Source organism: Epinephelus fuscoguttatus, linkage group LG9 (assembly GCF_011397635.1).
Source record: "Epinephelus fuscoguttatus linkage group LG9, E.fuscoguttatus.final_Chr_v1".
NCBI lineage: Eukaryota > Metazoa > Chordata > Actinopteri > Perciformes > Serranidae > Epinephelus > Epinephelus fuscoguttatus.
In genome coordinates this window covers 10,423,378-10,495,466 of record NC_064760.1, presented here as the reverse complement: position 1 = coordinate 10,495,466, position 72,089 = coordinate 10,423,378, and the positions used below count along the sequence as shown (strand labels likewise).

The 72,089-nt window shown below is 40.7% G+C and overlaps 1 protein-coding gene across 1 annotated transcript; it reads right to left on the bottom strand.

Moving 5' to 3' along the window:
* Positions 1-56,306: 56,306 nt before the first annotated feature.
* gask1b (golgi associated kinase 1B) lies at positions 56,307-71,554 on the bottom strand. The gene is made up of 4 exons (XM_049585127.1): positions 70,279-71,554; positions 67,096-67,313; positions 62,548-62,774; positions 56,307-57,520 (listed from the first exon to the last, which is right to left on the bottom strand). The coding sequence occupies exons 1-4, from the start codon at positions 71,144-71,146 to the stop codon at positions 57,313-57,315; spliced, it is 1,521 nt and encodes a 506-aa protein (XP_049441084.1). The 5' UTR covers positions 71,147-71,554; the 3' UTR covers positions 56,307-57,312.
* Positions 71,555-72,089: the final 535 nt, after the last annotated feature.

Below are 72,089 nucleotides of genomic sequence, written 5' to 3'. Positions count from 1 at the left end.
TGATGCAGAGGCACAGGAAAACCAGGGTAAATGGGCAGGCAAAAGTGAGCAGGTGATCAGTAAGGCAGAACTGTGAAAGCAATATTTTACAAACCATCCCACAATGTACACATCACAATGTTGTTGAAATTACTATTACTTAGTTGTGTCACTTTGTCAGTTGATATAATTTGTTTTTCTCTTTCACTCCTGTGTTCATGCACCGTTAAGCCAGTCTAGTCAATTTTCATTTTTCAGGGAGAAATATTGGAGGGAAAACATCCTGCGAATTAGCCAGACTCTAAATGTGAATGTGTTCCAGTCTAACACAGAATTTATTTATGCAGTTTTTAATTAAACAATGAAACCTGTTATTCAACTATACCAGTACATCAATGTAATTATATGCTTTAATATGCCAACTTTCACATCATCACCCCCGTACAGGTTGTGTATCTATGTTCATTTTTGGAGGAGACAGACTGGGTGCCTTTTGTAGAGGAAGCGTCTGGCGAGGATTCAGCAGATGAACCCCTTTGTAGAAGAGAAAATAAAGTTAAATATAGGCAAGATGTCCCAGTTACTGAGAGACACAGTCAGGCATCAAGACCAAATTATAAAAGCCTGTTTATATTGAACATTTGACAATTACAGCATTACATACTCCGGTCGTTACGGAGACATAATGATGAATCACCGGCAGATGAATTGTCTTTTTGCTGTCTAAATTGGATCACTCAGAGTGCGGAAACAGATGCCTGCTTCAAGCTAAGCCACTACATTCAGCTGCCACCTGTGGTGCAAAGAATACGAAGCTGTAAAAACAAAATGTATCACACATTCACTGCTGTTTATCTTACTTGATGTTGATGTAAGATAATGATTCTTTCTGACAGACTAATAGCTGTGAATTGAATGCGTGATTGAGAGATGATGACGCCCCTTTGACCTGTGTTTACGCAAGAACAGATGTTCAGCCTTAGTTGCAGATTTACACACATTAAATGTTATGAACAAAGTCTTGAGGGATTGAGATGAAAAAACCCTTTGACATCTCTCAGATCTGCAGCAAAAACAGCTCTTAAATTTTCTCTTACTGTTCAAACCTTTTCTAAAATCTTCCCAGACTTCAAATACTCTTCAAAGCACCTTTTAGAGTATTAAGCTGACATTATGCTTCCATGCATAATTTTCCATGTTCATCTTAAACTCCTCAAGAATCTGGATGAGTGTGGTTAAATGTATACCGGCTGAATAAGTTCAGAATTTGGGCATTAAGAACACATACTGTAAAGTCCTCATTTCACGGAGGTGCTAAGTCACATTTTTCATTCATGAATCATTTCACTCGTAACATCCAGCTAATATCTTCCACCTTCCTCAGCACCTCTTTCAAAATGCACCAACAACTTCCTGTCTCCTCATGACATCAGGCTGTAAACCCTCGACGGGAGGCCTAATTCCCCCTCAATAGCAGCTGTGTGTTGGATTCACCTCTGGCGCGCCAACGGGGATTATGGTTAATGGAGTTGTCCAATACAGAAGCAGAATTAGCCCTCGCTGATCTTCCTGTGTGGTTTCGGCTCAGGTTCATTGTGTACCCGCAGTTGGAAGCAATGAAAAGAAATGAGATTTTGGAAAAGGGAGGATTTTTCCCAGCCTGGTACCTGAAGGAAAATGTTTTATGCTTTAGCTATTTGTGCAAACAATGACCGTCCCGATTGTTTTGTGTTGCAGCAAAAAAACATAATCTGAGTGTTTCGATTCTGCCAGACACAGAGGTGTGTGTAATTATTGTTTGTACGGGGACACAAGCTTGAGGCTCAGCAGGATGAATACCAAAATAATGGCCAGTAAATATGTTCGCATTGTACATTTCTGCAAATCACAGATACGTTACATTTGCAGGTTATCATGTGGCAAATGTATAGAAACTTCACATTTCATCTGGTTAGGTTGAGGCACAAAAACCACTTGGTTATGGTTACAAAAACATCATGTTATGGCTTAAAAAGCCCGGTTTGGGGGCACAATCCCCACTGACAAAAAAAAAATCACTTTTCATGGCACTATTCCGGCAGGAAATGTAGCAATGTGTGGGCAAAAAACACAAAACTTCTTGTGCCAATATCACGGCAGGAAACACAGTGGTTTTTCATGGCACTCACTGGAAAAACAGCAACAGAAAAGCTGCCGGAAACACAGGGATGAAATCTTGCTATAACTGGGGACTGGGCTGTAAGTACCTATGTGGTCAAAGATAAACGGGCATTATGTAATTTCATCATACACGTCTTCCTGGCCCTCTAAAACAGCCAGCATGAAACCATTCTGTGACCACAGTGACACCTACAGTCACAAAAGTGTTTTGTTTATGTTTATAACTGGTGTATTGAGTTACCTATGCAACAGAAAATAACACATTTTACCAAAATTTGTTGATCTTCAGTCCTCTCCATTTTGAATAAGGCCACATCAACGTCATGTCATGTCATGTTTCTGATCTTTTTCTTTTATATTCTTATTTCAGATTCATACACCCTGCTGACTCCTAACACCTACCATGATGAGCAGCATTTGTTGTTTATCCCCTGAACATCCCATGAAAGCATCGATCGATCATGTTTTATAGTCACAGATGACCAAGGTTAAGGTTAATGCTGTGGTTAAAATTTGTCAGTCCACAGACAGAGGATTTGTACACTGCCTGAAAGGAATGTCAGCCTTCGATGCCCGGAGCAATAACGTATCCCGAGCCCCCAGTAAACACAGAACTAAAGCATAAATAAAAGCAGCTTCAGCCAGTTAGCTTTTTTTTCCAACAGCCAGAGACTGGAATGAAAATGATGGTAAAAATGGTGTTAAATTAATTGAAAAATGTGGAATTTAATAAGCAGAGACCAACTGGTACTGGTACTGGTCATACAGAGAATGCTGAAACAATAGTTAGCATTTCCCTCCTAAGTTAGGATTTGTCATTTCTTCAGGTCTGTGTCAATACTATACACTGTATAAAAATAATGGACGAAGCCACTGTGATGTCGCCCATTGGTTTGTGGACTCACTTGTTTTTCAAGTTTGGCATTTTGGCCGTTGACATCTTGGATATTTGGAGCCAGAGTGACCAGTTGAATCTGACTCATAGACTGTGGTGATGCTTTGCAGACAGCCTGTCACTCAAAATTGCCTGCCCTTAAATATCTAAACATCTAAACTGGTGAGTTATGCCCTCGTACAGTTGTCCTGATTTAGGAAATTAGCTTTAGGCATCAAAATCGTTCTTTGCACCAGCCTGTAAACATGTTTATTTCTGCTGTAAAGCTATGCATTTTAATATGAGGGTCTATAGGGATTTACTCACTTTTGGAGTCAGCCTCAAGTGGCCACTTGGAGAACTGCAGTTTTTGGCACTTTGTTTCAGCTTCAGTTTTCAGCCTAGGAGGTTGCTGCTTGGTCCTTACACACTTTAGAGTTTCATTTGGACAAACAGGCTAAATAGCAATGTCTCAGCCAGAAATGACACTCTTTTTTTTGGCTAATTATTAGCTTATCAGCACTTTCCCCAACGGATGGATTTTTTACTATTTTAATAATAAAAAAAATATAAGAAGAATTTTTTTTCTTATATAGTCTTAACCTGTTCAGAACCCAATTATGTTTCAAACCTCAAGGATATTGTAATAGTTGACTTCTGCTCTGAATGCACTCATGAATCCTTAGCATTTTTTTCTTTTATTAAGATACTTTAATATGTGTTAATTTTTCTGTCCATTCCAATGCACAAAGAATCAAGACATAAAAAACACGTAATAGTAAAAAAAAAAAACAATAAATGGTCTTGACAGACCTTTTTTCACAAAAACCATGAGTTTATTAGTTTTTTAATGTATGGTTAACTCATATCAATAGATAAAGTGATGCTTTATACACATGGCATATTCATTTTGCATTTTATTGGTCATTACGACTCAAAATATCCTCAGTTTTTGAAGTATCTCCAAAATAAAATGTATTTCAAAAACATCCTATGATGAATATTTTGGGTACATAATCAATAGGATGCATTATTGTATTATTAGTATTTCTCTATTCATTTTTGGTGACAATGATATCCACTGAAAAAAGGGCTATAAATCTTTAATAAGAGTTTTTTGACATAGACAGACAGACAGACAGACAGACAGACAGACAGACAGACAGACAGATAGATAGATAGATAGATAGATAGATAGATAGATAGATAGATAGATAGATAGATAGATAGATAGATAGATAGATAGATTGGATTAGGTTGGATTGGACGGATGATCTGAACAGGTTAAGTAAAGTTTGACAGTAAGTGTCCACAACATGTTTGGGTCTGCAAGTATCTGCCTTCGACACAGGAGGCATCTCTTTGAGTCGTATTTCCTCCTGACAGTCAACATGTTTTCCTTTCACCATGATCACAGCCTTTTCCTTACCTTAACCGAGTAGCTTTTTTTTTTTTTTTTAATCTTTTAGCAGTTCAGCAAACTGTCATTTGAATTATTTTCATAATCTTCATATATGCATTTTGTTCCTGCTGATAGAATGGTAAAATACAAAAAGCTAATGGGGGTTATTTTGAAAGGAAATAACAGATGACATAATGTGGTTTTGAAGAGGCTGCCTCTCTCCCTTCTCATCCATTTGTGTGGAGTGGTTTTGTTTGTGTTATGGTCTGTTAAAAAGGGGTCAGCCTCACTGTGGTGATGTATGATGTTCCATTTGTGATGTAGGTGTGGATCGTCTGCTCAATCAGTGATATTGAAAACAGGTATGCATCATTAGGCCCTCTAAGTAGTGACTGATTGGGCACTGTCAAGTTGTGGAAGGGCGGGTGAAACTGTTCAGCAGTAAATGAAATTCTGTTATTGCTGGTGTACTTGTGGGTATGCATGTGTGCCCATAGAGAAACTGATTTTAGCAGTAACTTATTACTATATTCATTTATAAGTCATTTTGAATTCTTAGTATCTAGTGTCACGTTCACCCTGGGTGCTACCTGAGCAGGTGGTACGTTCCAGGTGAGGCTGAGATGTTAAAACACCAGCCTCAGTTATAAGAACGTCATGTCTCGCTTGTGGGAGCATCCTTTGTTCTCATGCTGCTCGTTCTACCTTATAAACTGCTTGTTGTGGCTCATTAGTTTACTGTGTACATGTACACGAAAAAGCAAAGGCTGGTCCTCACAACTAAAAGAAACTACATTCTGTCATTTCTATTCATAAAGGTCTCCTGTGTCAGTATATCACTAATTTAAAACCACTGCTCACCAGACCAGATCTCAGGCCTGTTTAACTCCAGAACCCCCTCCGGTAATCCCGAACTTTGAAAGACTGCTTTTCACTGCTGTGCAGCTCATAAATTGAATTAATCACAGAGGATTTTAGAAACTTGAATGTCTCATCCCACTGGATGATTTTAGACTTTTAACTTTAGTTTCAGCTGCCTTTGTTTGCTCTCCTCTCTCTCTCGGCTGAGCTCAGGTCTCTCTTACACATTCCTGATGTCAGTGACATTACCTGATTAAAAACAACTTTTATTTAAGAGTAGGTGGCAGCTTGCTGTGACACTGCAGCTTTTATCTTGTCTTTTATTTCTCTTCAGTTTAAACTTGTTTTTGCTAAACTTCCTTGGCATGTTTTGCCTGTTTCATAAATATTTATTAAATGCCACTTCTTTGCACAAACTACCGCCTATAATACTGTTTCCTTTCACCCTCAAGGTTTCCTGAGATTCTTTTTTTTTTTTTTTTTTTTAATGCATTTGTGAAGCAGCAACCTCCGGGGCTGAAAAATGAAGCCAACACAGAAGTGCCAAACACTGCAGTTCCACGAATGGCAACTTGAGGCTGGCTCCAACATCGGGTCAATCCCCATCAAGCCACATGTTAAAGTGACCAACTTTATAGCAGAAATAAACATGTTTATAGCCTGGTACAAAAACAGTTTTGGTCTCTATTGGTAACTTCTTCATGACCTAGTGTTAGGGTTATCGCCCCCACCTCATCCGAATATAGTCACTTGTGGTTCCAAAAATCCAAGATAGCAATGGACAGGCTTAGCCATAGCTGTTGCTAGCAGCTAGCATTAGGGTTATGGCCCCCATCTCATTTGAATTTGTGGCTCTAAAAATCCAAGATGGCAACTCGAGCAGGCCCCTAAGAAGCGTGCCGGGCTTTGATGCCAATTTTTTTTAGCGACCAAACAGCAGGATTACAATTTAAGAGTCACAGAGTTGTGGAAGAGACACAATATTAAATAATTTTATACCCATTCAAGTTAGCGCAGCGCTGAACTGGAAGAAGTTGGCTCAGGCGGGGAATTCTCTCGTGTGACTGCAATGGGCCCCATGACATGGAAGCAATTCAATTTCAATTCAATTGTATTTATAAAGCCCGATATCACAAATCACAGAGGGCTGTTGTGTGTACAGAACACATCAACATAATAAATATACAGTTTAAGCAGCACTTAATTTCACACCACGGGAAAAGAGCTTTTTTGGCTTCATGCACCGCTGAGCAACTTTCATAGGAATGAACAGGGTCCCACCCCTGATTGCTGTATCCAGGTCTCTTAACTCGGGGCTTCAAAGCAGGAGCTCACAATCCAATGGATGACATCATGGTGACTACGCCTGTTGTTTTTATATAGTCTATGATTAACCCTGAGTTTCTGGGAAGCTGTATTTGAAGATCTTCAGAAAAAATAGTTAAATTCTTTCTATTAGCTGTCCTTCACAGAACAGGACACATTCAATGCACGTATATCTGTTAAATCTACATCTACCAGGACACAAAATTTAACATCTGCAACAACACACTGCCCTGCAGTGTGTCTTGTTGCCATTCAACAAAAAGGGCACCAAGGTGCTGATCCAAACTGACATTTAAAGTTGTTCCATCCGGGCAGAGTGTGCAGCCATGCGTTCACTCATAATCTGTCACTGTCTGCTATTGTTGCATTTAAAGAAGAGAAGAAGATAAGACCTCCGTGACACTAAACAACTCCCAGAAACACTTAACTGTCAGCAATGTTCCACTTTGTCTACGACTGGCTTTGGTTCAAGTGTTACCCAAAGAGGCGTGACGATCTCAAGTGAGCATTTCCTCTTTTTCTTTTTTTTAAATCAAACAGATTGTCAGTTTCTTAATTATTTCAGAAGCTGTTTACTTTGCACAAACAAACTCTGAAATCCATTATTTCTAATTTGAGCTGTGACACAGAGGCTGACCTGGTGTCTGTGAGTGGGTGACATTAACTGGCTCAAGCACTCATCTGCCGTGTACACCTGCTAGGAGTTCCTCAGTGGGCCGATATTAAGCTTTAATTGAATCTCATTCTCTCTTCGAAGTGCCGGGGCACAGTGGAAATCTGATCTTTGACTTGGCGTCAACTCCATGGCAGGTGGGATGCAGAGGAACTGCTGGCACACCAGCTGTCATAAAGTTAGCACAGGGACTTTAACATGTTGGCTTTGAGCTTTTCCTAAAACTCAGAGTCTCCCAATAATATTTCTATTTATTTACAGGATGTCTGTTAGCTCCAATGAAGACAAATTACAGGCAACAGATACTGTCTGGCTTATAAACTTCCTGAGGGAAACAGACACTTGGCATAAGCACATTGGGCATACTTCAACTATGTTGCCTTTGACTAACATTTTATACAGTATTTTCAGAAAATTAACACTGGCATTGTCATTTCCATTACCATATTTTTTCCATCACAATGAACAAAGTGATAGAAATGACATTTTGTCACATTTCTCTGTTTTAAATCTCATTTTTTGTTAGTTTGCTAATGTCCACTTTAGCATTAGCATTACATACACACAAAATACACAAAATAAAATGTTGTTTTTCTAATTATTTGTGCATTCAAATTAAACATAAGCAATCTGAAAATGACAGCCAGTAGAATGGTGCAGGAATGAGTCCAAAAACCCAGAGTTAGCATTTCAGCACTACTGGTTCATCTTGTCTCAATATCAGTGGGTTTTAATGAATGGGGTTTTGGTTAGATGCCTGAAAAAAGGTCTGTGTTTAACACATACGACATAAAACCTGTCAATAAATACCCGACTCATGAATTTTGATGCCTTTAGGTGTGTTTAAAAAAAGGCAGTTGCTAAAAAGTGGCTGTTAAGTTCATGCTCATGCGTTTGTGTCCACTTCCTGTTTTATTTTGAAATATGTTCTTATTGTGTTTAGTGTTTCTTTTACTTCCTGAGTTTTCCCGCCTTCATTAATTACCTCATGTGTCTCACCTGTGTGTTGTTAGAAATCAACCCTTGTGTATTTTAAGCCCAGTGTCTCCTCCATTCAGTTGCCACATTGTCATTACCACCCCAGGGTGTTCATGTGTTCCAGCCTTTTCCTTGTGTTAGAGTCCTTGGTTTTTAGACTCTGCTTGGATTCATGGACTTTGTCTTTTGTGGGACTTCCCTAAATGAACTTCTCTGCCTTCACGTATTTGAACCTGTGTTTGTGTTTGCAGTCCCAGTGTTGTACTAAAATGTTACAGTGGTTAAATGAGACTACAGGACATCATCACACTGAACACTTTACAGACTTGTTGTGGTGGTGACGTTGTGCCAGGTGCCTAACATTAGCTTTTTACTTTTGGAGACTGAATTTATGATCCAAAAATCATAAAAGTGGTGTTTGTTTGCCACAGATCTTATTTCTGCAATAATCCAGTGGAATAATACTATTGCCTCTCTGACGAGGGAACCAGGGCGACGCTAACTTCTGCGTCAGCCTACAAAAAAATGTCATCCTTGCAGCATTTTTTTAACATGTTCTTGATCAAATAAAAAATATTTTAATTTGTTCTTATTTCAATTCCCTATCTGGAGATCTTTCGTGCTATATCCTAGGCAACTGGACTCGCTTGAGTTTCTTGAAGACGTTTCACCTGTCATCCAAGAGGCTTCTTTGGTTCTAATAGATCCTTTGTTGGAGCCAACTGTTGTCCAGCCGTGTGCTCTCGTGTCACATGACTATTGCTGTGGTTACCAAGTATATGAACCCTAAATAGATAAATAAATAATTTAAGAAAGTCCTTAACTTCCTAAATGCACATTTGTACAGTGTGGTGGAGATGTGAATGAAATATCAATATATCAAACAATACGTGCCGCATTTCACTAAAATTGGTGTTCATGTGTCATTTGTATTTCAGAATAATATCAGATCAATATTACATTCAAAATTTAGCATGCCTCACTGTCAGAAATCTAGCTCAGGAGCAAAGGTAATACAGCAAAAACCACACATAAATGCTCACTTTTTATTATGCAATTAATCACGGATCTATCATTAATTATTTGTATGTTCATAGTGGTGTCAAATAAATGTGACAAAAACAGAAAATAAGAAATGTGTTTTTGTTTGTTCTCTGACAGGGTCACGATAATCAGGATAGCCAAAAAAAATCCCCCATATACATGGAAAAACATCATTTCTGAAATGATTGGGTGTGAATCACTCTCACCATCTGATTTACCATTTATAGAAAAAATAGCTTACATTCTTTGATACAAGACAATTTTGTGGTTAAAAACATATTAAGCACTTGGTATAAAATATGTAAATACTATGGGATGGTGGAATCCTTGTCATATCTTGCACCTGTTGTTAACAACCCTCACCTCCCTCCCTCTTGCTTAGATACTGGGTTTAAAAGATGGAGGGAAGTAGGGATAACTAATATACAGGATCTGTTTGATGGACTGGTAATGAAATCCTTTTGTCAGTTGAGGACAGAGTATGGATTAGAACAAACACACTTTTTAGATACTTGCAGCTGAGAAGTTATGTTCAGTCTGTCTCCTACTACAAGGAGAAGGCTGAGATTACCTTTCCTGAAACATTGCTGCTAAAATCCGTCCCTGTACATAAAAAGATATTAAGTTATTTGTATGGTGAACTTGAAAGTGGGAAAAGACTGATACTGATGTCAGTAGACGGTCCTGGGAATTAGATTTTGGGATTACAATAAGTAAAGACGAATGGGAAACAGTTTTATTGAATGCAAAAAAGATAAGTTGCTCAAGTCTGTCTCATGAAATACCTGAAGATCATACACAAACTTCATGTTACGCAGTGTATTAGATGCAAATATGATCCTGATTGTACCACAGTCTGTCCAAATTTGTTGGTTTGTAGCAAGGCTATGTATTCTTTAAAGATGGATTGATCATGAATCTCCAGATGTTTCACTGTGGTTTGAGAAGTTTTTGAATTTAATTCCACTGGAAAGGTTATCATACATGATTAAAAACAGATTTGACCAGTTCCTGCATACCTGGCGGCCAGTCTTAATCAGTATAGCAGCTGAAGTACAAATTGAGCTACAGAAGTACATGAACATATCAATACTGAACTCTAATAATGTATTCACGCATGTGATCTGTGTATGCATGTACGTATATCTATGATGATGTCTTCCAGTGGGAACCATGAACTCCCAAGATGTCATCTTTTCAGTAGTTATTCTGGTGACCTCTTTATTGTGGGGTTGAGTGGTTCCCAACCAGAAGGTGATGATACAGAAGAATTACCTTAATCCTAGTACTGCTTCCCTTGTGAGAGAGTGAGAGTGTGAGTGTGTTTGTGTACTTGATTTATCTTGTTATTTAGTGTAGGTTAAGTGTTCGTATCTGTTTCCCTCAGGGTAGGGGTTGGTGGGTGGAGGGTGGGTTATAGTGTATGGTCATAGATTTCATGAATTTCAGGAAGAATTGTGTACAATTATGTCCTTGTTTATGACTGCTGTCCTTATTTGTGAACCTTTAAGATGTACACTTGTCATGAAATACTGATCATGTAATAACAATAAAAATATTGAACAAGGAAAAACATCAACAGTGTCTCAAACAGGTGTGAATAATCAAAGTGCTGCTGATGCACAGATTCAAGTACAGATTATCCTTCTGTGTTTGAAGTATTCCACAAAACAAAGGAGAAAAATATGGCTTCAACGCTCCAGAACATTCAAGTTAAAAGCCAAAGAAGTGAGGAGACAGTGTAGGTCATGAGGGTGGAGGCAGTCTTTGTTGTAGGAGAGAAGACAGAAGTCATATTTTAAAGGACGATGAAACCACGGTTCACAACAGTGAGGCAAGCGAGCGGGGACATTCAGTATTTACAATGTGCAGAGCGGGTGCAGGAGCCTAATGGCATCGCATTAAAGACCTCCTGTAAAAAGGGACTTGTTAAATCAACTGCTTCACTTTTAATTATAGAGGATTCACTCAGAAAGGCTTGGCAGAGCACTATAGCACCACTAGCACAGAGATAACAAAAGAATCTCAACAAAGCCACCATGGAAAGCTGTTGCTGCCGACCTCTTTTGATCATCTTACATCAGAAACGAAGATTTTTCATAGTTCTTCATGAGAAAGTTCAAGTGCGTTCCAGTAAAAATAAACAACTGGACGTCACATATATGCAAAGGAAGAACGTTGGAGCAGGAAAGAGCCCCACTTGAACAGACAGACTGATCACTCTGTGCCATATGGCGTCCCTAAATATATTTCTATAAAACTTAAGAAGATAAATGTGCTGCTGAAATACACTGTTGCTCACCATTTTTTCTCTCATTCCCCAGCTGCAATAGAATTTCTCCTGCTGCTGCTGCTGTAAGAACAGAGTGGGCTGGGAGACAGAAATCCCAGCATATAATTACGACTTTAACTGATTTTGCTGGCACCCACTCCACAGAACATCTGAATAATGTTCTCGGTAGAATATGAATCATGTTTTCAGCTTTCTTCTGGCCTATGTCATGATCTCTGAAAGTAGGAGAAAGCTGAAATTTTTAAAATATGTTTTATATGTGGTGCAAACTTTTTTTCATTTTTAGATTCTTTTGGCACAACTTGTCACTGATTTATATATCTGCAACACATTCCAACTCCCAACTCTTTAAATACAGATAATTGGTCAGTGGTCCTACAAGTATAATTACGATGTTCTAGGTACCCCTCTAGCATTACGTTTGGATGCACAGGGCAACCCGGTCTCACTCAGATGAAAAAAGCTGTCCTTTCATGTCAGCATGATACATGGGAAAACATAGCCAAAATCCAGGGCCAAAGTCCAAGTAGCATGAGTAGGAGAGGTGGCGGATGGTTGCAACAACCACCAGTTTGCTTCCTGTATGATTGTAAAGCCAAATGTTGTTCTTTTTTCCTAACCCCAACCACGTGCATGTGTTGGCCAAACGTAACCACGCGCGTTTGTGCCGGTGTTACACCGACGTAGTACAGTAGAGACTGTATGCAAACTGTACATTTCCTGTGAAAACAGAAGTGTATTTTGAAAACACAAAATATATGTAACAGGCTAGAGTTGACACGTCGTCCCAGAATGCCAACAACCAACACCTCAGTGTACCTTGCACGTCATATCTTGACGTGGAAAGTCCATGACCAAACATTGAAATGTGATGAAATGTGTTGCTCAGGGACACTGTGTACGTTTCCGCTCTTTACATAGTGTCTTTTCAAAATAAACTTCCATTGCAGGTTTACATACAACATTGATTTTTAATTTTACATGGGACACAAACAGTGGTTTCCTGGGTGACAGTCCTGACCCATTTGTCCACCCCTCCCCTCTGCCAACTGCGACCACTGCTCAGAGAGTCAAATAATGAGGCAGTCCAGTGTGTCTCTTAAAGACACTAAATGGTGCCTCGGTAAGTGACACAAAGGGCCACTGATCAAGCATTGGTACTGACATATTGTAAGTAAGCACGTGTTGGTATTTGACCAGTGTTTTGAACCAGTATATTCACAGGATAATCACCATAGAAATAACGTCCTTGGCTCTCAAAAGAGCAAAGTTAATTGCTAATTCTCTTTTTTTTCATCACTATCAAGTAACCCCTTTCACAATAAGTAGTCATGTGATCCACTGTTAATATTACAATATATGTATCAAAGTTGCTATAAGTAATTGGTACACAACAGAATACAAACAGAGATCCAAATCTGACTTCTTGCATTCAACATATGACACAGAGAAACAAGAAAAGACTAATTATAAATATACTTCTAGTAAAAATGTACAAAGAAATTTAGTTATATAAAGAATCATTGAGCAAAAATTCAAGATAAGAAATATTTGGAGGCCTGTGGACAAATAGAGAAAAAAGGTCCAGAAGAAAATATATTAATCTATCCCTGTCAAAGTGACAACTTAGGCTGTAGCTCCTGGGTCTGATAGGCGCTTACCCAGGAATCACTGAGCGATCATATGAGCTGGCTAACGCTAAATCACTGTGCAACATTTACCCATAACGGCCAGGTGAACTAGTTAGCTAACATTTATGTGCTATTGAAACCTATTGGCCAATTAGCTGTATTATTATTTCAGGTGTAAGGACATTCTTGTTGGTAACACTGGATCGTTTTTTAACTTTTCAAGTCGATGACTCTTAAACACCTTCCTCCTCACAATCCACAGACAAATGTGCAGAGGGGAGGCTAATGCACTTAGCCATGCTACAACAACATTATGAAGATAATTATCTCAAGTGCAACTCAGTTTTTATACAGTGTAGTAGGGGGTCCTTGCTCCGTCTCTCTCTCTCAACTAAAGCCTAGTTCACATTACACGATTTTCACCCTGATTTTGCGTTGCAGAGACTATTGTAATCTTTTGAGTGTTCATACCTGGCGACGTGTGTTTCTGCGTTATGACAAGATTTCTCCACCGAGCCCTTGCTGACAGAGCCCCAGATAACGCGGTGACGTCACCAAACTTGGAGACGACACATCGTAAAGGCATGGATATTCTTTCCAGTGTTGAATCAAATATGCCTCTGGGGCCTGGGTCTGAACACAACGTGCTCCCCATGATCCTTTGGACACCACCATTGTTGTTGTTGCTTGCCGGCTCAGTGTTGCCAGATCTTGCCAAATAAGCAACTCCACTTTAGAAGCAAGCCCAAAGTCGCGGCTAACAAGCAGACCTGGCAACCCTGTGGCTTGTCCTCCTCATATTTCTTCCATCCTCCTGCGTGCTGACGTGTGACGTATCCTGCCTCTCATTGGCTGATGCTCTTTGTCAGTTGTGTCACACTTCTCCAGTTTTCTAGCATGCCAGATATCCAGTCCCAGTCTCAGACGAGGGGGCCACTTGCTCGTAGGCTTGTTCACACATGAAGACTCGTTGTGGCAGACTATCTGCCGACTCACCTCCGACCCAAGGTGGCTCTCAAGATCCTCTGCCACGTCAAAATCACAGTAAAAATTGTGTAGTGTGAATTAGGCTTAAGGGGTCCTTGGTCTGAAAAATGCTGAGACCCCAGCAGTAACTAAACCCACATATTCACAGTCCTTGTCTTTGTTGTCCTTTGAGTAAATATGAACCTGATAAAGAACCTGCACTTGTTGTAGTTCACAAATTCAGTATGAATGTCTGGAATTTTCATCGCATGTTTTATCATTTTTCTGATTTAAAAATGCCTGCAAAAATCAATATGGAAATCACTGTGTTCTCAAGCAGTGAGACAATCAGGATATGATTGATTAGGACAATGAATTTAACAGTACGTTTGTGTTATTGTGTAATCTGCAGTGATTCAGACCTCTGATTGCAGGAATATTAGATGTTCAGCTTTTGTTACATACTTAACATCAGTGAGAGTCTACAAGGGTTACCCAGCAGTTATGGCTGAGTTTTGTCTTACGCTAACAATAATTGGATGGTAAAATGTTTCTTTGAGAAAACACAACCATCCTGTCAATCTGAATCACAAAGTAGCTCTGCAGTCGAAAAACTGTGTCACATCCCTTCCAATTAAACCGTCAATTCATCATGCACAGGCTGTGATTTCCCGACAATGACGGACAAATCAAATCCGGAGAAAACTGTCATCTAAACAGCAGCGATCAGAACGTCCCATCCTAAAAAGCCTCAGCTCAATCTCCTTAGATCTTTTTCCTCTTTCATGTCTTTGGTGTGAAACATCACAGGCGAGCTGAGCTGGTGAACATGAGCGACCTTCATGTGTTTTGCTCGTGTTTTTGAGTCTGAAGTTAATTTTTTTTTACCTTTAGAGCTGCTATCTGCCCAAGTTTCCTACAGTACTTTCAATATTTACCAGTATCTGTAATTAAACTCACTTAAGGAGCAGATTTGTTTTTCGCTGGTACTATAATTTCCGACAGAAATGTCAAATTATTCTGCACTGATTGGCCGGCTCCGCTGACTGTCTTTTGACTGGACGTGTCTGATGGAGCTTCAGCCGCAGAGAATGTGGCAGAGTAGCTCAAACAGCTTATCCTTAAAATGATTAAGCTTCTCTCTGTCTCCATCTCTGTCTCTCTTGTCACTTTCAGTTCCACATTTCTGCCTCACTCTCTCTTTCTGGTCTAATTCCCTCTCCAGTGGGAGTGACATGTCTTGTGGGAGGGAGTGTGTAATAGTGGGAGTTAATTTAATCAGCATCATGCTTGGGTAAGGCAACCATTTCTCAGCCAGTCCACTCGCTGACCTCCAGGTGTGTGTGTTTGTGTGTGTGCGTGTGTGTGTGTGTGTGTGTGTGTGTGTGTGTGTGTGTGTGTGTGGAGGCAGGAGATTGACAGGAGGAGTCGATTGTATCAGCTCACTGTCCCAGGAGACCACAAGTCTGTACTCTCTGTACACCTTGATTCAGCTCCCTGTGTCTTCAGTCTGAGCTGTTAGACGTGGGTGGTTGTGGGTCTCGAGTATCCAGCAGGGGTAATATTATGGGATGGCGGCGGGTATAGCTGTCGGAGTCCACGATGACAGAGTATGTTCTGTCTTGTTTTGTGAGTATCTTGGCTTTTCTGTGTGTTTGTGTGTGCACCAGAGGGGGGGCTCAGCATGGTTGCTGTGTTTTGTAGCGGCCTCTGCACCTCTCTGTGTGAGTCTGCGAGTAGCCAGCCGGTCACTATCGAGGTTCATCTGTGACGTGCAGCACATAGGGGTTTTGTTCTACCCTTAAATTGGCTTTTGGATGGGCTGAAATAAGTAGTCTGCACAGCATGAGGCATTACAATCAGCACTAAGTGGTAACACAGCATGAAATAGTATAAATTAGAAATGCACAATATTGAAATGGTTTCCAGTCGCCAATAATTTATCTTGTCATTTCAGCTGATACTCTTTTTTATCATTCATTTCATGCAGTAACACAATCTGTCTATTTTCCACCAGTTGAGGTGACTTATTAAGTGTTACTCTGATGTGTGGTGCAGATGCAGACATCCAGATAAACACTGAATTAAAAACTGTCTCATAAACGCAACACCGTTTCAAAATGTCTGCAAACATATATGGAAAAGGAGATGAGCAGAATTGCTTCCACTTAATATATAATAGAAACACGTATTCCCTAAAAATATATGTCGTATTACTGGATTGTGTCATAATCCATTTTAATAGTGTAATAACTTTATTCATATAGCACCTTTAAAAATGCAGTTTGCAAAGTGCTTTGATAGACAAAGCAAAAACAGAAACAGGATACTGAGATGGCAATATAACAACAGAAAACAGTCCCAGTGGTACTACCAAACATAAGCAAGACAAAGTTATGGTAACGTTATGATGAAGTTAAAACAAGAGGGGAAAAAAGCAAAAATACAAGACACAAAATGTCAATATCAATAAATACAAATAAAAAAGGAGAAAATCAATAAAACATTGGCAGCGTCCGTCCATCCATCCATCCATCCATCCACATCCTGTTATCTAGGATCAGGTTGTAGGGGCTGAGCAAGGTACTCCTCATGTCCCTCTCCCTAGCAATGTTTTCAGCTCCTGGGGTATCCTGAGGCGTTCCCAGGACAGATGAGAGCTATAATACCCCCCAACATGTTCTGGGTCTGCCCTGGAGCCTCCTACCAGTTGGACGTGCCTTGAAGACCTCTAACAGGAGGCGCCCAGGAGGCATCCTGACCACATGCCTAAACCACCTCAACTGGCCCCTTTTGATGTGAAGGAGCAGCAGCTCTACTCCGAGCTCCCCTGTGATGTCTGACCTCCTCACTCTTTCACTAAGGCTGAGCCCAGCCACCCCACAAAGGAAATTTATCTCGGCCGCTTGTATATGCAACCTCATTCTTTTGAGTCACTACCCAAAGATGATGACTACAGGTGAGTGTTGAAATGTAGATGGATGATAAATCAAGAACTTTTCCTTCATGCTTAGCTTCCTTTGGTCTGACACTGTGTCCCGATACAGTTGATGCTGTGTCAAACCACTAGTCCATCTCACACTTTGTTTACCTCACTCATGAACAAGATACTTGAACTCTCTCATTTAAGGCTATAACTCTCTCCCAGTTTCCCAGCAGAGAACTGTGGCCTCAGACTTGGAGGTACAGATTCTCATCCTGAGCACTTTACACTCAGCCGCAAACCCCTCCCATGTGAGATGGAGGTCACGGTCTGATGAAGCCAACAGAACCACATCATCTGCATAGAGCAGAGATGCAACTTTCACCTCACTGTAAAACAGGTGTAAAAAAAATCCGCCTGGCTCTTTGTTTTTGTACAAATTAAACTAATCTGATAGAACACATAACAGGTTCTGGTAGAGGTATTTTGTTTCCTGTGGATAGAACACTGACATAAGTCACCCATTCATTTGTGGACTCCTTTTTTTTGAAGCTTCAAGTTCGGCATTTCGGGCTTCACCATCCTGGGTTTTTGGAAGACACTATCTGCAGACAGCAAGTTACAGATACTGCAGCCACACTCTTAATTATGCATAACTTTAAGCCTTGATAAAATGTAAACGGGTGAGTTATATGAAAATTCACCCCTTGTACAGTTGTCATGAAGGGGTCAATTACCTGAGAGACCAAAATTGTTTTTATATCAGGCTGTAAACATATTTATTTATGCTGTTAAATTTGGTACTTTAACATGGGAATCACTGGGATTAAATGGCTGCTGGAGCCAGCCCCAAGTGGCCATTCAAAGAACTGCAGTTTTTGGCACTCCCATGTTGGCTTCATTTTCCTGCCCCAGAGGTTGCAGCTTCAGTTCGAGTCACTATGCTCACTCTTTCCCCCTGTTTCCAGTCCTTGTGCTAAGCTAAACTAATAGACTGTTGGCTGTAGCTTTGTATTCAGTGTACAAGCACAGAAATAATATAAATCTTGTCATCTACACTTGGCAATAAAGCAATTAGGTGAATTTCCTGAAATGTTGAAATTTTCTTTTTAACAAAAATAGCCTATTACTGCCAAGGTGAATAAAAAAATTCATCAAATTAAATTAATCATCAAATCTGTTCTCTAAACCAGTGCTATAAGGCATAATAAATACTACAAGTCCAATATAAAGAAAAACATATACATACCCTTTGGACTATTCATTCCAGGTAGTGGTGGGTAGGTTACTGAGGAGGAAGTGGGTATTCTCCTTTATATTCCCATGGCTTTTTGACTGATAAGTGGGTATCCTGTGAACAGCCAAAAAAAAGAAGTGGATATACCCCATACACCTGTATATACCCTCCACTACACCGCTGATCCCAGGGGTTTATGATTAGGGTTATTGATGCGACTCTCATTTATAGCCACATTCCCACATCCTGTCTCGTCTACTAATTTCCTACATCACCCACAATGCTCTTCAGCCACCCCCACAGAACATGCCAGACTTGTATTCAGCTGCTGTAGAATTCATGTGTAGGCGGAGAGAGCAGGAATAAGAGCCAGAGTCGCAGTTTGAGAGCAAGGTGATTGCGACTGATGGCGGAGAAATATTGTTCTCTGAAAGACTGTTTCCTGAATGACTGTCAAATGTCAGTGCAAATGATTAATCCGGATAAAAGCTTTTTTAAAAATTACATTCTCAGGGGCGGACACCAAAACCATCAGTATTTCTTTTAGCTGTTAAAGACAGGTAAAATACATCCACTGCAGCTGCATTAGGAATATCTTGTTTATCACGGTGTCTGTATTTGGCCACAGAAATAAGAAGTAAAAACCACTAACTATAAAAACTGACACATTAATGCATCACAAAAAGCACTACATCTGCACATTATTATACTTACCATTATTAGATAGTATACACATTGCATTTTGAGGCCCATGTTTTTCCATCAGCAGTCTGCAAAGATGAAATTCAGCGCTACTTATGCCAAGCACATTATGTTCACAAATGTATGCAAGGTGTCTGTGGGTGCAGACAGGGAAGGAGACAGAGATGGTTTGATGCGGCATCACAGTATGTAATCTTGAGTTTGTCTTAGGCTTTGGAGCACAGAGGAGATGTTTTATATGTCTCCTCTATCGCTGTCGTTTTGAGTTCAGGGAATCCTTTTAGCTCCTTTAATCATTGATGATAGATATACTGTATTAGACTCTGGGCTGCAGTGAACAAATAGATTTTTGGTTTTGACCTGCCAAAGTTCCTGTTTTGGGAGTGGCAGTAGTTTTCTTCTGTGTAATAAATTAGTAATCTGGGTAAGCTTGTCAAATCAGACTTGTTGTTCTGTTAGATAAATTAAACTTTGATGAAATCCACAGCTTTCAGCAGCACATTATTATGAGACATGTGGCTGAAACATTTTATCCTCTCTTGGAGAAACGTGTGTTTTCAAACATGTTGAAAATCCATTTCAGTTCAAAAAGAGTGCAGGTTTGTGCCATTTTAGGACTCCTGCATTTGATTGTAGTGCCAGCTTAAAGGAACAGTGTGTAAGATTTAGGGGGATTTAGGGACATCTAGTGGTGAGGACTGCAGATTGCAGCCAGCTGAAACTTCTCTTTGTTATAATTCCTTCAGTGTTTCCTTCAGAGCCGAATTATCCACAGAGGTTTCACTTTACAAATCAGTGTTTCTCTTCTGCAGTTTGGCACATCACAAATGCACTGCTAGCCCAGCACCTGCTAATGTATGCTCACCTACATTCTATGCTAACTTAATGCATGCCCACCTTATTCTGATTTGGACGTTCAGGCGGTTTTCCCATGAGCTGTATTATCCGAATGATCAAACATTGAATAAAACAGTTTCACATTAAAAAAAATAAATTAGTGTTTTTCTTGCTTTTCTTCTACTCTCGCAGCAGAGGGTTTGCCAACTATAGTGGCCTATGTGAAAACACAATGGCTCTAGAGCCAGTGTTTGGTTTGGTTTTGGTTTTTGTCCGTTCTGGCCTATTGTAGAAACATGGTGGTGCAACATGGTGAAACAAGGACCCAATCCGTTGTAGATTTAAGCCCAGTTCAGACCAAAGATTCACAACAAGACAAGCAGCCTTCGAAAAACCTGCTGTTTCACACCAATGCAACTAGATGAGATAGTGTATCATCTCTATGCAACAACTCTCTGTACTTCTGTTCTGATTTCCAGCTTTTCAGCTTTTTATTTTGAGGCCAAATATAATTTGTAGCTTCTTAAAACGTTACTTAGGGTAGTGATAGTGAAATACTGGCTACAGTTGCATTTGTAGTGATGAACGGAGAAAAATATAAACACAATGATAGATACGCCACAATAAACAGAATGTGTGTGTGTTTGCAAGCAGCAGCAGTGACCCACCATCCAACACCTGCACCTGCCGCAGCAAGCGAACACGCCGTCTGCGTTCATTTTGACTCGAGAAGTGGACTTCCAATTGGCTGTTGAAACAGGCAACGAGCTTTACATTCTAAAACCAGCCGCCAGCGATTTGACCAGCTGAGTTGCAGGCGACACCGTCAGCTGGCTTGAGTCGAGCTCTGACCGGCCACTTCGCAACTTTTCCTGCAACATTCTAAAACAGTTTTGTCTCGTTGAGAATCTTTGGTCTGAACTAGGCTTTAAACGGCTCATCCTAAGGCAACCAAAGCTCAATGATTATTTCCAGGTGATTATACACTAAATAAAATATACTTATTATATTCCATTCCTGCCATTACATCTCTCTAAATCCCACACACTGAACCTTTAATCAAACAGTGCTGGTTTAGTGTCATTTTAGGACACCTGCATTTAATTATAGTGCCGGTCTAAATCCACAGTTTGCAATCACTCTTTGTTTTATTCTTCCTCCTGCATTCACTGCTTCTTCAGCATCCACCCATGATAATATATTGTCTCTGTGACCTGTTGATTCAGATCTATTGCTGTCTTCTGCTGGGTGCTGTCTGGTTTTAATTGCAGCCGTGTCCTGTAACCTCCCCTCTTACATGTATTTTTCAGATTCACTGCCTGTGTAAATCTTTTGAAAATTGCTGTGTGAACTACCCTTCCTCCTCCTCCTCCTCCTCCGCCTCCCCCTCACATAAAGTCAACTGTTTCCTCACAGACTGGGATTGAAGTGCAACAGCACAACCTGGTGGACATAAATGTATCTGCTCTAAAAGCAAGAGGAACTGAATGTTTCTTGTATGTCTTCCTGTTTATTTATGAATGTCTGTAGCATATCTTTTGTAGATTTTCTCCAAATGCCATGCTTGCTTCAGCTTTGAAATTCTCTCTTTGCTTGTATTCCTCTTCTTGTTCCCTTCCTGTCTGTGTTAGTCTGCTCACCCTTCAGTTTGGTGATTTTTTTTTCTCTCTCTCTATCCACCTCCTTATTACCCCAGCTCGTCTGTCTGTCCACCTTCACGTCAGTCCTCTCTCCATCCTTTATCCTCAGGTCCTTTCACACACTTCATATAGGCTCCTTGAGTGGGTGATATTTAATGCATTAACAGCTGGTGCTTGACATGGTGTGCTTCACGCAGCACAAACTGTTCCTCAGCAGTACATATTTGGCAGATGACTCATTATATCTGGATCCTTCTTATTTTTTTTCTCCAACAGCTAACTGATGATGTGATGCAGTAATGGAGCATCAATAAAATTGCAGCTGGAGGAACAATAAAGAGTGGGAGGGTTTTGCTTTGATGTTTTTGACACGATGGCAGGGGCAAAATAAATACGGACGTAAATCCATTCATCTACGATGTAAAGCATCGCCTATCATCCAGTGTTGGAAATATTTATAATAATGTCACTGAAGCCATCTTTTATTTGGCCGATAGCCAAAGAGGTGCAATCAGAACTAATATGCCTTTTGTTCTTATATATTAAATCACAGTTTTAATGGAGTAATGCAACATTTTGGGAAACACATTGACTGTGTTTGTTTTCTTGATGCAAGTTACTGGTGATGAAAGATTGAGCTCACACTTGTATCTGTCTATTGAACAAAAAAGCTACATGCAGGGAACATTGCATAGCTTAAAAACTGGTTGCCGTCATCAAATACCACTGCTTTGTCAATGATTTCGGCGTCAGACACTTGACAGCAAAAGCCTTTCGCAGTGGTATCATACGCCGCTGGGCACCGTAACTTTGAAACCTTGACACCAGACGTCAAAAGCCACCTTTCACAGTGATATGATACGCTACCAGTCAGCCGGACGGCATGTGTCGCAGCAGTATGGCTGGAAGGCATCAGATTGAAATGCTGCTGGTAATGATGTTACATAAGGAGTTGGAAAGTCCCTATTTAAACATCTTATATCTGACTTGTTAAAGGAGTTGTATGCAACATTAGGAGTATGTCTGTGATTCAGAGTCTGGGGTGGGATCGCCTGGTGGCTGAGCCGGCAGCTATCGGCAACAGTGCTAACTCAATTAACAGCATTAGCAACAGTGCTGACTCACCTAATATGGTTAACCTGGGAGGGAATTGGAGGGTGGGTGTTAGACTTCCACAACGACACCAGAGTGGAGGCGATTTGCAAATTTGTATTTCCAAGGATATCAAAGACATCACCCGCCCTGATCAATCACACTCCCCTTGCCTAAACCTAACCAATCTAACCAAAGAAGGCAACAAGTACCAGCCAAATAGAGGAAGAGCAGGGTGGGTCATGCCCTCGCTCTCCCAGGAAATGCTAATTTGGTGGGGGATACACACAGGGACTCACATGCACAAACTTGCACACACTGCCTGACCATCTACAACAACACACACAGATGAAGCGTGACTTCATTCTCTGCTCAGGACGCCATTACTCCACTATATCTTTACATTGCAAAGAGTGTTTTGCTGCTATGATCATCCTCTGAATGTTGAGGACGGCTCCTTTAAATCTGTATAAAAAACATTTTAACCATTTATTCGTTATATTTAGCTATTAAACTTAGCTTGCTAACTAGTTTTCACACATTGTCAAATACAACATGTACTGTTAGGGTGTTGCAGCTGACTCAACATGTGCATACACAGATATTTTTAATCCAGTTATCAAATCTATCTCCACACTCCCTGGTAACTGCGGAAGTGCACCAGCACAAGTACGCCTGGTTGGGAATTACTGGAGCAAGCTACATTAGGCTTTGGCTATACAGGCAATACCTCTTAGTAGAAAGAGTTTTGCTCTTTTCATGTGATTTTTGACAATCAATCCTGTAACACAGCAGTTTTTGTTCTCTTTAATGTGGTGCAAAGGATCCAGCAATATAAGGAAATGGTGAGGGTAGATTATAGTGGTGTAATGTTTAATCATTCCTAATGTTAAACCACATAAGATTGTTGTTTACTTATTGTGAGAGAGACATTAGATTAGAACAGATATGAAAACATGATACCCACCCTATCTGTGTCTGAGTTTCCTGCGTGCACTGAATGTCAGAGGATGTGTAGCATGTACATGAAACATGATATCATGTTTGCTGTGCTGCAGGTGGGAGGAAGTAATCTCATTCTGACTGTTGCATGATGGATGTTCCCCCCACAAATCCAAGGATTCAGCCCTGCCCTGTGTCAAGTTCAATCCCCAAAAGCTGTGACATCTCTCTTTCTTTCTCTCTGCTGTCTTTCCTCCTTCTCGCTGTATTTGTGTCCTTGTCCATCTTTCTTTGTTGTTCCTTCCTTTGACTTTGTCTGTGTTCTTGTCACCATATCTGAGGAAAGCCTTTTCTCTGTTCTCTTGTTTTTCTATCATGGTATCCAGTGAGTGGTGGGAGTTGTGTGTGTGTGTGTGTGTGTGTGTGTGTGTGTGTGTGTGTGTAGTTGGTGCCTGGCGATTGCATGTGTGGGGGTGAAGAGTTTAACCCCTTAACACTCAGTTTTTACCTTTTATTTCCCCTCAAATAGCTTTAAGGTTGTCGAAGTCATCTAATTCTACAATCTGACAATTAGTCTGTTCTGGATGAGCTTGTTTTGTGAGCTGAACAACAGCACAGCATGAGTTGATGCCCTTGCAGCCCATGAATACGTTCCCCATAGACATGTATGGCAAAAGAGACTTCTGTAAATCAGTGGATACATTTTTTTAAGCGTCACAACCATGCAAATTGACTCATTTCACCATCAGGATTTGATTTGTTTGGTCTGATAACATTTGGAAAGTCTAGAAGAGCCACGTGATGAAATCTTTTATCCGCATTTAAGTTACCAGAGTGCGAAACCAGCTGTTTGACTGGCAGAAGTTATCCACTAGGTTGCACTCAGCAGAGCTCAGTTGCCGTTACTGTATGTTCACACCAGAAGCTTCCAATGCTACGTCGCAACATTCGCCTGCAATTCTCTCCTCTGTTACTAACATTACACACTTTAAACTCACCAGACCAACCAACTGCGTCCACGACACGGTTCCAAGCCTCATTTTTTTTTATTTTGGTCTCTGTAACCGAACAGCAACACATTATAAAGGACTGAGTGGGCGTGAATGCAAGTAATAAACTTCTTGATATCCAGTGTCGGAACAAGTGTGCTGTAGGAACAAAGTTACATGGCTTGCTCTCAGGGACCCGCTTCATAGAAGCACGTCAGCATTCCGACTGGTTGTCGCCGAACCGCGTCAGAGCTCATTACCAAGTAAAACCAGTTTTAACTCCCCTCCGGACCTGCTCCAGTTGTCCAGGACATGCAGCTGATGACCAGGTCGCCCAAGTCGCCCAAGTCTCTGGGCTCTCATTGAAAATTAATTACTTCTGTCACTTTGGAAGCTCTGGTCGCTTTTGGTGTGAATGTACAGTTAGTCTCTAGTGCGCTTGCTCTAAGGGCCCACAGTGGAGAAGTAGTGACGGTAATACATGGATCATTTGGGAAATGTCTTATACGACAGTTAAACCATTTCAGCTTCATGTGCCGCTGTGCAACTTTCACAGGAATGAATGGGGCCCCATGTTCAGTGCTTTTTCCCGTTCTGATACATACATGATTTCCCCAGCTTCTAACTTTCATGCTAAGCTCTTCATGCTAAGCTAACCAGATGCTGGGTGTAGCCTATTGAACAGAAAGATATAAGAATACGATCTTCTCATCCAGCAAGCAAAAGAGCAAGTAAGCTTAGTGTGCTTCCCCCAAAGTCTGAAGTTTTAAAACAGGCTATAAGCAGGGTTCCCACATTTTCATGGAACATTTCAGAGCTTTCCCATGACTTTTCAAGGATCCACAGTGAAGAGTCCATGTCCGTTACCATTCTCAACGGCTGGACAATATATCAATATTATATCAACATTATAATATGTGACTAGATAGGCTTTAGTCTTAGATTTTGGATATCGTAATACCGTAGGCCTAAGTGTCTTTTCCTGGTTTTAATGGCTGCATTACAATAAACTGATGTAATTTCCTGAACCTACTGTACCAGACTGCTGTTTAATAATTTCCCTTTATTACAGACAAATATTTATCAAAAATATCACTGTGTAAATATTTTGTAAAAGAACCAGTAGTCAGCCCTACAATATCATCGGAATATCAATATCGAAGTAGGCTATTTCATTTTTTCAGCATTGCCCAGCGCTACCATTCACAATATATAACGTGAATGTTGCTCCATTGAAAAAATGCAGTAGTAATACATTGCGATTCCTCTTACATACATATCAGATTCAAGCTCTATTTAAACATAATTCCAGGGGGCTGGCGTAGGGAGGGAGGAATTTGGGGTGTAAATGATGTACATGTACAGGTTAAACAGGATAAACAAAACACCTCAAGAGCTTCAAAAAATAAATTTGCTGCTACGTTACATTACTTGGAAGGTTATCCACGTTAGATTACTGCAACAAGTAACCGCACTTAATAATATTCCATATCTTTTCCAGAACTTTCAAGGGTTTAATCTAATGCTATGACTTTGCCAGACCCGGACAAGGAGATTGTGAAATGTCATGATTTTTGTCAGGTCTTCCACGACCATGGGAGCCCTGTGTAGATTACAAAAGTAAATAAATCCGTCGTTATGAATCATTTTTCTCAGCCTTTTTCTGTTGATATTTCTCTTGCATATCCAGTCAGTCCCTGCGGTCACTCTCACTTTCTGTATTCTCATTGTCTTCTCCTCTGAAAGAGTAACACATTATTGCAATTCTTCCTTTTCCTCCTCTCTCTCTCACTCTCACTCGCTCCCCCCTTCCCACTATCTCCAGTCCTGTTATTATTCTCTCCAGCCCCCAGTGGAGGAGAGAGGAGAGGGGAGGCCCTGCTGCCGACTTTGTACTGTCCAAATGTTATTTCATCTCATTCATCAGTGCCAGCTTCTAGCCTCAGCGGAGAGGCAGGATGCTGGTGAGAAGGAGGTGATGAAAGCACTTTGATAGACAAGCTAAATTACCGGCAGTCCCAATTCCCCCCGGACCTTTTTCTCTCAGATAGCGTGAAATCTGTAGTGCCATAATTCCAGTGTTAATTAAGTCTTCTTGAGATGTCACTTGAAATATAGCGGCCCTCACAAGGAAAAAAGAAATCACATCTTACAACGAGGCCTGTGTTAAACGGACATTGCCTCCCTGTACAAAGGAGGTTCTCACTTAAAATGCATGCGCTGGCATTTCAGTGTTTGAGTCTAAATTGCTTCTCAAATCTGATTTAATTGGAAGATTTCTCATATCTAGGATGAAACGCACACGCAATGTGAGCTGCCAGCAGAGACAAAAACACATCCAGTGACACACCCTCTGTACCATTGCCTCTGGTGCCTTGACAATGTGCCTTAGAGGCATCTCGAGGCATCGCACACACCAGTCAGCTTTCCTTTTTTTAGTTTTTGCATCTTGTTGTGCAGATAGCAGTTTTTGTAAATGGTGTCTTCCATCATGGCACTAGTGATTCAGCCCATTTACTGTGCCACCAAACCCAAAATACTGTCATGTGAATGATACTTAAATATACTGTATGCACTGTAGTAACAGCGCTGATAAATCTGGGCACTCAAATAATTGGCCACATGTACGATGCCTCAAAATCAGATTTTGTAGTGAGGATAAGTTGCCTTAATTGTAACATTTTACACTCTTTCTTTCCATCTACAAATGTAACCTAATATTTTCACATAAATGACCTACATGTGTCTGCTGTCACAAACCGCTTAACGTTTTTCAATGGAGGAAACAAGGAATTAAAACAAAAGTGGACGCTGATACAAATGATGTTACTATATACTGTATATGAAGATGGCTGACACCTCTCTACTTACTTCCACTGTACAAAAATGAAGCCAATATATACCAGATATGGCCGCTGCCATCTTGTCTTGGTGATGTCATTTAAAGCAAGAGTCTGTGCAGTGGAGATGTCTATGGTATTAAGTTTTCCACCCTTACACCAGTCAGACCAATCGCGAGCAGTGCCATTGAATGAGAGCACAGAGACTGGCACACACAGCTGTCAATCATGTTGTCAAACCCCCTTTTTATAGAATCAAATAAGTGATTAAAACCAAAGTTATCAGCAAAATGAACACTTGACACATCAGGGTGATAAACAACCCGTTCTCACTCTGAAGTTGTTGGGCACAGATAAACAAAGCCGTCCTCCAACATCAGTATGATACGTAGCCAGTCACTGTTATAGTTTAACAGCACTTGGTAGCATCGGGGGAAACACGGCAGGACAAGATAAAAGTTAAGGCGGTGAAAGTCCAAGTGGGGTGGTCAGGAGGGGCGGTGGACGGGTCCAACAAACACCGACTTTTATGAAGGAAAGAGGTGTTCACTTCCTGTAAGATAATAAAGCCAAACCCTTTTCTTTTTCCCTAAACCCAACCATATGTTTTTGTTGCCTGAACCCAACTTATGTGCGTTTGTTGTTGAAGAAAAAAAAAAAGTCAATTCATGGGGTTGTACCAAAGCCGTGCGTTTATTTTGACATTTGTTTTGAAAGAAGACAATGTATGTAACAGGCAGAACTCGACACGGCGTCCCAGAACGTCAACAACCAACACACTCAGGGTACCTTGCACATCATATCTGGACGTAGAAAGTCCATGACCAAACGTCAATATGTGACAAGGTTGGAGTGAGAATGTTTTGGGTAAGAACTACCTTAAATGAGAAAATGACAGAAGCAATCTTTGGGAAAATGAATTTGATGTGTACTTTGCGTTTTTTTTGTTTGGCCCATCCACTCACATGGAGGGGGCGGAGTTTATGACCTACACTGCAGCCAGCCACCAGGGGGCGATCAACATGTATTGGCTTCACTTTGGGGGAGCCATTATGTCTTCCATCTTTATCATACAGTCTATGGATGCTACAAATAAAGCTCACATGAGTCTTAATTGCATCAACAGCAGGAGTCATGGACGTAACATGGCTAAAAAAACAGCATTAAACAAATAGTTTTTATGGCAAAGCAACAATATTTCAGTGAAGCAACTGTCTTTACATTGCCTTCATACCAGGGGTGTGATCATATAATGTATAAAACATAATGAATCTAGCATTTGGCACATTTGTGTCCTTCCTTGTTGGCAAGTACACTGATACACCGACTTCAAGTCAGCGACTTTAATTGGTGGAAGTTGTAAAAATACTATACATACAGACAGCCATGTGTATTTTGGACCCCCAACATACAAACACATCTTTATATTTGAAAAATACCCCTGGATGTTAATTATTACTTAGTATGTGCTGGACGAATCTTGTTGTTATTTCTCCAGGATGTTTACCACTGTACTGGCCACATGCTGACATGATGAGGTCATGATGACATTCACATAGCAAGAGAAAACATGCGTGTTATAACTGTGATGTGTTACATTTGGTGCGGCTCTTCCCTATAGGCTACCCACATGGTGCAACTTCCAGCTATAGCATTTTCCTTCAAATGTGTCCAAGAACATCAGAGCCATGAAAAGAGTTAAGTATCGGGACATTTTAACTGCAGTTTGGCGGAAACAGTTTTTCTGTATCATCCCGTCCTCCAGTGTCTGCACAATGACAAACTCTCCTTTGGGCCACACACATAAACATGCATGTGTGCTGTTTAAATCAGCGAGCGGGTCATTTTGACACTCCTCAAGCCCAATACGGAGCAATTAATTTCACGAGATCAAACCCGCTATTCATGGCTGCATATTTAGCATTTTGCAGCAGTTCCTGGAATGAGGCATTTATGTCAAACCATCTGTGTAAAGTGGTGACAGCAGCCTGCCAACTGGTGTCCTGTCTCATTATCTCACACCTATCTTGAACTCGTGCTGCTAAAAGAAAAGAACCTGACGTCCCAAAAGTCAGATAAAGGCACTTAACTGTCAGATATATTATAGTCAACTTGGAAAAATGCACGAGGTTCAAAAAGTCCACAAAGAACTGCAAGGAGGAAGACATCAAAGATTTTGTGTGGAATTAATTGTGGAAACTGACATTTCTAACTGAGCACTCACACGCACAACAAAAATGAATGGACACACACGTATCCTGTACATTTTTAAGGGTATACCACACAGGATTTTCAAAAAAAAAATCAATGTAGACTCATAGAAAAGTAATCCCTGTCAATCATCACTTATGGCCCACTACAAGGGTATGGCGGTGCATTTATCTGCAGACTCTGCCCTCTGCCTGCATTTTCTTATCATCCTGCCCGACATAAGCCTGGAGATGATAATGCATATGGTCATGTGTGTGCGTGTGTGAGTGTGTGTATCTGTCTGGCTGCAGCTAATCTCACAAACTACCAGAACCAATCAGCCTAATACTCTGTGTGCACATACGTGATTGTATGTTCAAGGACCTCTTGTGATTGCAGTGATTCACAGTTGTCAAAAAACCTGTGTTATTTACTGTTTCTGGGGTGTATTTTCATTAGCTTCTATGTTCTGCTGTGTGTCTGCTGGAATAACAAGAATTGGTCAGAGTGGCTGCAATCAGCTACGGTGGCAGCCTGGCCGAGATCTGCACTCTACTGAGTGAACTTTCCTAGTTTGCCTCGTCTTATTTTACTGTATTCGGGACATTTGCTATGAAAATTGCAACCCCCCACAAATATAGCTAAGAAAAATACCAAGCGGACAAAACTTGTTCCAAAATTAGAGTGAATCTGGGGTTTCACTTTCACTTTTGCTGGCAAGCACTGAAGGAGAGGATGAAGGTCCAAGAAAAAAGAAGCAACAGGAGTAGGCCTGTTTTACCTGTTCGTCAGGTAAATGCCAGTGGTTAGCTTAGTTTGCATTAGTAGCCTCTTGGCTCGGCCATTACAACAAACGGAACATTCCTACAACAGTAACTTGCAGTGTATGTACAAGCAGTGTAGGGAGGAGGGGCCAAGTTTAAATGTGTTGACAAACAGTAGCATAATCAACAATTCCTGCACAGTATACCTTTGTCCCACACAACAGATTTGCAATATGTTGGGATACGGCTAAGTAAAACTTAAACAAACTGTCTTATTGGAAAAATCTCCAAATAAATCATAAATGAATAAATAAAACCTTTTTGTGCAATTTAAATAATTAAATGTTTTGGAGATTCAGTTGACCATAGTAGGGAGTCTACAGCCTACTTAGGCACAGTGGTGCTTTGAGGTAAATGCTAATGTTAGCATGCTAACATGTTCACAAGGACAGTGCTAACATGCTGATACAGCAGACACCGTGTTCACCATCTTAGTTCAGTTAGCATGCTAGCATTTGCTAATTAGCACTAAACAGTACAGTAAAAGTAGAGCCGGGCCGATGGGACTGTCATTAGTTTAGACAGGGTCCCTACACATTCGGAATTTCAAAATTCCATACTTTTCCATACCCTAATTTCCAGACTTCTCAGCATTTTTTTTGTTTTGTTTTGTTTTTCTAGAGAATATGCGACATCTGAGTAAATATACTGTATCAGTGTATCATATTTCACACCATATTTAATTATTCTTAATAGGCGATTGTAGCCAAGCACCATAATGACATGCAAATAAAAACTCAGGTAAGTTCAATGTCTGGGCTGAGGCAAAAAGGTTGGGACTCTGGGTGCAAGCGATGCAGTAATGAGACGTCGGTGGTTTTTCCTTTCCTGTGGCTCAGAATCGCCTTCTCCCCCATGTTGGCGATGTCAAACGATTTCACACAAAGTTTGCATCTCTCTTTGTGTGTGAATTGGGAATCCCTGGCCAACCAGTATTTATATACGGTATTGTCAAGCCATCCATCCAAAAACTTGCATCTACCCATTGTGAACCACGTGAAACTCGTCTTCTTGTCGAAGGTGCAGTGTTGGAGTGAAACTTGATACCTGGGGGGCTGGAGGAGGGTCATGGGGCAGCGGACTGGACATACCACTTGTCAATCAGGTAAAAGGGGCGGTATGTTTTCTGAGATGTTTGCTCTCACACAAACTGTGCTTGGCCCGGCATAAAACACAATCCGGATTGATTAAATTATTTTTGGAAATACCTAATTTTCTATTTTAGAAAACAGTATTTTAGAACAGTGGTAATAGTCTGGAAACATGAATATTTTTCCATACTTTATTTTTCATTTTCCATACTTTTTAATACCTGGAAATTGATCAAATTTATTTCCATACTTTTCCATACTTTCCATACTTGCGTAGGAACCCTGTTTAGAAGGTATTTGGTCATAAACCAAAGTATTGGATACATTTAGATTTTGATTTTGATGGCATTGGAGGGATAGTTAAAGTAGTTTTGATATTTCAGTGGTGGACTCACCAACCAGGAGACAGATCGACCAATATTGTGGTCACTAGATGTAAAAAAAAAAAAAAAAGAGGAGTCCCAAAAAATTCAAAACCTCATGAGTCAAACAGCAATTTGATCCTGAAACATCAAGGTTACTAATAAACTTCAATTTCTCCTTTTTATTTTGTTGGATTGCCAGAGAGCCTTGAGTTCTGTTCTGCCATGTATCCTTGAGGCATCATGCTGTCCTGTACCTGTGACACATCAGTCATACTAACCCATGTGTCTTCATGTAAAAAGTCCTTGGAGGGCCAAAAGTTATTTCTCTCAGTCAACCTCTGTCCTCTCTCTCTCTCTCTCTCTCTCCAGCTCAACAGAGGATCGAGGGAAAAAAAACAGAGATGCATTTTCAGAAAAAGGTTAGAGATGTGAAGTGGAGCATTCAGCCATTGTCAGTTTGTCACTGTCAGCTGGGCCACCAGAGAGCTTCACCCTGGGAGGCGGGAGGCTTTGACACAAGGAGGTCGAGGTATTTCTAGTTTCTCATCTCCCAAAGGAGAAGGCTTCATGTCAGAAAACCACATGAACAGAGAGACAAGAGCGAAGACACTCTGTGGGTGTAAATGATGCATTTTTCATTACACTGTGTTCCTGGTAGCCCTGTTTAGCTGTATAGGTTTAACATGGCACTGCAGGAATTTGAGACTGTGTCTGCTCCCCAGTTCAGGCCATGCTACAATCATTTGAAGTCATTAAGACATTTTGGATAAATGTGTGTTAATGTTATTGAGAGTCAGTTAGATTAAAGCATGCATCATCTGGTTGTGGTCATTTTTTGTTTGTTTTGTTTTGTTATGGATATCTGGGAGATTTAAAGCATTACATTTGACTGAATGCTGATGATGCATATCAATAATCTTTTTCAATAAAGGGATGTAGACAATAGAAAGTCATGGATATTTCACCTTCAAAGCCTGAGAGCTTAACTGCTGCAGCTTAATTCTCTTTGCATCGCTTTACATTAAGATTCTCTGGATATGAAATATAAACCTGAACAGATGGTATTACTTGTTCTAGTTTCATGTGCTTATGTTGGTTGAAAATGAACCTGACAACACTGAGTTGTACTTTTCTATATTCTAGTCTGATGTGTGGCTGCAGAGACAGAATGTTGACACTTTTGATGTACTGAAGGCAAATGCATTGTTCAAACAAGATTTCTTTGTGATGTAGGATTTGGTACTATATTGACCAAAGAGCTGAGTAATTATCTGAAGTGCAATCTCAGCAGTCTCTATAAACACATATCTGCATATGAAGGCAGTGAAAAATTTAAAAAAAAAAAGCTAAGTTTTCATCAGATGATGGCCAGTGTGTTACATTTCTTTCGCTCTCAACATGGACTGTTTACCTGCAGGCAACCAAAGCACATTCAAATGTGATCAGTCAATACCAGGGGCGATTGCTCTGAGACAACAAAGGAGGCTGAACTTCCCCTAAAATTTCATAGAAGAAATGGTCAAATATGCACTATTGAATTTACATTAAAATAAGAATTTACATTGCATTAAACGTGCGCTAGGATGCATTTAACATCATGACTATGAGGTTCAAACGTCAGCTGTTTATCACCAGTTTTCAAACACAACCTCCCTGTCATACATTCTCGTGTCAGCACGGTGGACGCGGAGCATCCAAACATTCCTATGAGACAGCGCTGAGCAGGTTTTTTTCATGCAGCAAAGCGAGACGGTCATTGGATAAATGCGACAAAATCGTCACTTCCAGGGAGGCTCAGCTTCCCTGGGACCTAATGGAGCGGTAGGCGGGAGAGGACGCTCGGTGTATGCATGATGATTGGAGGAATTGTCTAGAAGGCTGAACCCCTTTGTGACTGACAGAGCTTTGGAAATACACACCAGCGAGTGGAGTCTTCTGACAGAGTGCAGTCCGGAGTTCCTTATTTCCATAAGCCATATAGCTCATTTTCACCGTTAAACCCATCCGAAAATCTTTGAGGTGTTTTTGCTGTGACTCTGTGGCATGATTGTGGTTGAAAAACAGGTTCAACTAAACGTTCCTTTAATAAGTTACTGCCATAGGTTACTGCCTCGCTACAATATGACAAATTATATGATGTAAACTTAAAGTGAGCTTCCGCTGTTTGAAAGACCAGCAGCCGCCTATGGTCAATACTACTCGACTACTAACGGATTACAAACAGCAGGCAATATGGGCAAAATAAAATACTCAATATTTCTGACCAAATACCTCGATTTTGCAACAGTATCATAGGATTGACTATTGAAGTGACGTCCATTTCTAATGATGCTGACAGCTGCTGGATCAGCTGCTCTTTATTAACAGCTATAGAAACTTTTAATACCTTCCACAAAGGCTGCACTCCTGTATCCTTGCTCAGCTCTCCTCTGAAAGCATCCTCTCCTTGACTCCTCAACTTCTCCGAGCACATTTAACAAATTGAGACGTCCTTGAAGATGGCGGGTGTCAATCACTTTCTGAGTCAAGTGCAAGGCTATTCAAGAGAAGGCTGAGACACGGGGTCAAACATGGGGGGATTGCACATGCGCAGTGTAACTTGAGCTGCGATTCCAGAGGGTGACAATGAATAAGTGCAGACCAGATGTTACTGCGCATGTGCAGTCTCCCCATGTTTGACCCCGTGTCTCAGCCTTCTCTTGAATAGCCTTGGTCAAGTGATCGATGATAGAGGACAGAGGATAGAGAAGCTGAGGAGGGATATTGGGATAAACCCTCAGTCTCTGTTTACTGGGTGTGGACTACTGGTTCCCTCCTCCTGCCAGTCCTCCTCAGTGCCAGCAGCTGCTGTACCTGCACACCTGAACTTCATCTAAAATCAAGCCACTGCAGAATAAAACCTCGGCTCAGACATCGACTCTGCTGGATCATTCAGTCTCAACTGTGGTACAGACAACTAGTTTTTTGACACTTTGTCTTTTTGTACTTTTTGACATCAATTCACACTGTTCCATGTCTCAGGTTCACCACGCCAGCCTCAACCATAACCCTCTCTGCCTTCAGCTAGTCTCCCAGCTGGGCTTCACCATTTCCTGCCCACCTCAGCCATCATTTCATTCAAACCTCCAGCTCCACTTCCTCAAACTACAATAAACTGCCTCTATTCATTCCCTGTTTCCTTGTTGTGTTTCCATTTCGGGTCCTAAGTTGAACTGCCACAACAATGATGATCTCTGGGTAATATGTATGTTGGTGTGATCCAATGTCAAGTCTCTATTTGGTCATGTGATGAGAACATGATGAGGTAGCTGGTCTAGGTATATAACTATAACTAGTGGGGCCTGTTGTAACTACCTTACCCCACTGCACACAGAGATACAGAATGATCACATAAAGTAAACATACTGTGTAATGTCTACTTTTTAAAAGGTTTTGGAGCAAAGACTGTCAACCAGAAAACACACTGAGAAACTTCCAGGTGCTGCCAGGAGCCCATGAACCACAAAACCTGCCCTAGCACAGAGGTTGAGACTTTTCATCAACATATTTTTAGGATTTCTGTGGGATGACAGAGACTGTGACTGGGACGGGACGTAAATAGAAGACAACTGGAGTCAGCAGAACAGTAATTATAATAACAGTATGTCAGTTTTTATATATAGGCCTAAAGATGCAGTTTTAATATGAATAAATGCTATTTTCTCCATTATTTTTACAGGATGAGAGTCGTGCTTTCAGCTGTCATGGGATAGGGCTGGGACAGATTTTTCTTTCTTTTCTTTATCGAAGCAGGATGGGACTGGACTGGAAATCCTCCCCTGTGTGTCACTTCCTACCTGGAAGGATACACAGATCCACAGGAGACAGCACTCAACAGTGCCATTCACATTTTCACATTATGTATGAGGTGTGAGGAGGGTGTGAGTGCGCATGTGCGTGCAGGTCTGAGTCACGACTTCCCACATCTTGGTGGTTGCTATGGAAACGATCCCACAAGTGCAAGAAACACTCCATCACTAAAGTGATTTGGTGCAGATAAAGAGCGCTGATGAAAAACACACAGCAGTCTTAGATTTCACTCGAGACTCGGGGAGCAACAGTTCATCTGTTCTGACTGAGCGTGCTCACAAGAGAAGGTACGTTTGTACATTTAGGAGCCTGAGGGAGATACAGTTTTAATGCAATGCTAATGCAACATGTAGTGGAGTCACTTAATCCAACAATGGCATCTCTGTGTACATTCAGATTTACACTACATTACAAATCAAAGCTAGATTTGAACTCTGACTTCACACAAAATGTGCCGGAGCTCATAGTTAAGACATTCAATTTTATATAACACTCAGGGAACAGTAAATCTATTCTTAAACTGTCATTTTCTGTTAGAAAAATAATAATATAATGAAATAATATAGCACAGAGGTAGCAGCCTCTCGTTTCTTCTTCTCTCTCTTCTGTGTTTCACAAAGGAAAGCACTCACAGCTACAGCCTGACATCTTATTTCTGATATCTTTTACCCAATTTCTGTGCATATACAATATGAAATACTTTTACCATCTGTATTCCTGCATGCTAAGTAAAAACTTACTTTATTACTTGTGTTTGGAAATGTTGAGCTGAGCTGAAAAAATGAGCAGGATGACTGAATTATTCATCTGCTCAGTTAAGAAAGCACAATACACAGGAAGTGTTAATACTGGGAGTGTAATTGCTTTAATGGGATGCATAATACTTACTTATATATATAATCAAGACATTCACACATATATCACTCTGTCTGAACCACAAATGAGTGTTTTGGATTTTAAAACAGTACACTTTAACGCTCTTGAAATGCTAAAGTAGTTTGTTCTTATTAATTATAAATGATTTATGCTAGTTTGTGAATTAATTCCTACGCTAAAGGCTTATAAAGTTTACTTTGCACACTGTAGTGGGTCGCACAGCCTTAAGGAGCTGCAGAATGAAGAGTAAAACTTACAACTTTGAATTCTGGGATATTTTGGCATGAAAATAACATACAAAGAAAACGAGTATCTTTTCAAAATACTACTTTTGGTGGTTTCAGCTGTGAGCAACACTTCGAAAAAACAGAATAGGTTGGTGCCATTGTCTTCCAAAACAATATATTTCCTATAACCCCTATAAAAAATGTTTTGTGTCACTTCTGAGGTTTGTTACAGGGCATAAAAACGAATTCGTTGAGGTTAAGACAGGTTTGTGGTCATGGTTGAAAGAAACCTAAGTTGACTGTTGGAGACAGGACACAAACCACAGTGTCTGGTGTCACTTTTACATCCAAGCATCGACCCTGACATCCTCCATCAGTGAGTTTTTGCAGCCACAAGAGGTCAGGGAAATGAAGACATTGTTAAGCGTTTGAACAAATGATCAATGACATCTTTCATCTGGTGAGGCCGGTCTCAAAATCAGGTGTGTGGCACGCAAAGCAAACACTTTTTGATTGTGGCCTTGTTGGCATGCTTGAGTCTGAATTGGCTGAATGGAAGCAGAAGTACGGTGGTGCAGTGGTTGGCACTGTTGCCACTAATTAATTGCCAGTAGGTGAGAGTGTGAGCATGAATGTTTATCTGTCTCCATGTGTCAGCCCTGTGATAGTCTGACCACCTGTCCTGACCTGATTATGAATCACGGAAACACCATTATGGAAAATGTTTCTATCTGCCTATGCTATAATAAACACGTGTTCGTATAATGACACATTCATCTTCACTGCTCAGACCTTGATTAACTTAAGTGGCTTAATTTTGCCTCAAAGACCACTGAAGTCTGATTTAATATTATTTCAACTCACTTTATTCCTCACTGTCCTTTTAAAGCAGCTTCTTCCTTTCATGGTGCCTCTATCAAATGGCCACTAGGTGGCAGCAGAGTAGCTCTTTTAAAATGGCCCCACATCTCAGCGCTCACATAAAGTGTTGGGGAAACTACACTAAAATTATAGTTTACCAAGTTACTGCCTACTTCACAATGAAACATAGTTAAAACACACCTTAATTACTAAAAAAATAGCTTGTCAAAGTAACACTAGTTTCAAAAACACGAAAGATTATCACAGTGTGAGTCTGAAATCTCACACAGAGGAACAACTGAACTGACCACCCACACCTAAAGTGGAGGTGCGTTTGATTTAGGAACCAGGGCAAGCCAGTTCTCACCTATGCAGCTCTATTCGGGAGAGAATAGGGAGCAACTTTAGGGTGGAATCATGAAAATGTTAAACTTTTAAGGAAATCCAAGATCACAGACTTCTTGGTTAGAGAACTGATTTTAGTCAAATAGCAGGCAGTGATAATGAAATGACAACAGTGGCCAAGAAGCTGTGGCATTTTTCCATATTGTATGGAAAAACTTATCGTAGCTAACTGCCACCCAGCTACTGCAAATGGTAGTTAAGCTGGTAATTGCACCACATGTAGTTAACTACTCCCCAACATTGGCCACATACCAATAATGAGCTCATTAAGTGCTCAGAGTCAGTGGTATGCAGCCACATCAGGGGCCAGTGTTGATATATTTAGCATAGCTGGAAGATATTTTAAGCTTGACGACGACTGTGAGTGTTGGAGAGGAGATTTTCTTCTGCAGCTGTAAAGAAAACAGAAGCTGCTGGTTTATTTATACAGTCTGGTCTGAAGGTGGAAACTAACAGCTCTGTGTGGCCAACACTGTGATGTGGGTTTAGTTAGACTTTCTGAAATTCTCTAGGTGGCACTGTTCTACTGCATTTATGGAGGATGTATGCTCGTATGTGGAAGACTGTTCACCTACCACAGTGCCATTAATGATTTTTTTTCTTCAGTTAAATAAAACAATGTATAGCATGTAAACACAAACAGGTTAGCAGTCGCTGGCAGGCTTTTATTTTCACTTTATCTTACCTATCTCTTCTGATCTGCATCAGCTGTTCCATTTACAGTCGCATCTGTTCCTCATTGAAACATCAGCTGATCAAATATTTGTAATATTTGCAATAACCAGTTGTATTCCACAGATTAAGCCTCCTCTCTTTATGTGTTGAACCACCTTTGTGTAGTTGACTTTGCAGACATCTGATGTTCTTAAGTTCACAGCTGAATGTCTCTAAATCCTGTTTAGTATTCAGATCAATTCAGTCCTTGTTTTGCAGGTGAGGGAGTTGTGACAGAAGAGGTGAAGAGGCTTGTCAGGTCATGCAGGAGACATCTTCCCAAACTAATAATAAAGACAGACCAACATGAGATCATAAATGTGTAAATAATAATGTGCATGAATACAAACAAGTACTATACAAAAGAAGAGACTCACAAAATGGGGCACCCCTGTGACCTAGGGTTAAGGCTGCCAAACATGAACTGCAAAATCTCTGGTTCAAGTCCAGTCAGACTTTTGTTGCATCTGTCTTCCCCTTGTTTCTGGTTATCTTTTTTCTGTACCTGTCAAAGAGCCTGGTTATACCTGGTATTAACATGCATCTTGGGTGATCCGATCACAAGTGGGAGCCCAGTCTCACTTTGAAGTCGCTGAAATCTGCTGCTTGGGCAGTGACTTGCGTCGTCAGAAACCAATGAAAAAAGGCATCCTTTGACATCGGCATGATAAGCAGCCAGTTGGCATTATACTGTAGTTTATCGGTGCCCAGCAGCATCACGGGGAAACGCGGCAGGACAAGGACAAAGTTAAGGTGGCGAAAGTCCGAGATGGTACCAACAAACACTTACTTTCACCCGAGAGAGCGGTGTTAACATCCCGCAAGATTCTAAAGCCAAACACTGTCTTTTTTCCTAAACCTAACCATGTACTTTTGTTGAATGTGTTGCAAGTGGACAACGCTAAATACAAGTGTAAATGACCACAAAGATTCATGGTGATCCGATCACTCAAACCAATTGCTGAAGTGGCCTGGGACACATGTGACTACAAATCTTTTGTGGTGTAAAAGCAAATGTGGCCTCATACATCCCTGACAAGGACTACGTCATCAATGCAGGGCTTGGTGGTTGTTTTGGTGACAGTGTGCCAACCCTCACTAACTTGCCCATTTTATGACAAGTTGGACAAAGTGTTGCATGACTGTCCATCGTTTTGCCCCATGGAAGGAGACGTGAAGGCCTCATCAGTTCTGCCTCTTGGATGAGAGGTGAAACGTCTTCAAGAAACTCAAGAAAGTCCAGTTGCCTACGATATAGCGCTTAGGATTACATGACCTGGATGACTGAGAACGTTTTATTGAGAGTGATATCTCCAACTGTAGCAACATAACTGTTGACATGACTAGCAAGCAGCTAGCAAGAATGAGGACATAGTAATGATGCACAGGGGTCTTTTACCCTCTGGTGTAAGTGACAAAGATATCTCAATATCTGAGCACAAGTGGTCAGCTGGAGACTAATGATAGACACGGGTGTGAATGGTGATGTGTCTCGGCTATCCTCTTGTGTTCAGATCGCAATAATGCATGCTAATACCAGGGATAAACAGGCTCATAAAGGCACATAAGAAGCCCAAACCTGGAAAAACACACTTGCAAAATGAGGAGAGCAACACAGCACCACAGGTCTGTGACTAAAACAAACTAATAACCGTACTGAAAGCAAAGCAGGTACACAAACATCACCTTGAGGTCGAGAAAACATCTATAAATTACAGTTGTTGCATTTCCCCTTCACAGGATGTTTCAGTCAGCAGCTGTTTATGAGTCAGAACAAGAGGTTTTCAATCACAAACTAAGAATCTGCCTGTTCAACATTTTCTTGCCTTGTGATGCCAGTGAGGCCGGAGACTGCTGGGCACCACCATTAGACTGAACCCGCCGCACCCCGAGGCTGGTCTCACTCATTTCCTTTCTGGGCTGCTCTGTGTGCCTGCCCAGCCTGGGCCAGGCTGTTCCTGTTTGGATTCCTGCAGGAATGGGTAACATTCACCATGGAAGATTTTGTTTGGAGAGTTGCCGCAGCCACAGTGGTGACACATTCTTTCCTCTTCCTCCTTCACACAGGCTGAAGAGGTGAAGCCCCGTCTGAAGGCTCACATGAAGTGGAAGAAGGCCTTTCAGATAAGAAGCCAAACACGATGGTGGAAATTTATTCCATCATATTTTCAAAAGCACTCGTCTTCTCTGCACAGAGTCACTGTGTGCTCCTTCTGGAAAAATGCAAATGAATGGTTTTCAAATGTTCTTCAGAAGGCATTTATGTCGCCAGCTCCAGACTTGTGTGCCCAGATTATCACTCTTCACTATTTGTAAATATTTATGTAGTTTGCTCTTTTATCGTCATCATTCATTTCACAAGTGACATTTAAATAAGATTGTAAGGAAGGCTACAAGATGTGGCTGAGAGCTTGAAAAGAAAAGTGAGTGGAACTTGTGATAAGAATTTTTGTCATTTGTATTTCCAGGGTAAAGAACGAACCTTAAAGCTTCATATAAACATCACTATTATTATTATTTGCTTGGGAAATGATGTGATTTAATGATACTTTCATGTAATAAAGACTGAACGGAGAAAAATCAGCTGCATCACTTTTAGAATAAAGGTTTCCTCCCACCTGATTTATATTACAGTTGGCTTTAGTCCAGTAATCAGCAGGACAATAAGGTTCACAGAGGAGTAACTTTCACAGCGATCAAAGTCACAGTGACTTGAAGTATACTAGTAATAATGTTTTATATCTTCCTCTGAAAGTCGTCTTCATTAATTTCTTTGAAAACAGTCCGAACTGTAAAAAAAAAAAAAATCTGATCTTTGTCCCTTTCCTTCCGCAGTAACTTGCAAGTCCAATCGGTGACTTTTCCTTTAATAACAGAGGAGTTGTTATCACAGGGCAGTTTGCAAAACTCTATTAAAGTTTCGCAGGTTTAGATTTATGGCCCTTCTTCAAAGGGAGCTGTGCTCTGACCGAGGACAATGCTTCCAAGTGCTCGTGTTATGCACATGGCTTCTCCTTTATGCAGCCAGAATAGTGTCTTTATCATAAACACAAGCACGGCGGGACCAACTTTACTGCTCTGGCTGTTATCTTTAAAGTTGGTCAGTGTAAAAAAAAAAAAAAAAAAAAGCCACTGCTGGAGAACAAAGAAGCCGCAGTCAGAGCACACAGCACTGTGTATGCAAAATAAATAAATAAATCTACATAAAATAATTGCTTATTTTCTTCCTTTTTATTTTTTTTATAATTTTATTTATTTATTTATTTATTTATTTATTATTTAAGCTTTCCAGCAAATAAACACGCAAACAGATAGAGAGAAAATAATTAAATAAATGAATAAATAATGTGGCCTTTATCAGAGTCCGAGCAGATTGAAAGCAGCAAAAGTTCAAGCAAAAGTTTGTTCAAAATTTTTAAGGTGATCATCACTATGTGCTGAAGCATTTTTGTTTGATATAAATCTACTTTTACATACATTCAATGTGGCTCATGACCTTCTGTGAAACTTACTTTCATAAAACTTACAATATTCACAACAATTTAACTGTCGGGGTACAGTCCTGAAAAACATCACACATCAACCTGCTGGTTTCTGGTGTATTGTCAAAGACTCCAGTGAGAGTGTGGTACGTGCAAACCTGAGGACCTGAGGAACGTCTGTGTCCTCAGAGCAGGTAATTTACTCACTGTACTACAAGAAAAACATGGCTTCACACACCTTCTGACAACTTGGAGAAATGATGTCACATGTGCAAAACTTTTTTTTTTTTTTGTCTTTTTAGTCTTAAAGAAGCACATATGACAGTCAGTGCATTACTGGTAAAATCCTGAAAAAAATCTCACATCATTCTGTTGATTTCAGGTGTATAGTCAAACATTTTGGTGCATTCTTTCATTCATTCACATCCTGTTGTCTTCCATTTTGGAGCGCTTAAAATTTAGAATAAATAGAAAATGCTGTGCATGCAGAGCAACTTCCAACATGATATTGAATATCACTGCAGGCTCCCATTAAATCCATCTGAACACCATTTGAAACATGTGATATCTCATATCCAAAGAATGCCTGTGTCAATTTGGTAACATTTAAATTAAGACTTGTAGAGATATAGATGTAGAACATATACCTAAAAATACAGAGTGACACACTTCTGGATTGAGTAAAGGTTGCAGTGAGGCAACATTATTATGGTTTTTTGAAGTCTGGAATGTGAAATGTATTGAAATTTATGGTAAAATATATTAAATTTATTTCAATAAGCCGCGCCCTCTCTAAGCAATCATTATTAGATTATATGAATTGACTAAGTCATGACACTAGATGGTGCAAACCCAATAACTTTTTGCATTTGTGGCATCCTATAGTGGCAGAATAACCCAAATGAGTATGAGTATTTATAAAACTGAACTTAAAGACAGATGTTTATAACTGAAAAAATGGATCGACGTATTAAAATTTTTATGATAACCTCAGATCAGTGATATCCGCAGATGTTCCTGCCAGAGTTTGAGGATGATTGGACCAAGGGTCTGGGATAAAGATGCAGTTGAGAGTGATATGGTGAAAGAATTTTGACTCCAAACCAAACTGTTTCTGAGATAACTGCAGAAATGTAAACTTGATTTTTACAGCGCCACCTTGACGTTAATAAGTGTCATTTATTTGTGCCTGAGTAGTTGGGTGGACTTTGCAACCCACCTGCCAATTTTGGTGGGTTTTTGTCTTCTGGTTTCTGCTGTACAAACACTTTTATAGAAGAAAGAAAGAAAGAAAGAAAGAAAGAAAGAAAGAAAGAAAGAAAGAAAGAAAGAAAGAAAGAAAGAAAGAAAGAAAGAAAGTTTAATAAGATTATCACAGATTGATAAACTAAACTATAACAATGGTTGTTTGATTTATTAAAACAAAAACAAAAAAACCCAGTACATTTGCTATCGGAACACTGACAGGATAAGGGGATTCTAATTTCTCATAAATAAATAAATAAATAAATACATAAAATGTTTTCTGCCCAGGAAGTGGTGAAATTCAAAGCAACATTTTACCCGGGTTTATTTTGAGGAAAAAATAATAGATGGTCGAAGACACAAAATGTGCAGTAGTCTGTCTTTAACCAGGAGAATAGTCAGTTCCATGCACAGACATTTTGCAGGGCAGGTGCTCAAGTGGAAAATAAGGGCATCGTTCTGGGAGATTTCTATCTGCCAGCACCAGAGGGTTTCTTGAGCTTGAGGCCTAAGTTCACAAAGAGCATTTGTGCACAGAGAAATTTCTGTCTCACTTACGTATGAGATGTCTAAATATCTATACGATACACAGCTTCAGATTTGTACCATCATTTTAGAGCAGTTAGACTCACATACACCTGCTGTTTTTAAGTATATGATGTGGAGGCATGGTGGGCAGTCACATAGGCTGCCAGAGTCAGCAGGATTTTAGTAAAAAAAAAAAAAAAAAATCTCAGCTCGAGAGGAGAATGTAATCCATGATATTCCCTGCTGTGGTCTTTGGATAGATTTAAAACCGAGTTACTCTGCTGCCTCCAGGGCACGCCTTGATTTCCATCCCTGGTGTAGAATATACAGTAAATACCTCCCCCGTGACTTAAGATCTTTGTATAGCTCATGAGTGAGGCCCAGTCAAGTTCAAAGTGCTGCTGCAGGGACAGTTTGACCCCAAAGAGACGAGTCAGGAATGGGCTAAGTGAGGAATGTTTGGTGCCTCTCTCCTGAGGCTGTTCACACCTTCACTCAGCCACTGCACATGGTTGTGTCAGTTTAATACAGGAGTGTACTGTCAGTGTTACAAAGTGGCTTGTGTCAGACCAGTTTACACTGTAGGACTTTATTATTGCCTTTTCCTCTGCTCTGGGTCCTCATTAGTTTGCAGAATGTTTTCCAAGTAGAGATGACTTATGGATGGTTAATGGGAAATGCACTAGCTGAGTCTGCAGGGTCTCAAATGGGACTCTATTCAAACTAAAGACACGACAGCATATGTTCAAAACAAGCTCTCCAACCCATTACACCACATAGGTTGTTTGTTCCTACGCTCTAATACGACCCACAGGAGTTTTTCCTAATTGAGCGCTCCTATTACTTTGGTTACGTAGAGGAAATGAATCATGGTTTATAATACAGCTTATGTTCTGATGTCACCTTGTTTATTGAGTATTTAACGAAGCATGATGAAGTGACGTGATATGGCATAACACATTTTAGGTAAAATAACTCAACATTGATGTTTGATTCGACATGAGACACTAACAGTGGTCTTCTTGATCAAAGTCCTGTGTTTGTTTGATCCATCCACCAAAATGTTCTTTTCCTATGTGGCGAAGGCATGACCTGCCCTCTGGTTGGCTAGCACTTATTGCCTACTTTGATTGGGTTGGTTGGCTTTAGGCAAGAGGAGTGAGACTGGTTAGGGTGAGAGTAAGAATGTTAGGGTCAGCCAGTTCAAGGCAGAGGCAGGCAGAGTAGGTCATGCCTTCACCATCCTCAGAAAAACCATCCAGCCAATCTCGACTGCCTCCAAAGGCGGACTTAGTCACTCTTTCTATCAACTCACTTCCTCTTTTTTCCCCATCATAATTACTATGGCCACTAAAGGTCGCCGCCAACACTTGGCACATTCACATAACACATAAATATGGGTCGTAACAAGTTGCTTGTACAAACAACTTATGGCATCATTTTTTAAGGAGAGGACAGTGCTTAGTGTGGCAACAAAAACCAACCCAGTCTCATTCTGAAGTCGTCAGAATCTGGTGCTTAGGCAGTGATTTGCAGCGTCAGACACTGACGAAAAAAGCCCTCATTTAACGCTGGCATGATACGCGGCTGGTCGCCATAATAGTTTAACAGCACTCGGCAGCATCAGGGGGAAATGAGGTGGGACAAAAGACGAAAGTTAAGGCAGCGAAAGAGGTGGTGGATGGGTCCAACAAACACCAGACCAACGAGAAGAGAGGTGTTTGCGTCCCATAACCCCACCCTGTTCTTTTTCCCTACACCTAACCTTGTTTTTTTGTTGCCTATACCCAACCATGTGCGTTTGTTGTTGAAGGAAAAAAAAATATCAACTCGCGGTGTTTTGCCAACGTAGTGCTTTTATTTTGAAAGAGACTGTATGTAAACTGTAAATTTCCTGTGAAAACATAAGTGTATTTTGAAAGAAGACAATGCATGTAACAGGCAGAACTTGACACGGTGTCCCAGAACGTCAACAACCAACACCCAGGGTACCTTGCACGTTGTATCTGGACGTGGAAAGTCCATGACCAAATGTTGATATGTGATTAGGTTGAAGTGAGAATGTGTTAAAAAAAAATATATCACCCACTAACTTCTGGCTTTTGTATTTCATGTGAGGGGTTGCAACTGGCATTCACTCCTACAAAACATTACTCTGCAGTAGTCACTGGTATTTATCATCTCCAGTTTTGATTGGCTCTAATCAACAGTGATGGAAATATGATACCCAGCTGGATGCACTAATTTTCAGAGATACTGATATAAAAAGAAGTAACCACAGTAACATTTTCACTGGAGTCCATGCTGGTTTGTACTATTTACTAAACTCTTTACCAGTGCATTTGTGGTGTCGAACCTTCACACTGAAAAACAAAAAAGGCAAACTCATCTACACGACTCTAGTCTACTAGAAATAGGGAAACAGTCTATCACATATTTTAAACAGTTTTTCCTGCATTTGAAAAGCACTAATTTAGGCAGAAAAAGGGTATAACTGTAGGTTTTTAACCAACTAAAAACTGTTTCAGGTCATTTAAAGAGGGATTATTGATCAGTGAAATCATCTGCTGTTGTCTTTGGGTGAAAACAAAACCCAGATTCTCTCTTTTTGTATTGGGTGCCCATGTGCACATACTAACACTAACTCTAACTCTAAACATTTCTGTTTTTGAAAAAGACTACTGAGAAAAGTGGTGGTTCACTTGAATCTTGTGACCTGTTATTTTGGTTTGAGATGAAGGCTCTGACTGCCAGTTTTAGAAAGTGGACATCACATGCTCATTAACTGCTGCCAAGTAGAGCAGAGCTCTTCACTGCAAGAAAATAATCATCACACTGTCTCTCAGAAACTTTTTCAGAGCATCAGAAAAACAGTTAGTGATCAACCATAGGCTCATTAACGAGATATCACCAGATTTATAACTATTGTTATGGTTGTACCTCGTTATGTTTCCTTTTGTAATCATTTACTAACAAAAGAGGAAATAAAAAAACCTGAAAAATAAAAGTAAAATAATTTTCCCGTCATGTGACACATTGGCATTTAATATCTTGAATCATATCAGTGATCATCATCAGTGGTTTCATTCACAGTCTGCTGCATGCTCCACATGCCACACCTCTCTCATCACAAGATCTCTAAATATAGAATGTGACATATTCAGCCCACAACTGTTTGATTGCCTCATATATCTCTGGGAGCAGATGTTTGAGATGCCAGTCCATGGAGATGCCTCCCCCTGGTTTTTAGTATGTGCACTCATCCCTTTAATCTAGCGCCACGGCTTTAGATGTTTCTGCTCGGGTTCAGGAGGTTCCTCTCTGACCACAACTTGTAAAACTTGTGATGATATATTTTCCATTGACGACTTGTATGTTTTTATGTAATTGTTTAGTTCTTTTCTACATCCAAAGTTCTCACATCAGATGATGGTTGTTGTTGATGTGGTCATTCACCTTGTTGTTAGGGTTTAAATCTAGGTTTAAAGGAATACTTCACCCCCCAGATGACCATATATATATATATTAGTTACTCACCCCGTGTTAGATTGAATTCATGAAGGAAACTCTGTTTTACTCACATGCTGCCAGCATGAACAAAGAATCCAAAGACAGAGAAAATTCTTGATGAATTGAAGTCATAGGGGTCCACGTTTTATAACAACAAAACTATCTCAAAAATCTGTTGACAAACGCTCACACAGCTCGTGTGATGTAATCCAAGTCTCATTTATCTAGTCATATGCTCAGTGCTTTCCAAACAGGCAGTTCCAACAAGGAGCTGAGCAGAAAGCGAAAGTTATCTATGCTCTCGTCAAAGCCAGACTCCACTGAAAAAAACATTAATTTTATCTTGCTGAACGTCAGAGCTGCTGGTCTATAGATGAGCAGCTCCTGCGCTCAAACTAACTGATTTAATCAACTCAGCTTGTTATTGTGTGACTTTGGTGAATCCAAATCGATCTTTAAAAGACCAGAACCACATAGTAAGACAATCTAACTGATGGACGAAGTGGTAAAGCAGCTTCTGTGTTCAGTGAGGTAAAATTACTGTTTTTGTCAATGGAGTCTGGCTTTGAAGAGAGCATAGATAAGTTTTACTTTCAGGTCAAGGTTTGAATACTAAGGTTTTGCAAAAAAAAATGCATGTTTTTGGGAACAACTGAGAATACAACTGGATAAATGAGACCTAGATTATACTGCACGACTTGTGTAAAGTTGGTATAGTTTTGCTGTTGTCCATCTTTGGATTCTTTGTTCACCAGTGGCATGGAGAAAAACAAAGCTTTTCTCATGAATTCAACGTAACACAGGGGTGCGTAAATGACACACAAATGGTTATCTGTGGGGTGAAGTATTCCTTTAAGGTCTTTATCATTTCAGTTATACTGTTCTTTCATTTTTTATTTTACTAAATATGTTTATACTTAATCAAATTACCACAAACTAATTACAAGTCACTAAATAACACATCCACAATGCACAAAGAGTGGACTCTGCTGCACTCGTTGCAGAGACATGGAGTTATTGCAGGGCTTGAGATGAAGTGCAAAGAGACCAAATTAAGGCATACCAAATTACAGAACAAGTACAAATCACAGCCTGTGTTCAGCATCCAGTTGATGTATTTGTGTAGGAGGTGAAAGACTTGTGTGATTGAGTATATTTTTTCTATAAAACTGCCTTTGTCTCAGCTGCAACTGAATGGAGTAAACTGACTGTATTGAGGCGACGGTGCATTAAATACCTTCCTTCTCACAGAGTCAGCTGTTATCAGCATTAGATGTTGACAGGGAAATTACTCCCCTAAACGTTCCCGCCGCAGTTGCTAAATAAAAGCAGGGTAGGGGAGTGGTTGGAGAGGCTGCCTTGTAACTGACACTTGGATTGATTCCCTGCGACCTCAGACGTCCTGCTCACATGTCTTTGAGCTACACACTGAATTTGAACCAGCTCCAGGGGAAATGCTCTGCCGCTGACCCCACTCCTGACCTGCACCGCCTCCAAAATCAGAAAGATTAAAAGTAAGTGCAGGTACAAAAACACAGAGCTGGATGTGCTTGGATGTGATCAAACATGTAGCTCACTGCACTGTTCACTCACCTTCTTGTTCTGTCAGTGATGAGCCTGCGGCTATTCACCCTCAGCTTGTCATATATATATCTCTGTGCATAACTTATGGATTTTTGAGCTATTTAAAAATCTAAATCCTCCAAATGGAATCTGAGTGTGTTAATATTTCAGTGTTTAGGTCAAGTTTCTCCTCGACCTACTGCTGTCATTGAATCCGCTTTTACAGATTATTGACATACACCGCCTTTGGCAAAACTACCTCATGTAGCTGCATTCTTTCCTGAGAGAGAGCCTTCTACGTCACTGGGCTTCAATCTGAGAAACAGATACAGTTTCAAGTGAGCTTTTGGTGGTAATACTCACTTATTAGTGCAGTGTATTTACTCATGACTTTTATTTCTAAAGAATTAGCTGACCTAAACACAATACCTGCCCTAGGACAATTACATTTTTCATCAACCAGAATTACACAAAAACTGTATTGAAATTGTCAGCTGTATAGTTTAGAGCAGGGATGTCAATGGCTAATCGTTCATCTGTTAGTTGGTTAATAACCATCCATCTATCCATCCATTTTCTTAACCGCTTATCCTGTTGGGGGTCATCGGGGGGCTGGAGCCTATCCCAGCTGACACTGGGTGAGAGGCAGGGTACACCCTGGACAACCATTCACACCTACGGACAATTTAGAGTCCAAGAGACCTGCATGTCTTTGGACTGTGGGAGGAAACCGGAGTACCCGGAGAAAACCCACACTGACACGGGGAGAACTCTGCACAGAAGGGCTACCTCCTGGATTTGAACCAGGAGCCAATTGCTGTGAGGCAACAGTGCTAACCATCATACTACCGTGCCGACCTGGTTAATAACCACCAAGAATATTTTTAACCTCCTACAAATTAATACAAATTACTGCACAGTGCACTATCTGGATCTGGTGGAAGCTAGCTAGCAGCGCCAGTCATTTGGCGATTACTTCTGGTAACGCTGTCACAACCCAACAACGTCTGTGAAAATATTTTGCCCATTTTCCAGTCTCCTACAAGGTCACCCCACTGTGTAAGCAGGTCAGTTTTTCAATATTGAAACCCCCTTTAGCATTGCAAACTGCAAAAGTTATCACTGTTAGCTCTGTTAGCACTGTTAGCAATGTCAGCATGGCTAGTGTTGCTAACATTGTTAACAAGGCTAAAAGGATTTTGCTACCCGAGGGGAAACCAGAGGGTGGGCACCATGTTTCACAGCTACAACATCTACCACAGGGATGGTGTTACCGATGGTAGTTGCGAATGAGCGTCGCTGCTAGCTAGCTCCCACCTGACACAAGTGGTGCGCTTTGCAGAGGGTGGGCAGTGGGCAATGTTTCTGCACGTTAACATGGCTAGCAGCCTGTCTGTCAGCAAAGCCAACAGAAAATAAAATGCACGACATTTACAACACAAAACATTAAAATTTCATCACATCTGAATGGCTAGCACTTAGCAGTGTAATGCTAAAGGTCACACTGGGTCAGTGGAGCACCAGACTAAAAGGAAACACTCCTGGTATTTTACATCATTTTGCAGTTGTTTTTTTTTTTTTTTTTTTATTAATATTTAACCAGTTGGCTTCTGGTTAATTGGCTCTGAGCTATGGAAAGCAGAATTAACCTGAAACTGACAACCCTAGCTTAGACATAGGTGCAAACAATCACAATGCCCTGAATCAGGAAAGCACTTTAAAAAGTGAATGAAACCAATAGAGAAATGAAAAAAGACTGCTTATGTTGAAAATAGAAAATAAATAAAAAGGATTAACTCAGGGAGGAAATAGAGAGTGAAGTTAGAAAATGAGATGATGCCATTTAAACTGACAAGTGCTGGGATATTAAAACACTCAGGGAGTGAAAAGTGAGATTTGCAGGGTGAGATGTTTTCAGGACAGCTGAGACAAATCCTCTTCAAACTTGATCTCTTCTACAAAGAGGGGTTAAGATTAAAAGATCCTGGCAATGTGCCACACACCTGCAAAAAAAATTCTACACGTAGCTAAAGTCATTATAAAGTCATTATTCATTATGTTCCCTGATTCCATAAATCTTTAAGCAAATAACTATGTGTCTATTTAGTGAAAAAACAAGCTATGACTTGACTTCATCTGACACATGTTGACATTCTTTCAATTTCTCCTCTTATCAGCGTAAAGAGCGCTTCCTGCAGCAGTGTTACAGGCAGCGTGGCAGCACATTTTGTTGTGTCTGGTTGCTTTTGTGTTGAAGGAGACAAAAGAGAATAATTTTGGTGCTTTTTCTTGGAATCTTCCCCTGAAATCTTCCTCTGACAGTGACCACCCAGATGCTGCCGTGTTGAAACACTCCTGGAGACTCTTGGCAGTGAAAGACAGTTTAATGTTTCAAGGGTTAGAGAGGCCTTACAGAAAACAGTGAGACCTGCAAGCTTTTTAGATATATCACAGCTGCTCTTGGTGAATGGTCAAAGAAAACATGAGAAAGTGGGGCTGAAATAGATAAAAGGCACCCAAAAGGAACAACCCATGCCTTTTTCAAAATATAATTCTAATGTTAGGTATGGGTTTTACCCCACCAACAAGAGGTGACAAATTTATACCTGTCTGCGCAGACTCATGTGCCAATTAGCTTAGCTTAGCATGGGGGAAACCACAAATAATCATTTTACAGTTGGTTTTTATACAGAAGAATCACATGAGACGTAGTGTGGTAATTAGTGAGATTTTAAGGTGCTTCTAGGTGGATTTTGTTACCTTTATTGGAGAGGACAAATCCAGCTGTGTCCAGTTGTTATGGTAAGCTAAGCTAATGGGCTGCTGGTTGTAGCCTCATATTCAGTATTAAGTAGCTTGGGAGCCAGAATAATCTGCAAACTCATGTTTCAAACAGATAACAAACAGATTCCCACCTGGCCCCCTTCGGGATAATCACAACCACTAATCTGATATCAGCTTGTTCAATATGAACACACAAAAGTATGAGAAATTACTCAACAGTGACACAAACAGCGGTCCTCTGGGTTAAAGTTCTGTGTTTGTTTGACCTGTCCCCGACCACATCCCTACACGGACTTCCTCGTTTTCCAAAGGGTTACTACCTATGGAATCGTAACATTAACCACCACCTATTGCGTGATGTCATTAAATCAGGGAATTCATGTGTCCACCATGTCAAAGGACCCTTAATGATGGAGCTGGCACATAATTTTAACACATTATATGCCACCATCACATAATACAGTGTGAAGAGGTTGTGGTCATTTTATGTCTACCATGACTGACAGCTTACAGAGCCTTCAGTCTTGACACAAGATACATGATGATGTCATTTTCAGCTCGCACGCCTTTGCATAAACCTAGCTTAAGAAAGAGGATCGCCATTGAGGCATATTTTCAAATTTTGATGGCAAAAATGTCAACAGTCATTCACAGACATATGCTACACCATCACAGCATATCTTGGCACGTGTCATTCAGCACTGTGTCACATGTTTTGTGCTCTGATTGGTTATAGGTCTTTCCCATTGTGTCCAGAGGTATTTTGATCTGTGGCTATTGAAACACTACTTGGAAACTGAAAATAAACTGAGTGGTTGCAGACTAAACCGCATTTGCGAATTGGACTAGCGATGCCAGGCTAATTGTAGGCTACAGACATCAGAATGGTATCAATCATATCATCTAACTCTCAGCAAGACAGTAACAGTGAATTCATAGGTGTATTCCAAAATGTCAAAGAATTTTGTTACTTGAAGTGTAAAATGTGTCCAAAACAGCAGTGAGCAAACTCCCTGAAAGCACCATGAACCATTTGGACTGTGTACTGTGTGCACTGACATTGTGTTCCATGTTACAAGATGTTGCAAATGTTCTTTGTGCAACTACAAACACAGCACTACAGAAAACAAATTCAAAACATAAATTAAAAAAAATGCCATAATAAATACATTACTCCGACCAATACTGTCAGTGGGCACATGATTTTTTTTAATCAAAGGTCAATGTTGGTCAGTGGCAAACTCTAAAGGGCAGGGAATGGAGGAAATGACATCATAGTAAACCACAGTGACTATCAGCGCTCAGTCGAGGTTACGAGAATAAAGAGCTCCTCTGTTTGGATGCTGTTTGGAGTCGGACCAGGCAGCAGCCAGCTGGGCAGATGAACCATCCTAAATTATTCTCACCCACTGCATGAAAGACAAAATCTTCTCAGTGACTTCACTCCCTTAGAGACAAGAAGAAGAACTAAAATGTTAAACTAAACTCAGGGTAAGAGGAAGAAGTGAAGAGAGAAGAAGAAAAGCAGATGAACTGTAAGAGCAAGAGGCTCATTATCAGTGTAAACAAGATTGAACATGTCAGGCCTGTCATACGGTAAAAAGAAAAACTAGATCATTAAAGGTAAATCTGTACGTTGCATGAATCATTACTAAAGCTAAACCTCAGTGCTCAAAGAATATAAAAGCAGAAGTACAAAGCCCAGATTTTAATGATGTGCCTGAGGACATACATTTTGCAAACATTGCATTTTCCTTTGAGGCACTTTAAAGTGAAACATGTTTTGCTCTTATTAAACTTTCACCATAGATTCAACTCATTAATTTGTTTGTTCAGGATCAAATACAGTTTCTGTGTTTTGTAAAATGGGTCTTAACCTACAGTTGTAGAACACGAGTGCAAATGAAGATATGATAATAAGCACAGCACAGAGTTGCATTGGTGCATATTAATATCTATCCTACTGAAGAAGGGGGGGAACTAGGACCAAGGCAAAATTTGGACAGTCAAGGTGAGAGCCCCTGAGCTGTTTAGGGGCTCATGGAGCACAGGTGTGTGAGTCTCAGTCCTGTGCACATTCTTGCCTGGGTCCTAACAGTACAGGAGTAGGGGCAGAGGAAAGGCAAAGTGCTAAGTGCTGTTTATTTTCTATTATATTTTCCATTATACAAATTATGTTACTTGGATTTTAGTAAATTGAACTTATTAATGTGTAGTTTAAAGCTACTCTTACCTTTCTTGCATTTCACACAGCACTTGGAAAAAATTTGAACATCCACAACTCCACCTCCCTCCAAAGGCCTACTCCCCCCTCCTCCATTTCGTCTATCATAGACGTAGGCGTTGGCATGGTAACGTTAGATACACAGAATAGGAGAGCGAGTGTAAAACAACCAAGACAGTCAAACGCAACCCCGGAGTTTTAAAACTGAAGCGGAGTCAGTGATGACTGATGAGTTTTAGAATAAGGTTACAGTGCTAACGTTAGATAGTAGCGTTAACGTTACTAGTAAGTGGAAACACACAAGGAAGATAACATTAATGTTTCAGAGGCTACGCTACAGTAGGCTAACGTTAGCCATTAGCAACTGGATGCTGTGTTGTCATATATAATGTTATATGTTATATTAGAAGCAAACTAAACATAATGTTACCTGTCCTGCACAGTCAAACGCTACCCCAGAGTTTTGAAACTTATCCGGGGTCAGTGATGACTGATGAGTTTTAACATATAACATAAACGCTAACGTTAGATAGTACTGGTGACTGGCAACAAACAAGGAAGATAATACGGAGGCTTAGGCTACAGTAGGCTAACTGGATGCTGTGTTGTCATATATAACGTTATGGCGTATGTTGGGGGGGGATTTTACGCACGTGATTACGTCAGTCGGAGGCCTCCACGTGGGGAAGACAGACAGGACGCTTGAATGCAGTGATGGTCGGAGTTTTCTTAGAACCATATGAGAATAGTATAATTATGAGTTTTTATCTCTGATGGAATTCACTTACATTTTAGTGTGCCATCAGCTTATTAAAAGCATTTTAACCTAAACAAAGAAAAGCGTAATATTTCCAGAAAGGTAAGTGTTGCTTTAGGTGCTGCAGTTGGTGTTGGCCTCTGGTCACGGGGTTGGCTGATGCAGTGGAAGTTCACCGGTTGAATTGTGGTGATATAATTTAAGGTGATATAATTTAAGGTCTCAGCCTTCTTTGTGGGGGTCCAGCACAGTTGTATTGGAATGCAGGTATCTCCTCTGCTTTCCTTTCTTGGTTCTCCATTGTACCATCGCACCCTAGATAACGTTTTTTGTTGCCTTAAGGAGGTGCACTTTCACAGCAGCCCTCACATCAAGTGCCTCTCACCAAGAAAGTGTGAAAAAGGTTTAATGGATTTAAACTGTAATGCTTCAGCATGTCACTCTGAAAAAAGACCACTCTTTGGGATGAGTACTTATTCTTCAATACCTGCAGTGAATTTTCTGCCTGTATTAAATATTGCTGCATATAATTGCTTATGTGACTACTTGAAGAGAGAACGTTACCTTTCTTATTTGCAATATTGCAGAAAAATATTTCTCATGAGTGAAAACTAATGCTTTGCTGAGTGTGTCTAAGTAGCTGCTTGTAAAGGCTTGTCAGTTTGGAGTGCAGCACTTGACCTGCAGAACACTACACTGTTTTTACACTGGTCTAATTTCACTGAGTGGGACTGAACATGGGGACATGGGGGGAGCGGTCAGGGAAGGTCCTAATGCTCATCTTTGTGTGTCTTTACATATATTGTTGCGTAAAAGTCATCTTTTGTCTGTGTGTGTGTTATTGTGTGAAAATATGCACACATGTATGGGTGTAAAGAAAGTAAGTTCCGCTGCAGAGCACTCTGGGAACTAGAGGGGTCTTTCTAACACAAACACACAGAGGCACGGACCCCACTGACGCACTAATGCGGGTGCAGAGGGGTTAAAACAACAGCAGAGTGAATGCCAGGCACGGACGCGAGAAAATAACCCACAAAGCCCTGTCGACTCCGACTCTCAGTGCCCAAAGCACGCTGTTTACGACAGCATGAAGAGCAGACCCCACGCTTGAGCTCAGATTTCAGAGCCACGGACTATTTCTGACCATGCTTTGACTGACACTGAGTAGACGTGAAGGAAAAATGTCTAAAGTTGCTAATGCATTTTTATAGATTGTGTCTATTTTAATAGCCATCTGATGGTGGTGTTGTCACGACAAGTGCCAGGCTCTTTACACTATCACAGTAAAGTCAATATAAATAAAATTGCAGGTCTGTTTGTGACTGACAAATTGCCTGGAATTAAATGTTGTCATGTTTCAAGGCAAATTAAATACAGCAAAGTGAAAATGAAAAGCTTGATATAACTTTAATGACTGAAAATTGTGCTTTTTTATTAATCAAAGCTGAAATGTTTGACATATAAAGGCTTTTAATGACCATCTGATGCTTGAAAATCTTCAACAATTAAAGCAGAAAGTACAAAAATAAATAAATACAGTGAAAACAGATACAGCTAAAGGTGTTTTTGTTGACAAATTGAAAATAAGAGTGCACATAAAAGCGGGTCATTGGACTTAAAGTACAGGTCTTCCGGTTATACAATCATCATGATAATAACTGATGTTGTATCGAATCTTAAACAACTAAAAGCTTCTTTGACTTCTTGGGAATTTTGTAAGAGAAAGAAAATCATTTAAGACTGTACGCAAGATTAAATAACTCATTAAAATAGATTTTCTTTTTCTTTCAGTGTATAACGTGCCAGTGTGCCAACTGAATCTGAGTTGCGGCTTGTTCACTACAAGGCTTTATCAGCATCTTAATTCCTGCCACACACTTGAGCAGCAGAAAAGAAAATAACATGTCATTTAGTGCATTCCATTCATACACAATGTAGATTACTCTTACTGGAAGGTCTTAGGTGGAGCAAAAGATATAACTGCATGCAGCGTATTCTGTACATTATAATGGTAGTGCATTTACCTCTGGGGGAGGAAGAAGTAAAGACATGAAAGGAGGAAGTAAACATAAAGAAGATAAACTCATTTTAAATGTCAAAATGAGTTAAATTAAAGCCTCTCTCAGTATTTAATGCAAATAACAGGTTCCCTTAAATGTTAATGACTTGAATGGCTTTCTATTACAGAGCTAACAACACAGCTTGTGCTGCTTTGAAAGGAAAGTGGGGAATTTATCATAAGTCCTTCATTCAATGTGATAATTGTTATTTTTATAGACTACTTTATATGTTGTTTTTTGAGTGGATAATGCTCCAGTGTCTTGTAAGGACAATCCAAACAGGACACAGTGAAGCCACAGAGGATCAAGCTGTTAATTTACTTTATCTGTGTCTCCATAATTTGGCCTCCTGACCGGTGTGAGTCTCATCACACATTCATCGTGATGACTTTGATCCCATGAGCGTTGATGTAGGTGAGGAGGACCTTGGCCCGCCTCTCAATCACATCAATCAGCTTGTCGATGCCCTGCCGGCCGCCCTGGCTCTCCCAGTATGTCTCATCCAGGAACAGTGACTGGAGGAGCTTCTCCCTCAGCCTCTTGCTCCTCAGCACCGATACAGCCTGCTCTGGGAGCCTGGACAGACAGAAAGAGACACAGTCAGGAGGGAGTTTAATCAAAGTGGAGTTTTAGTTACAGGTACATGTCGCAGCTGCTCGATTCGTAATTGGCGAAGCTATAATAGGCCGCCCCTCTTTTTAGAAGCAGCTGAATGTGGTGTTGAACATCTGGGCAGCTTTATCCTGATTGTTTCTTTACACCATTTTCATTGCAATATTAAGGAAGCTGCGAGCCATCTACATTTCCAACCGGCATCTACAATGGAGTCTCATTCGTCCTACCGATCGCGTTTGCAGCATTCATCATGCTTCGTTTGATGAACAACAGACGAAAGGGGACTTCTGTTAGCTAGCTAACCAGCTAACATTACGAGGCCGCATAGTTATACTAGCTGGCGTGTTATCGTAATGTGAAAAAGCCAACAATTTTTGCAGAACAGGACAGACGCCAGATAGTGCAAGCTAGCTAGATAGCTAACAAGCAACCTGACGACGGTAACGTTAGCTATGTATGAACTTTTTTCCCCGTGGTGGTAGCCATGGTAACGTCTACCCCTCGCTGGCAAGTCAGCATCTGAAATCCCTCGCTCCGGAGGGCTAGTTTCATACCCACTACCCCTCGTTATGCCCCCTACCCCTACAAGCAAAAAGGAATTGGGACACCACTACTCCTCGCGGGAATACACAAATGTAGGGGTAGGGCTAAGGGGGGGTATTCTGACGGGCCCTTAGTGGCATCTAGTGAGGACTGCAGATTGCAATTGGATGAAACTCCTCCTGGAAAGAATTCAGTGTTCTCGCTCTCTTCCTCTCCATAACAAACAGACCAAGTGATAAAATTCCTGAATACACAAGTTTCATGTTACAAATCAGTGTTTTTTCCGTCAGTCTTGTAACAAAGAAGCTATGACCTGCAGTGGCTGATGCAAAAATGCAAAAATGCAAATGGCCCTTTCTGGAGCCAGACTGTGGTTTGTCCATTCTGGGCTACTGTAGATGTATAGCAGTGCAACACAGCAGTTTCCATAGACAAGGACCTGCTCCATAAGTAGATATAAATGCCTAATTTCTGCCATCATACCCCCCTAAATCCTACTGTACACACTGAACCTATGAGATGTCACTGTAACCAGACAGAAGTGCAGAAAACAGTAAAAGCTGTACAGGACACCACAAATATCCATCATCAAACCTGTAAAAAACATCTGTAACAACTTAAATTGAAGTTGAATTACTTTCTTTTATGCCTACATTACCTAGCATCACTTGTGCAAGGGGGGTTCAGGGCTTGAAACACATTCTCCGTCTTGATAGTTTGGGACACACACAATCACTTGCAAGAGTTAACTTTGTGTAGGCTGCATTAATGTTATTACTGCTGATTGGATCCTACTGGAATTCAACGAGCCATGTTGGCTATTCAAAGTTGACGGATGTCTACCAAGGGCCGTACAAAGATTTTTTAAGCAACTTTCCTTAGATTTACTGAAGATGTCCAGAGGCTATATGCCAGCTGTTTGGAAACTCATTTAGCTTCGGAAAGTTAAGGCCTATGATCAGGTTGGTAACACTATAATATTGCTTTGAATTAAGATAATGTTTCTACATGTATTTGGTCAAATGCTGCCTTCAAATAGGAACTCTTGAGCAACCAAAAGTGGGTAGATTTTCTGTTTGGGAAGTAAAAGGCTATCCGCCACACTGGGGAGTGAATGTTTGGACCAAAATGTAATAAAAACAATACTGAGAGTCTGTACTGCGTTTTGATGTCATCTGGGATGCTCCTCTGCTGCCTGAGTCAGACACAAATATATACATATGAGACCAACAAAACCGACCGTCTCCGGTACTACTAGTTTTGCCAAACTGTCTTCCATTCTTACCTTTCACAATAAAAGCCCTATGGCCATGTATACTGCATTACATCTCACCAGAGGGAACGTATTGACATGCTGAGGCTGTGGTGATGAGTTGCCCAATATATTTAAAATCAGTTTGCCTCAGATTTTGTTTTGACCCTTTCTTTCAGTTTCTATTCAACATAATATCTTATTATCTCAATGGAATGTACTGAAACAAAAACTAAGTTTATTATTTTGGCTGGGAAAAATGTATGCTTGGCTGGAGTATTTTTTTCATCTACCAGCCCCGTTGGCAGGTGAGTCAAAAAGTTCATTTCAGACACTCCATGAACACACAGTTGTGAACTCGGAGCTCTCAGAAAATTTCCACTTGCAAGGTCGTGAAAGCCACAAGAGGTGGCCGTTCATATGGACCTTTCTCCTGAACACAGTGAACATGACCCCCAGTTGAACACAGGTTTGACATAACATAATATGTTATAATGTCAGTGAATTAAACTCCCGTCACTATGGAGCCTTGCCTCTGGCCGTTGCTAATAGCAATAGAATGATTCACTTAACTGCTAAGCAGACGTGCTGAAATACTAAGCTCATAAACATAATGATTAAGAGGAGTTTACAAAGACAGTTACATTTCTGATTATTAGACTGGACATAGACAACAGTTTGTCATTTAAAAGCAGCTGCTGTTTGCTTCTTTGCAGTTGAAGCTACATTTACCCAATCACATATTCACCACTGGCTGCCTCTGAGGATCTTTGTATGACTAAAACCTCTATTTGAGTGAGTAAACATGAACCCCTACAGGCAGAAAGTGAATAACTCTGGTATATTGCTTGACATTTCAACAGCTTGCAAGTGTACAATTGAAACATCAGCAGAGATGAAAAATTAGCTCATATATCATGTGAAGCTGCAGCAGCTGGCTCAGAGTTGGTCGTGGGCTTCGTCATTTTTTACACTTAGGAATGAAGGTGGGCGAGTGACGACTAAGATGTTTTGAACGAGAACAAGGGAAATATACCCAGGTTGGAGCATGACTACTAGTCTATGTGCTTAGTATGGGAGGACTTTGTGCTTAATGAGCCAAAGTGCTGTGTGATTTGTTGCTTGACTCATAGTTTTGCGTGCAGAGGAGCTGTGCCTCAGAGAAATCACTGTATCACTGAAATGACAAACCCACAAGAGGCTGTGGGGAGGGGGCCATGTGGACTTTGAAGATGACTTGAGAAAAGTCGTGGAGAGACTGCTGAGAGGTTGTTTACTACGTTTAGATTTTCAAGCAGCTCAGCTTTTCCAATAAACTGCGATGCTGTATGTTGTACAAGCTGATTTAGAATATGCCTAGATCAAAATGTCAAACACTTTATTAATCCTTAATAAAAGTCAAAGACATAAAACCATCTCAGATCTACAAAGAATTCAACTGATTAAAAAACAGATCAGGTATTAGTGAAGATGTCCCGTGATCCTACAGCCTGAAGTCATCTGATAACAGCTACATTCATATGCCTCTATATTATATCTCATTTGAATGCCAGAACAGAAGCTGCAGTTTTGATGAGGATCACAAGGATGCGTGTTTGAGAGGAGACACAAGTGTCCTTGCCAAACCACAGTTTCTTCTGCGTCTTCCCAGCTGTGTGACTTGCTGATTTATTGATCAAAAGATAGATGAAATGAAAGACACGTCCCTGTAGCGTGGTTTGGAATTACAAATCCAAACAGATCCACACAGATCAGTGGGGGATAAACTGGAATAACACGTCATTACCCCCCCCCCCCAGATTGAATTTAGTTTTACACTGTGAGCTAAAAGTGAACATATAAATGGTTAAAGTATATTTTTAACATTTAAACTCTGGTTACAAATGATCAAAAGAGGATTTGAGAGTTTTAAATGTGCATTCTATTGCTTGCAAAAACTTTAAAATAAGAGTTGCTGAACATGCCTGGCAGAGATTCAAATCTGATTTTTCAGCTCTACATGCTGAATTGTTTTTCAACCGTGTTGTAAAGGGTGATAAAATCAAATACTGTGGGAAAACTGCTACTAAAAAAAAAACCCAAAAAAGACTGTCCACTGTCCCTTGTGCTCCAACAAATAATCCATCTTCACTGTGGACAGTTTTGTTAACCGTGTAATAAATAGTCTTGCGATCGTCCTAACCTGTTGTAAATTTTGTTTTTATCTACAAATATTTTGGAAATAGGAAACACTGATGAAGTTCATGACGATGAAGTTCTTATTTTGATCAAATCTGTGTGTTCAAACAGTACAACACAAACAAAAGAAAACTGACTGATGTTTTATTTATTATTTTGCTCAAAATAAAGTATTTTATTCATTAAAAATGAAATAAAATAAAATAAAATAAATTAATGAAAATAAAAATAAAATAAGATAAAAAAAAAGAAGAAATAAAACAAAAATATGCAGAAACATGCCTTTAGTTTAAGGCCTTATCAATTCATAAAATATAAAATAATAACTAAACTAAATATTAAAATTCATAGAAACAGATCTAAAACTAAACTTTTAAAAAATAGAATAAAAAACAGGCTAAAAACTTAAATAAAACAAGCAAACCCACTTTGGAAACTAACTGAAACTAAAGTGAATTGAAAATAAAAGTTATAAATGAAATAAGATAAAAAAATATATATACATATATAAAATACAAAACTTTAATGACTTTCTTTGACCTTTCGTAGGCTCAGTCACTGGTATTTGTTCATCTTTAAAGCCACACTGGTTAAACTCCCTTTGTACATTTGTACTTTGATTGAACAGAGATCTGACTGTAGCTCCAGTCTGAGATCTCAAGACTTAGTTTTGTTGTCTGTTCCTAGTGCTCTGAGTGAGCTGGGAAAGAAAGCTTTCATGTCCTCTGCTCCTCTCACTTGGAATAACCTTCAAGAAGATTTGAAATACGTGACTTAGTCTCTCTGCCTGATTTTGAAGCTCTCATAAGTACAAGGATGAATGAGTCAGTTGGTTCTTGTCATTGTGTGTCGGTGTTCTGCTATTTCTACATGTTACAGTGTGTCTGTTGTGTTATTAATTGCGTGGTTGTTAAATATGGGTTCAATAAAATCACTTATTTTAACAGAGCAATAAAAAACAAAAACCACTGACATCATTTATCACATAACAGATGTAACTGTGATCCAAACTCACTCTTTGATTCCTTCCAGGAGCCTGAAGTCCAGGTTGTCCTCGTTGCGGTCGAAGAATCCCTTGTTGTTGGTGAAGACCAGGTGTCTGGGGTCGTGACCCCTGTGCATGATGTTTGTCAGTTGTATGTGGTTCTGGTCCCTGCAGTCAGCGTGGTGGCCGAGCACCACACACTCATCCTCCAGCCTGGGCCTGAACCCACAGCAGCTCTGATCCAGACGGTTATGAATCTGGAGGAGGAGACTGAGAATTAGACTTTATTGTCCCAGAGGGTAGATTCTATTTCCCCACACTGGCTGCGGGGATCAGGCTCTTCCCAAAGCGAGGCCTTCTGCACCTCAGTGCTCTGTACCTGCGCCTGGAGTGCAGTGGGGTGAGGTGGTGATTGAGTGGGTGTGTGATGTTCTGTTTTATTGAGGTAGCAATGCGTGTAATGGCCCTGATGTTTAACTCTGTGAGGGTGAGGGTGGGGAGACCAATTATCCTGGCAGCAGTATTGGTGATGTGTGAGAGTTTGGCCTGTTAGGAACCAAAATTGTGTTAAAACAGCAGGTGGAATGGTACAGTAGGACTGGCTGAATAATTATCTGGTCATAGAACAAAATCACAGCTGTGACTGATTCATGAATTTTCTGATAGGACTTTATGGAGCTCTTTTTTTTTTTAATGTTTGCTGATCCTGGCAAGCGCAGGAACTTTTCTTGACCTGAACAAGCGTATTCGCACTACTGACTGGCTCCCTTTAACGTTATACTAGATAATAATTTTATTACAGGATAAAATAATTAAAATAGTTTGGCAGAGAGAACACTAAACACATCCAAGACGTTGGTTTTCGTAGTGCCTCTCTGGCACAAGCACTGCTTGTTTACTTGCTTCCTCCACACAGGACTGGCAACCCATAATCCCACTCGACACATCCATCAATATGCTTAAACATTTGAGTGGCAGGGGCTTTACATGATGCTACTGAAGACTCAATAAAGCCAAGGATGGAGCATCTGAGATGCCACTCAGGTTTCAGATGGGACCTGTAATGCCAGGATTACTGTGAGCCACTCACAGGCACCTTTTTCAGAAACCTGGGAATTTGGGCAGCTTGGGTCGATGAGCATCCACCAAGGCATGAAGTGAGATGAGTTGAAAGACCTCCATACCTGTCAGTCAAGTCATCACGCCTCTACACATTCCTTTCTGTTCTATTTCAAATAAAGGAGTTCAACCCATACAAACCCAGTGTCCATTGTAATGAACTTGAAATACTGATTGACCCTTCGCTCAGTCCCACTCCCAGACACAGACTAGCCGATCATAGCGTAGCATCAGGCCAGCTCAGACACAGCTGTGCTCCGTTGACTCTAATGCAGTCGTTTCAGATTTCCTTCATTTTCAGGCTGGTTTTGTGGATTTGGAGCTCAATGTTGTGCCTGGGGCACATTGTGTATTAATGATACTCGTTACCTGGAGAGGTTGGAAAAAGATATACGTTTCTTCCCTGTTCCAAAACCAAAATCGAACCCTGAAAAGTGTAGGGTTAGCTAGCTAGCTACTGGAGATATAGCCTACTGAATGTATACACATGCTGCTTTTGCTTTTTAATGATTACTAGTCCATACCCATTGGTAGCTTTGTCATCTTCTACCTATGCCAATCCTCAAAGCCTATATGCAGTTTCACATAGATTGACCACGTCAGTAAGTAGAAAAACGTGGAACAGACAGAATGACACACTGACAGTTTCCGTGATTATGTACAGCATACCATGCCATGACTTAGTCATACCAAAAATTAGAAGAAAAAAACAAACATTGGTCCACAGGGGGAGCCGCAGCGATCGGTCACATTTTAGCCATTTTTAAGCATTTTTCTGTTGTTATAGCACCACCCAGTTGCCAATTAGCGTTAAATTTCTCCAGTCACCTTGAGGCGTCCTGTTCTACAGGACTAGATAAGAAATGAGCTCTCTAGCGCCCCCATTTTGTTTGATGGGGTCAATAATGGAGGGGTCCCCTCAGATTATGTGTGCTCATATGCCTACAAAGTTGCGTGGTGATGGGTGAAACCCTTGAGATGTTATACACCTTTATGTGATGAGCCACACCCTCTGCAATATTCATTGCCTTATAGAAGCTCAGTTTTAGTAAGTTTTCCAACTTTTGCCAAGAGGGAACTTTAGATATTGGTCCCTAGATTATGTTCACCCAGTTTCATGCAGATCGGTCGAACTTCCTAGGAAGAGATCAATGAAATGGCGGAAAATCTATATAACCGGAAGTTATGGGTTCCTGGGGCACATTTGTTCCTCATGAGGAGAGGCATCTCTGTGCAAAGTTTCATGTCTCTACGACATATGGGGCATGAGATATGCCCATTCAAAGTTTGCATTCACATCCTCCCATGACCCTCTACCACTGTGCCAAATTTCACATGGATTGACCGAGTCAGTGAGGAGAAAAACATGGAACAGACACACACAGACTGAGTTTTCGTCATTATATAGTAAGTAACGGTGACAAAAAAAAGACCGACCCTGCTGTACAGGAACCAGTGAAGGGAAGAAGGGAAACTTTGCTCATATTCCACCAGCTGTGTGTCATCGCATTGTGTGAGGATGACTGTTGTTTGGCTTCCCCCAGAGATCCCTGCCCGTCCAACAGCAGATGTCCGGGTGCTGGCAGCAGCACGGGGGCGAAGTTAAACACCGTTCATCTGCACACACTGCGATGCCACACAGCTGGTTCAATATCAGCAAAGTTTCCCTTTATATTCATTGTCTTGTGTGGCGATCAGCAGTGATGTGGTGGTTCACTTTTACACTGTGATCTGTAGCCTATAGTTTGGCTTTGGCTTCTAACTATCTTTGTCTTTTTAACCTGTTGTTGCTGCTGAGTCAGTTTGACATCCTGGATATATCCTTCAAACACAGACTGTAGACCCCTCTGTCTGCTTCTCTCTAGAATCACTCTTTCATTTTTCCACAAATATGATAATATTTCTCCAGGGAGTGCAGTTAGTTACAGTGTGGGCTCCATGCTTACTCTGACAGCTTGTTGGACTATCACAAAGGGGCGGGGCTTAGGGAAAGGTCAACTGGTTTCAGCTAACAACTTTTAAACATGTGACAACCTTGCTCCTTAAATGGCCACTTGAAGCTGGCTTCAAAAGCAAGTCAGTCCCCATAGACCCCCATGTTAAAATGCCCATCTTTACAGCAGAAATAAACATGTTTACAGTCTGGCACAGAAAAGTTTTTAGTCTCTAGAGCTAATTTCAACATTCATGACAGTTGTACAGTGTCACATAATTAAGGGCGTGGCCACTTTGAGCATCAGGCTGTCTACTTCCACCGATAATCAAGAGCACTCTAACTAACCATGTCAACTTTTGACTTATTAGTTGCCAAGTAGTTAAGGCACTGCGGACATCTGACATTTATAAGTTAACATTATAATTCCAGTCATAAAACATGCTTGAATAGTAGCTGGACATAATTTCAATTTAACTTGAATTTATCAAGTTGAATCCATTACATTTTACTTTTTGAGTTTGTGCAGAGGTTAATGAGCCTCTCATAAATTAGGAACTTTCACAAAGTGCACTCTGGGATTCAAAAGATGAGATGGAAAATCCAGTCAGAAATTAATTTAGTACATTTAGGCATTGCGGCAATATTTCTTCACACGAAAAAGAACATTTGGTACGATCATTTTTGCCACAGGAAAGATTTAAAAAACTGAGAGGAAAAAAATTCAGGCGAGCTAATATCTAAAGTCTAATAAAAAAAACGTGAGGTTAATCATTGAGACTCATTTTGAAATACAAATATAAATTGATTTTATATTTTTAAAATGAGAGATGTCTGAGGTTTGGCTTCAGTATTCAGCCATGGATGTTGTCAGCTGAGCAGTACACGGCCTGTGAGGGTCAGTTCAGGACAAGTATCTGCTACAATATGAATAGATGGGATTTATTTTGTTATTCAGTATCAAAGAAACCTTATATGTCCATTTGTTTGGAATCAGCTTCTCTTCACAGCACAATATGAATTTCCCATTCCTTATTTAAGGCTGTATTCATAAGGAACTAAAAATAAGATAGAAAGTTGTTGCACTATAACCTCTATGGATGATTCAGTTGTTCTCCAAACTTTGTCAGAGTGTATTTTCCATTTCCGCTCTCAGTTATGTTTGCTCCTTCATGATCGTGGGATGAATTTTAAAGAATTGTCAGGAGATGTGTCCTCAAAGCCAAATTCTGATCAGAGATCCAGGCCTCCAACACAGGAAACAGGACATATTCAGCCAAAGGGACAATACCTCTGAGGATATTTAACCTATTTCTTTTGCAATAACAGCTGTTTGAGCACATTGCTGATGTCAGGCAACAACAAGAAAGTCACTTATGAAACACTTTTGGAATTTAATAAAGCTGGGGAAGCGGTAACGGCACAGACGCAAACTGAAGGACAGAAAAGTTGCGGATATGTTCCAGAGAAATGTGGAATTTATCAAATATGTTCAAGTTGTCTTACTTTAAAGCTGCTTCTGTTACCTGTAATAAGAAGTCAAACAGAGCCAGTTTACTCCACTCATAGTGATGAACTGTGGAGCAGCCGGAGTCAGGCTTCGGGCTGATGTTTTTATGCCAGCACCTCTGTTTCAGGGAGCTCTGGTACGCCCCCCATGTCAGCCTCACCATGGACCGGCCTGCAGCGAGGCCCTCTGGGTAGAGGGATGCATCCCATGACACCACTGGACAGGGCTGGCCATCTAAAGAGAGAGGATAAAAGGATTATAGTCAGGTTTCAGCAACTGTTGAGTCTCAGTGAGTTTTTTTTAACCTATTTTTATACTGGAAAAGCTCACTGAGCAATGCATACACTGCACCAGTGGTTAACACACACACACACACACACCTGCACAGCTGCACTCAGCTTTATACCTTTGTGCAGATCATAACTGGGCGACTGTTTATGGTGCTCAGGACATTTATACATATTTTTTTGGCAAAGTTTGAATTTATGCCTTCAAACTGAGTCTCCTGTCAATCATTAGTACATTTTATTACACTACATAAATAGACTATGAAAACATAGTGCAGCTTTTGTCCTTTAATCTGGTCTCAAGACCATTTTTATGAGGCTCCTGCTCCCTGTGATACTCAACATGTCAGGGAGAGCAATGAGGATTCCCTCAGTCTCATGCCATTTACAATCTGTCTCATCACAGTAGTATTTTGCTTTGGAAATCAGAGGACATTGTTTATTGCCAGTTTTGGCCTTGAATATATCTGGACTAGCTCTGCTCTCAGTCTAGGAACTAGGACCAGTCCTGCTGACACTCTGAACATCACACAGGTAGAATTTCAGAGTGGCTCAAAAGCACATGGCTGTTGGATCCTCAGTGCCCATTTCTCCCACCACGACTCCAGAGCACCTGATTTAAAGGTCTAGTGCATGGGACTTAGTGGCATCCAGTGAGGTGGCAAAACTGAAACTTTTCCTGTGTCCCAAACATGTAGGAAAATTAATGTGGAAACACAGATGGCCCTCTCAAGTGCCAGTGCTTGTGAACAACATGGTGGAATGCTCCATGGAAGAGGATCCAATCTTTAGAGCTATCTTTATAATGTTGGGATTGTGAGTTATTTAGCTTGAGATGTTTTTCGACCTCAAAGAGTCTCTAGTCATCCAGTCTTCAGCCCCTTTTGCACTGCCAGATTTTCCACAAATGTTGGTCCGTTTTGTTGACAAGCTGCGAGCGTTTAGACACACAGAGCCAGATTGGCGAGTTGATCCGAGGTGCTCAATTTTCCGCCTCTTAGGGTAGACATATTGGCGGAACCTTTTTAGTTTAAACAGAACGAGGCGGCCTTCCACAACAGGAGGGGCTGTTGATGACGCCGCAAGTGCGACCCACTGGCGGTGGATAAACAGGAAACTGCTGATAGCAGGATTTAGCGAGCAGCTAGTAGCAAGAGGGAAACACAAACCTGACAGACACTGTAAAGATGAGCAACTGGGGAGACAAGGAATTGCGTGCCTTCCTTGTCCTCGCAAACAAAGAGGCCAATAACCGGCAGATGACGGGGATGATGAAGGACGGGCCAACTTATGAGAGAATCACCGAAGGACTGACAGCCGCGGCTTCCCTCCCACGTCACTGTCTATGTCACACGCTGAGCTACACACATGAGACAGCAACATCTATTGGCAGAAATGGTAATAATATAATATATTCATAAAATTTTCATTAATTCATAATCACCTGAAAATAAGAATCAAGTTTGTGCTACCGTAAGGCCAAAACACACTAGCAATGTTCCTGTCTCACTGCCCCTGGAATTAAACACATTTTCCTCCCCACTTGCTCTCTGCTTGTACATACCAGCTCCTATATCAGCCCCTCTTTTCTGCTCTTGTGGCAGCTCGACTCCTCTCCTCACCATTGATGCATGAAGATAACTTTATAGCTGTCACTAAATCCTACACACTGGACACTGGAGGTAAAGTTGTATGGGATACTTGTTCATAGACAGGGTAATACAGACAGTAGATGTCAGTTGGCATGCCCCCAGTTTGGAGAAGCAAGATGGAGTCTGACATGGAAGCTAAGCAATGTACTGCTGTGGAGGGGTCAGCAACAAAAACTGTATTTTAGCCACCTATAAAAGGTCCAATATTAAATATCAATATTAGTTAAAGTGTACACTATATTGAGAGTATTTTCACCACTTTATCTTTCCGTCAACAGCTCATTCTTAGAGGAAAGCCATGATCGGCTTCAGTTCCCCGTCTATGCTCTCTTAAAGCCACCAGACTCCATTGAGAAAAACAGAAATTTTAGCTCACTGATCATGAGAGCTGCTAATCTACCACTGCTTCAATCAATTAGTTTGTTTGTGTGATTGCGTGCCTTTGGTGAATCTGCACTAACACGGAGAGTAAGATAACTGATCAAGGCAGTGGTCGACCAGCAGCTCCTGTGTTCAGTGATGTTAAATCACTCTTTTTGTCAATGGAGTCTGGCTTTGAGGAGAGCGTTACTACAGCTTCATTTTCCTGCAAGAAATCACTGTCTGACATTAAGGTAAGGCAGTTAAAATATTCTAAATGTTGCTGACCCCTCCACAGCACATTGCTAAGCTTCGATGTCCACTCCAGCCTGCTTCTCCAAACTGGGGGCATGCCAACTGTCATCTACCAACTGTAATATATTGTCTATGGATAAGTACCTCATATGACACCACAAATAATCTCAACTATGCCTTTAACATATCCATGACATTCAGTGACTCAGAGGTTAAAACAACACATTCAAGAGGTCTGTACTACATGAGTTAGTATTGTAAAAGCTTTATCTCCAAACCCCCTAAATCTACGACAAAGCTGCACAGATTTACTTGATCAGGATATTCACTTATTATCCACGCTTTCAGTCTGTCTCAGTAGAACTGATTACTGTGCTGAATTTCAAGTGCTGTGATGCTGATGATGCAATCTGCAATTTGGATCCTGAGTATATAGAAAGGATCAAACTCTGAGTGAGGAAACCAACCAATTAAGTTAGGAAATGCATTTTATTTTCCTCTGACATGTCAATCCCTACCTCTGATTATCATCATTTGAAACACGCTCAGCACACCTGTGAATTAACTTGGTTTTAAAAATACTCCATAGTAAGTTTCATCCAGCTTCTGTCACAAAATAAGAAACTTTGTCCTTTGTTGACATACCGTGTAAAAAGCTGAACTTTCTGCTCACTGCTGGTAATGTCCTGTTGAGCCCCAGCACCCTGTCCAGATGGAAAGCAAACACCTCAGTGGTGTCCACGGGACTGTGGATCACTCCACACTGCCCACCACATGTATCCTTCAGCTGTGAGTGTTTTTGGTTGATGGGTGAAACTGACTTCTCGACCTCAAATATCAGAAACGACTGAGAGTCTCTGTGAGAAACTTCTCTGATGCGCAAAACTTCGGCGTCCGCAAGAAAGCGCATGGCTCTGACGTCCTGCGGGCTGAGCCATGGCGGTGCCCTCTGGCTGTAAATTCGGATAGAGCTGATGTGAGAGTCTGCCTGTGCATCTCTGTGGGATTTATGGATTGTATTCAAGGATTTGTGATAAATATCCCTGGCTTCCCACGAGGAGTTCTTGGGTGCAGAGTAGCGTTTAATTTGGCCCGCGTCCTGCTCCAAAGTGACAAGTTTGTTCTGCGTAAAAGCAGAATTAGCCTCTTTATTCCGTTTCACTTTTCTCCGCAGCTTTGGTCTGATTGTACCCCGAATATTTGCTGGTTTCAAGCGCTTAGACTTCAGTGTTATATACACCACGTTGGACCGTGTCGGGACCACAGCGCTCTGCGAATCCACAGAGTCTGAGTCACTGATATCCAAGTGATACAATCCACGGGTGTGTCGGTACTTGTCAGTCCTTTTGTCCCGGTGCTGCTGCGAGTATACAAGTTGTGATACCACCAACAATAAATAGACAACACACGCGCTCGCAATGATCAAACTCCTTTTGGAAAGAGGGCACCTCCGAAAGCTGCTGGTCAGTCTCAGAAAAGGGAAGCACAGCCAGTGAAAGCGAGACTTCCCCATTAGAACCTATGTTAATATCATGGTTGAGTGTCTTTTTTGAGCCCAACTCTAAGCAGGGAGGAGCGCACAGCTTCCAAAACTCATTTTGGAAGGGAGGATTTGTGGACACATAGCGCACGGAGACACTGCGCCCGTAGGGGATGGACGGGCTGGGAAACCACCCTCCAACCCAACATGAGGCGACTTGAACTTTTTCTCTCCTGTCTTCTTTGAGATATAGATATGGTAAACTCATAATAGGAAGTGAAGGGATACCTGTAATTCATGCCCGCATGAGCCTGAATGTGCTGCTGAAATTCATTCAGACAAAGAATGGCATCTCCATTTACAGACTCCATCAAATGCTCTGCAGAGATGCACAAGTTAAAAAAAAAAGTAGCAAAAAAGTTGCCCTATGATATTTTGGATATGCACCATTGCAAATCTTTCAACCCATATAATTAGGAATATAAGGGATATCAAAGTATGGAAAAAGTCATGAGAATTACTGATCGACTTTATGGTGATACTATTTGATTAAACTAAAATAAAGAGGTGAGAGCTGAAGGTGATAATTTAAGTTGAAGTACTCAGAACAATTGATGCATAATAAATCCACGCGTTTTAGGCGACATCTGCTGGTTCATTTCCTTCATGGTTAATTGACTGAGTGCAGACGATTCTCATCATGGAGACACAACAGAATACAATAGGAAAGAATAAAATAAATTGGATTATTAATGTGAAAAGGAAAACAGATAACAGCAGGAAACAACTATCTCCTCGCGTGGAAGAGAAATGCAGACTGGGTGCAGCAGCCCGGGCAGGATTTCCTGACCTGAACAAAAACAGGTTTAAATATAGAGCTATTGTGCTGTGCTCTATAAAGAGCACTGATTTCCAGGTAGGCTAAGTGCTGTCTTCCTCAGCGTGCCAGGGGGATGAGCCTGTAAACCTGCAGGCA

Excerpts from the sequence above, each read along its gene's own strand:
- gask1b (XM_049585127.1), bottom strand. The coding sequence starts at position 71,146 with ATGGGGAAGTCTCGCTTTCACTGGCTGTGCTTCCCTTTTCTGAGACTG. Across the intron at positions 67,314-70,278 it reads AAAGTTCAGCTTTTTACACG|ATGGCCAGCCCTGTCCAGTG; the intron begins GTATGTCAACAA and ends CTCTCTCTTTAG. Across the intron at positions 57,521-62,547 it reads CTCCTGGAAGGAATCAAAGA|GCTCCCAGAGCAGGCTGTAT; the intron begins GTGAGTTTGGAT and ends CTGTCTGTCCAG.